The sequence below is a fragment of the Danio aesculapii genome, chromosome 24, assembly GCF_903798145.1.
Source record: "Danio aesculapii chromosome 24, fDanAes4.1, whole genome shotgun sequence".
Classification (NCBI taxonomy): domain Eukaryota; kingdom Metazoa; phylum Chordata; class Actinopteri; order Cypriniformes; family Danionidae; genus Danio; species Danio aesculapii.
Window position 1 is genome coordinate 31,370,205 of NC_079458.1, and position 52,684 is coordinate 31,422,888.

Genomic DNA, 52,684 nt, shown 5'->3' on the forward strand with positions numbered 1-52,684 from the left:
TGACCTGAATTTAATTAAATTAATTAAAAATTGCTGTTTACATGGTAGACTCAGAGTATTTCTTAATCGTATTAAAATCGGGTTATTGGTGTCCATGTAAACGCACTCAGTGTGACTTGTATATCAAGGTAAATAAGTCTCATTCACACTACAAGTGACTCGCAGCAGCAAATTGACTAGCAACCGTTAATTTCAATGGAGAGCGAGCGACATCTGTGCGACCGTTGGCGAGCAGGTGGGCGTGTCGAGCGGTGCGACAAAGTTGAATCCTTCAACTTTATGCAAACAGCGACAGCCAATAGGAGCACCAATAGAGCTCACGTGATCCTCTCGCAGCTCGCTCAGAGGCCGGTTGTATTCGTGCTGTATAGACCTACACAGACCTGTGTAGACCTGAGTGACAGGCAGCTACAAAGTTGCTGCTAGTCTGAAAAAGCCATTGAAATGATCATACTACAATACAAAACAGATGGACATACAATTATATTTGCTAATGGCAAAGATGAGCCACTACCTATTTACACTTCACCTTAAGTTTATGTCTAAAATCATTTCCATAATAATTATTTTAAGGAGAAAGATGCTATTTGATTACTATAATGAATACTAATGATTTCCACACTGGAAGCAATGTCAGAGATGGGTCTGGACCTTTCAACGACTACAAACAAAAACAAATCATCAGTGACTGCTCAAATCATATCACAGCTGCGGCGTAGCTCTCAAATCTGACCCCTGAGGGCAGATGCTGGTTTTGCTAGTCTCAAGGCAGCGGTGTTTAAGTTTCATTCACACACCGATGACTGCTAAGTGATTTTCCTAGACATGCTGTTCCCTGCCAGAGAAGAAACTAAAGCCTTCGGGTGGAGTTCACAGCTGTGAGTCTATGTCTGAACGCATGGGCTGAAGGCACACTGATGAACTCCATGATGTGTAGCCTTTTTTTTTTCGTGTCTAACCCTGCTGGCATCAGCAAAGCTTCCGCGAGGCCACAGAGAGGGAGCGCAAGGGGAAACTTGGAATGAAGAAATAAGTAAATAAATGTTCTGTCTGAAAAAAGTGGGCTTCTCTGTAACAGTCCTCCACTCTCAGTCTATCCCTCACAAATGAGAAGTGATTGTTTGTTTGACTGTGAGATCATTAAATGTGGTCTAATTACCTGTGGCAGTGGTGACTGTTGATGTTATAGATAAACTTTTGGAGCTGAGAGACCCAAAAGACCTGAAATAACACAGGAAATCACGTTTCTTGATGGTGATTGGAAGTTCCCTTTTCTTACAATGGAAGTGATACAATTTGCAGTCAAGCAATTAGATTGCAGACTTTCTTTCTTGTTAAATGATAAGGCTAAAGCATGTGTGGTGTGTATAAATGAACATCGGTCCAGGGGTGAGCATCAGTAAAATCAGAGCAGGTGCAGTGAGGTCATAGTAAACGCTGTTTATTGGTATGTTCACACTGAATTTGAATTGGTCTGGTGAGGGAGGTTGTGTTTTGATGCAAGAGAAGAGAATTTATTTGACTGTAGATGTTACTTACAGTAAGTTATGGGTAAATGGCACAATTGACAAGTTTCTTTAAATGTTGTCTTAATAAACTGGATAATGCATGTGGTACTTGTGGAAATATACTTAATATCCGCTTGTTAAATGTGACGTCACTCGAAGTGACTTCCGGGTCCAAGCGCTCTATCAAACAATATGGGGAGACATATTATCATCAAATGATAATAATAAACATTTACAAAGCGATGTATTACTTACAAAAATCTCGATAGTAATATATATATATAGCGACGCAGTGGCGCAGTACGTAGTGCTGTCGCTTCACAGCAAGAAGGTTCGAGCCTCGGCTGGGTCAGTTGGCATTTCTGTGTGGAGTTTGCATGTTCACCCTGCATTCACGTGAGTTTCCTCTGGGTGCTCCGGTTTCCCCCACAGTCCAAAGACATGCGGTACAGGTGAATTGGGTAGGCTAAATTGTCCATAGTGTATGAGTGTGAGTGAGTGTGTATGTATGGATGTTTCCTAGAGATAGGTTGCGGCTGGAAGGACATTCGCTGCATAAAAACGTGCTGGATAAGTTGGCGGTTCATTCCGCTGTGGTGACCCCAGATTAATAAAGGGACTAAGCCGAAAAGAAAATGAATGAATAAATATAGGGAGTATAGAAATATAGGAATAGGGAGATTCGCATCATGGATGTGAAGCTGACAAAACTGCAGCAACTGCGTGATGCTATCATGTCAACATGGAGCAAATCTGAGGAATATTTTCAGTACCTTGTTTAATCTATGCTACAAAGGATTAAGGTAGTTCTGAAGGCAAAAGGGGGTCCAACCCGGTACTAGAAGGGTGTACCTCATAAAGTGGCCGGTGAGTATATATATATATATATATATATATATATTTATATATATATATATATATATATATATATATATATATATATATATATATATATATATATATATATATATATATATATATATGTATATAATGGCATATGTATTTTAATATTTTTTTTTATTTATCTATTTATTTTTGTATATATATTCATATAGCTGCATGATGCAATTATATGTCTTCCCCTTGTTTATTTTATTATTTTATTTTACTTCTGGTGATGTACCATGCTCTGCAAATTGTGTAGATCTAACAGTCTGAATTTCCCACAGAGAGCACAGACTGACCCATAAACTTCAGCAGCTCTCCTCTCACAATGCACTTGTATGACTGCTTCATTTCTCACAGTGCTAGCTCTTGTAGACAATCACTTCCAAGAAAGTTTGGAAACCGCTGGCATTTGTACGGAGGAGAGGCCTGTTTCTGCGTCACGTTGCTTTCATTTGTCCTTCAGCAGCCAAAAAAAATGATTAAACCGCTGAGGGGGTTTTGCTTTTGGCTCAACAACTACTATGGCACACTAAATTGGCTTTACACCAATGCTGAACAAGTGCAATCTGTACAGTCTAATGAATTATTATAAATACGACAAAGAAAATAAAGTGGAGAGCAATAACTCTGCTGGACTTTACCCAGCTATTCTTGAATGTCCTAATTACTTGACCATTTAAGCCAGTTTAAGACTATTGTTGTATTGTAACTACAACATTTAATGGTGCAGCCTAACCGACCGAATTTTAAAACTAGTTTATAGTCTATAAAAGCAAACTCAGTTTATAGAAATTTTATGGCATGATTACTGATTAAATGAAAATTTACAAGGAAATGCATAATATGCTAATCTACATTATGATAAGATGTTGTAATCTGAAGTTTTGTGCAACATTCTAACAGTCCATATAAAAGCCTGTAGGAGAACTAGGACTATTCAGTGTTTTTTATTCACTTTGTTCCAAGCAGAGACTTTTTCTGACTTTATTCGAATCATTTATTCAACTGATTTGTTCAATAATGCAAAATCCACTTCCAATGGCCACTTATGGGTGAGGACAATCATGGTCGCCATATTAAATAATGGTTCCAAACCAAAGTGCAAACCTGAAGCTTTTTCAGAGATTTTGAAGTGATTGTTTGTGCATATTTCATTTGTGAGGCAGATTGCATAAGACCATGCAAGATGATGCAGAACTGCACCCTTCAACAATCTTGCTTTGGAAGGTAAAGCCTTTTAATGGATTATGGCAAAGGGATGAGCCCTTCATAATGAAACACACATAAAATAGCCATTAAATTCAGTATTATTACTAATAACACTGAATAAAACAATTTTTTATAATTGGATTCAGATGATCAAATTTAAACAATTATTTTGTAATTTGTTGCTTGGTAAAACAAAACCAGATTAAAAAAACTGCCAATACTGTCTCCAAAATGTAAGTTAAAATGTGTTATCCTCCTGTGTTTCTAAAACTTTTTTTGTATCTCACACATTTGTGCTTCTCTTTTGTTATTCCCATAAATTCCCAAGCCCAAGTTCAACACACAAAAAGGGTGCCATGTCATTTGTACTGTTATATTAAAGCAATACAGCTTTGTTTTTATTTGTCAACCCATAAACTGGGGGTATAATTTGTAACAACATTATTCTTTGACAAAGATTTGACTGTTACACATGATATCAACATGTTTTTTTGGCCAATGCAGGTGGACAAAGATAAACAGAGATGTGAAAAAGGGTCTTGTGCTCTTGCACATTCAACCACTTCCAGAGGTAGTAAAAAATAAATTGGCTGGATTGCTATCATGTAAACACTAATGTGTGCTCATATGACAAAAGACTCTCCACTGACTGACCTAAATATTAAACATTATAGGACATGTTGTTGAAATTAGCCTGACATTAGCATTTAAACTTTGCTGTACATCTGATTTGAAGACAAAAAAAAAAAAAACAATTTCCCAGTCCGAAGATACAAATCCACAGTGTTCAGCGTTGTTATTCTTCCAGGTTTTGATGTCAGTCCTCCACTACTCTATGGCAGTGTTAGGGGTAACACATTACAAGTAATGTAAGTTCATTCATTCATTTTCTTTTCAGCTTAGTCCCTTTTTTAATCTGGCCACAGTGGAATGAACCACCAACTTATCCAGCATATGTTTTACACAGCAGATCCCCTGCCAGCCGCAACCCCACACTGGAAAACATCCATACACACTCATTCACACACATGCAGTATGGACAATTTAGCTAATTAACCTATACCACATGCTTTGGACGTGTGGTGGAAACCGGAGCACCCGGAGGAAACCCACATGAACATGCAAACATGCAGAGAACATGCAAACTCCACACAGAAATGCCAACTGACCCAGCTGGAACTCAAACCAGCAACCTTCTTGCTTCTTGCCCCAAATGCAAGTTTTTCTAAGTAACAAGGAAAGTAATGCCTTACTTAAAAAGAGTAATAATATTGATAATATAACAAATGAGTTAATTTTTTAAACAATGTAATGCTACTTACTTTTTAGTTTAATTAATTTGCTTTTAAAAAAAATTAATTGTTGAAATAAAATTAACTTAGTCACGTTGAATAACGCATTTAGTGAGAGAATTTGCTTCCCCCAGGAACTGATGGAAATTAAGATAGCAGAGCGATATGTTTTCTTTTAAAGGAAGATGAAGGTGTAGGTTTTTAATTGCAGAGCTTTTATATTGAAAAAAGGAAGAAGAAGAAAAAATAAGTTCTGAAAGAGATCAAGCTTCAGCCAGGTAAGAAAAAATAACGCAAAAGTTACTCAAAAGTAACGTAGAGTAACGCATTACTTTCCAGAAAAAGTAACTAATTAACGCAACTAGTTACTTGTTTAGGGAGTAGCTCAATATTGTAATGCATTACTTTCAAAAGTAACTTTCCCCAACACTGCTTTAAACTAGGACTGCAGTTTATTTCAGACAAAAATGTTTTTTGTTTTCTTGTTAATGTTTGGTGTTGTACTGAACACTCTGTGTTGATGACACAGGACCCTGATGAAATCCTTATAAATTTAATATTGCAAATATCCTCTATGTTATCCAGTTATTGCCCATGTCATCAGATTAAAAGACCTTATTTGGACCCATTGTGTGAGCTGCCTCTATAATACACATTGTTGTTTGATTTATGGAATTTTTTGTTTTTCATTCAACCCCAAAACTGTAGCATAATTTGAGCTTGAAAATGCCCTGAGATTGCGTGCAAAAATGTCTAGGCTACTACAAGAAAATAAAAAAGGTGTGAAAAATATTAATTCAAAATGCAAGCAATGACAGCTAATTCAAATCACATTCGAATGACCTGCTATACAGAATTAACTTCTTTAGTGTTGTGAAGTGAAGATTTCTTCAAATCAAGTACAATGAAAAAAAATGGTTCATTGTAAACTATTTCAAACAACTTATATAGCCAGGCGGCACAGTGGCTCAGTGGTTAGCAATGTCATCTCACAGCAAGAAGGTTGCTGGTTCAAGTCCCGGCTGGGCCAGCTGGCATTTCTGTGTGGAGTTTGCATGTTCTCCTCGTGTTCGTGTGGGTTTCCTCCAGGTGTTCTGGTTTCCCCCACAATCCAAACACATGCGGTATAGGTGAATTGAGTAAATTAAATTGTCTGTAGTGTATGTGATGTGTGTGAATGGATGTTTCCCAGTACTGGGTTGCAGCTAGAAGAGCATGCGCTGTGTAAAACATGTGCTGGAAAAGTTGGTGATTAAACCCGATTAATAAAGGGACTAAGCGGAAGGAAAATGAATGAAAGACTGGATTTATATAGCCTAAGCTGAATTTTAACAAACAAATTAAGTTTACTAACTACATTTAATTTGTTTGTTTTAATTCAGCCCATATAAATGGTTTATAACCACTTACCTTAAAAAAAAAAAAAGAGTAAATCCAATTAATTTTTTACTTTTCAGCGTAGGCCTACATATTCAAGATATTGTGATTTCAAATGGTGTTGTAAACCCATTTATTTCTAACTTACTTTGACCTGATGTAAATAAATATGGAGCTATTATATTAACATTTGAGACATTTGGCACTAAAAACAGATACAGACTTTTAAAAAATAGTTACAACACTCCCCGGTTTAATAATACTCATCTATTTGTTAATTTGGAGCATCTTTATTGGACTAAGCTGCGTTTTGGGGTCACAGGATTATTCACTTGCTTATCTTATGTTTTCTTTTCTACTCGCGCCAGCTGTGAAAACTAAAAGCAGATGTTTTGATTAAGCCTGCTCGGTTGTGCCAGGAAAACGATAAAAGAAAACGCGGTGTTACGTCACAGATGATGTCACGCTTCAGGTGACGGATGGGGCGGAACCCCGCGCACCTTCAAAGCCGGAACACTTCCTGAAGCGGCACCTCAGCGGTATATAAACCCGCAGCGGCGCTTCTCAGCGGGGAGAGAAAGAGAGAGAAAGAATCCTCGAGTTCACGGAGAATCAAAGCACAGGCACTGCTGGACAGTCTCGGGCTAAGAGGAGACGTGTTTATATCCACAGGCAGCTCTAGCATCTCTGAGAAGGTAGGAGTAACTGTGTGCTTTAAACTTTTATTTCATTAGTTTGGTTAACGGTTGTGCAGAGCGTAGGCTGATGTGCGCATGCTCAGTATGGGATAGATTGTGGAATTTATTATTGTGGAGTTATATTTATCTGAAGGAAAAGCGTCTTTATTTCTTTTAATGTCATTGAAATTATGAAACATTTTTATATTTATGTAAAATTAGTCATTATAATCAGCTTTATAATATTTCAGTCACCTGCGTATGCAGTTTGTTTATAATTGTTAGTGTTATATTGTTGTTTTCTATTTATTTACTTTATTATGGTTATATGCATGTGTGTATTTTGGTTTGCTAATGAATTAATTATTACTATTTTAAAAATGCTTTTAAAATTATACTGTTTGAATAGTTACTTTTGCTGACATGTTAAAGTCACTTGTTCATTCAGAAATCATGATAATATTCTGATTTGCTGATCTGTTGTGATTTATTATAAGTGTTCTACTCACCGATGTTTTTATTTTTTTTTAATCATAAGTGTCATTTTTTTATGATTTTTTTTCACGGTTTCCACAAAAAGCAGCTCTTTTCTTTTTACTTTGATAATAAAAAGTAATATAAATGTAAAATAATAACTTATTTTTGAGCATCATACCATTTAACTGACTGCTCAACAAAATGGTTGACCATATTTTGACTGTTTTAATTAATGACTGTTAAAGTCATTTAAAGAATGACTGTTTTAAATAATGGTTTACACACACAGCATTGTTGGTTTACAAAGAAAAGAAAATCAAGCAAACATAATCCTGTTGCACAACTACATTTGATTTTGGTTTTATTGTAAAAAAAAAAAAAAAAAAACACAAGAAAACGTGTTAAATAAGAATCTGAAATATTTTATGGCATACTTCAAAAACTAAAGATAATTTAGTATTTAATTTTTTTTTTTAATTAGGATTATTTTTTAAAAATAAATTGGTTTTACGCTTATTTTCAGATTTTCCCATAGTATATGTATTAATTGCAGTACTTTTCCCATTAACCGACAAACCAATATTAACCATTTGGTATAGGCTGATATTTTAGAATTTATGGGATGTGTTGAAAAAAATTAATTGAGTATGTTAACTAGTGACATTAGGAGTTAAGAAAGGCAATCCATTATTTTTTACTTGGTGGGGCAGTTAAAAAGATTTCTGAAAGCTAATGTGACAATGAAGACTCAAGATGGCTTTGAAATTACCGGAAAAAAATTTAATGAAAACATAAATATTCACATATAATATAACAACTGTAAATTGGAAATGTATTTCACAATATTACTTATTTAATTTATTTTTTTTAAATAAACAAATGCAGCATTGATGAGCATTTCTTTTTTAAACTTCACAAATGCTTCATATTTCCAAACTTATTGCATGACACTGGTGACATGAGAGTTTTTCATTCTGACTTATATTAAAGTAACATGGATGTGCTGTAAAAGTTGCAATCTACATTAATTGAAGTTCATTGCACTTTTACAACCAATATGAATAAATTAAACGATGTATGATTTCTGAGAATTCAAAATAAACTGACAAATTGGCAGCAAAGATGTGTTTATTATGAAAATGTTTTCAGTGTGGTACACTATGTGGTCCAATGAGGCTGTGACAGGAATGGGATTTATTGAATTCTTTAATAAATAGGAGTCATTTCTGTTTCACAGGCAGATTCTGCAAAAAGAATAGAAACCTCTTACCACATCTCAACCATCAATCATGAATGAAAACCGCTTGGCTATTGACATTCTTCTCTTGTGTATATCCTGTGGAGCAAGTGCACTGGCAGCCTTCAGTCCCACAGCCTCCTCATCCCTGCCAGCGACCAATTTGACTGATATTGGCTCTGCACCCCCAAAATATCTCACAGAGGCTGCAAAAATTCCTAAAACCAGACGGAAACGTTATATTTCACAGAACGATATGCTTGCTATCCTTGATTACCATAATAAAGTTAGAGGGAAAGTTTTCCCCCCAGCCTCAAACATGGAATATATGGTAAGTTACTTTAATTACTTTTTGTCCTTAACCAATTAGCCTATCACACAATCAGGAAGCATGTAAAACATTCTGCACGTTTGAACTTTTGCTCTACACCCTCTCTGCAGTTCACTGGGTTCACTTGTTTTATTTATTTAATTGTATAATTACTTGGCATTTTGCCTGGAAAGCGCATTTTGCTGCTGTTTTAGTTGGACACGTGAACGCTGCACATGTAACTGCACTCATCACAGGATGCAGGAATGACAAGCTTCTCCGTGTCCATTTGGCACCAGCAGCTGTTGAGCAGATTTAATTGGCTCGGACCACCAGAGTAGATCCTCTCCAGTATAGATCATTGTGCTAAAACTACAGCTCTGAAATGCATCCAAATGTGCACAGTCATGAGAAATACAGTATCAGATATGTTTCAATAGCTCCAAATGCTACATTTTTTGTTCTTAGTTTCTGATTTTTCCATGTTTGCCATGTCTACAGTGGCACATTTTTTTTTCAGTGCATATCCATGGTTTATGACTTGACCCTCTTGGGAATCAGACAAAATATTTGTTAAAGCAGAAAGTCCACCCAAAATTAAAAAGCATAACATTTACTCACCATCTGGTTACAAAGTTTTTTTCTGTTTAAAGGAAATACTGGCTCAGTTTACAAGTCAGCTAGAGTATCAAAGTATCTTTCTTTTTTTAATCCATTCAGCAAATCTTCAGGTCTGGTAGGAACGCTTTTAGCTTAGCATAAATTGAATCAGATTAGACCATTAGCATCTTGCTTAAAAATGTTCAAAAATAGTTTTGATTAAGATTAGAAATGTATTTCAATGGGGAAATTAAATAATCAAATTATAAAAACATGCGAATGGTCTAATCCAATTCAGTGATTTATGCTAAGCTAAAGGTTAAAAATATAAGACTAGAACTGAACTAAATTGAACTTCAACTCTGAAAACTGGACAAAACTGAACTTAAACTGATTTTGAACTCTGAAAACTGGACTGGGTTTCAGTTTACTAGAACTTCTATGTTAAGCTGCTTTGACACAATCTACTTTGTAAAAGCGCTATATAAATTAAGATGAATTGTAAAATGAGCCTACTTCCCAAAAAAAAAGTGGAATGTTTCTTAAACACAAAATAAACAATTTTGAAGAATGTTAGAAACTAGTTGCCACTGACTTCCATAGTAGATTCCAAGAAAATACTATGGAAGTCAATGGGTTTGAAACTTTTTTTGAAAGTTTAACTGTCACTATATTTTTGGGGCGATTCTACTTCCAATAGAATACACTGTTATTATGCAGTTATAAAAAGTATGTTTATAGACCGATGAAAATATAATTGATGTCTCAGGTCTGGGATGATACTCTTGCAAAGACGGCTGAGCAGTGGGCATCCACTTGTATTTGGGAACATGGTCCTCGCAGTCTTCTTAGATTTCTGGGTCAGAACCTTTCAGTCCGAACAGGAAGGTATCCATCCTCACCCTCATTCCCATTTTTGATCATTGATGATTCTTATAGTTGTACTCTACCAAATGTTGTACTGGTGTTACTGGTGAAATGGTGTTTTATTACACCATAATAAGATTCAGTGCTATTTTTGGGGATTATTTACAGGTATAGATCCATTTTGCAGCTTGTGAAGCCCTGGCATGATGAAGTGAAGGACTATTCGTTTCCATATCCTCGAGACTGCAATCCCAGATGTCCCCTTAAGTGCTATGGGCCAATGTGCACTCATTATACACAAGTGAGTTGATTGTGATTTTTAAAAAGATAAAATAATTATTATGTTTATTTAGTAAAGATACATTAAAATTATTGAAGGTTACAGATTCTTAACAGAATAAAAGATAACATTGAGGATAATAAGAAATGCTACTCGATCTCAAAAATCAGCATATAAAGGTACACTAACTACATAATAACAGTGTACTAAACACCAAAAGGTTTATAGTGTTTTGTTTGTGAAAAACAATATGAACAGATTATAATGTCATCAGCACAATTCTCATTCACATAGATCTTCAAAAATGACTATAAACCCTGTATTATGCATCTATGACGCCACTTTGTAAAGAAACACTAGTCACCCATGTCAGTTTTCATAAACCACATATTCAGACCAAAACAATTTTAAAACAATTGGACTTTAAAGCCAGTTTTTAAAAGTTATCATAATAATAATAATAATAATAATAATAATAATATTTCCTTACATTTAAAAAGCGTTTTTCTAGACACTTAAAGCGTTTTATACATTAGGGGAATCTCCTCATCCACCATGATGATGCAACGGCAGCTATATTGCGCCAGAATGCACACCACACACCAACTGATTGGAGGAGACAGAGTGATGAAGCCAATTATGATATGGGGATGGTTAGGAGGTCACGATGGACAGAGACCAGTGGGCAAATTTGTTTAACGTCTCATCCGAAAGGCAGCACACACTGAGCAGTATAGAGTCCCCTTCACTATACTGGGGCATTAGGACCCACACAGACCACAGGTTGAGTGCCCCCTGCTGGCCTCACTAACACCACTTCCAGCAGCAACCTAGCTTTGCCATGTGGTCTCCCATCCAGGTACTGACTGCGTGCAGCTCTGCTTAGCTCCAGTGGGCAACCATGTGAGAGTTGCAGGAAGCTAGCTGCTGGATTATGTAAATGAACTTCCAAAATCTTCAAGTTTCCATTTCTAGTTGCAAATGGTGTGCCCTCAAGATGGTTTTTGCACACGGTGCTAAATTAAACCACTTTAATTGCTACGTAGAACTTATAAAGTACCTGTAATTGTTCTCCAGCGGTTCTTTGGGGTGGTAATTAGCATTCTATATGTGCTTTAAATGCTATATAGCACCTTAACCTCACCAAATAACTGTTGGAGAAACATTACATGTTTTTTATAGGTTCCATATAGCACTTAAATTGGTTGTCCTATGATTACAGTGTCCCCAAAAAAACGTTTAAACACTGCTAATTGAAGTAATGAATCCTTACAACATAGTAAGAATATTTCACAATTATATTATACATTCAGCATTTTGAGACTTCTTTCAAAAACATCTAGCCAGTCCCAAGGTTTTGAATGCTGGTGTATATTATTTCTTACTAGTGGTTTATGTTTTTAACAGATGGTGTGGGCAACCTCAAATAAAGTAGGATGTGCCATTAATACTTGCCATAATATGAATGTTTGGGGCTCCGTATGGAAGAGGGCAACATACCTGGTGTGCAACTATTCTCCAAAGTAAGTATTACTTTTAGTTTTTTTTCTCAGCTAAACTCCACAGTGAACCTCTTCAGTCCCATAATTACAGTAGGCTAAGCTAGCAATCTGACACTTCCCTGTTAAAAACATTTTGACGTGGACATCCACAGGTCCTTCTGGTTCAAAGACCTAGACGACCTTTTGCATTCCTGCTCCATGTGGAATTTTAGCAGAATTCTGCCTCTAATTCCAGAATCAAAGAACCATAATCTTTGTGTGGCTGGTGACTTGTGACTGACTTCTGACCTCCATTTTTACTCTTGTAAGTCAGTGCACTTAAGAAAAAGTCTTGGGTTCCTGTAGTGGAGCATGTTATTTTTGAACTGTAGTAAAGGCTAGACTTGCTAGCTGAGAACTAGTTAAAGCAGTGATTTAAAGCATGGAAGATGAGAAGTAATGCTTGAGGTCAAAGGTCAGTACAGTTTAAAATATCTTTAGGACTTTCACAATAATTACTAAATCATTTAAGCATGTGATTATATGAACATGACCTTGGTAATATTTGCTAATGCAATAGATTGTTTACTGAGTTCAGACAAATTTACTTGACATGATGTGCATAATAGGTGAGGAGAAAGCTTCAATGACAGCACAAAATAGTAAAACACCTAATTGGCAAAACTTGCTATAACCAGCATTTAACCCCTTTATGGTGCTATATGCTGCCATCTACTGGAAAACAAACATTTTTTAAATTAAAATGACTTGACATTTCTAATAAAACAACTAGATACAGGTATGGGATTCCGTATTTTATTTTTCGAGCTCAATGGGGCGACCCCTGTAATTTATGTAAATTCGATTATTTATTTATTTATTTATTTATTTATTTATTTATTATTTGAGGTTGGGGGGGCGTCTCAGTGAGGTTCATCATCATCAACAAAAGCAGATGACTGAGTTATGGTTTGTGGCATCATTGTTCATCATTGTGCACAAGGAGCAGTTATAACTTTATTCTGGACGTCATTCAGGGATGACCTATTAGGCTACTGTGTATATAATGTAATTCTATTGTGTAGTCCTATAATGTGCGCGAATGATGAAGCAGCTGACAATATGCAGGAATATAAAATCGCTTTGAATGCGCACTGGGCTGTGCACTTTTTCGCTTTCACATTTGTGTGTCATGACCACGGTGCATTATAAATAAAACCAGGACGCACATTTGTTATTATTCTCTGCAAGTCATCTGTCCTTATGTCTTCATTTATTCAGTGTTACAGCCTAGCACCTGAAATTTAATACCTGAACGTTTCATAAGTTTAGATAATATAACAATTTTTTTTAAAATATATTTTATAATTAATTAGTAGTTTATCACGTTGGAATAAAGAGTCTACTAAAATACAGGAAAAATTATATTCTTTGGCACAAGAGCGCTAACAAAGTTAGTGGTGCCATCTAGTGGTGCTGTGTGTATATGTCCCGACATTGAGGTACAATTATAAACCTATTAAACATTATTTAGGTGACGATCAAACTGCTAAACATTTAAACTGATAAAACAAAAAAATGAAACCTAAATTGTGTGACCAATAACATATATATATATATATATATATATATATATATATATATATATATATATATATATATATATATATATATATATACATATATATATATATATATATATATATATATATATATATATATATATATATATATATATATATATATATATATATATATATATAAATAAATAAATATATATATATATATATATATATATATATATATATATATATATATATATATATATATATATATATATATATATATATATATATATATATATATATATATATATATATATATATATATATATAAATAAATATATATATATATAAATAAATATATATATAATATAAATAAATATATATATATATATAAATAAATATATATATAATATATATATATTTATTTATTTATTTATATATATATATATATAAATATAAATTTTTTTTAGTATCATTATTTATTATTTAAAAACGCACACATAAAAAATATATATACATCGTCTTCTTTTTTGTCCTTGACTGATCACATGCCTGTAGATAGCTGCTGTGGAAAAAACTAAAGATATTTTTTTTTTTCAGTTTTTTTTTTTTTTTATTTTAAATTTGTGTTTATATGACGTTAAATCTTCTGATTTAGTCTTATAATTATCTAAATGTTTTTTTTTTTTTATTCAAATCGTGGAGTTATGTTAACACAGACTAACTAATAACAAAAGAACCATCCTTTTCCACTTTAAAATGTATATTTGGAATATCATACTAATATTATCATTATGTAATCTGAGGCATACCTTAAATTGACAATGTAATTGCTAATTTCTGTGGCCAAAAAATCTTGCACACCATGACAGGCCAATATATCTTCTACAGCATATTTGCAGTAGGAACTAATCTCTAAATATGTATGCTTGGTATATTAGGGGCTTTCACACAGGAGGAATTTTTACACGGTTACTGGAACTGTTCCCCACCATATAAAACTAGATACAATTGTACTTGCAGGAACTCATGTGGGGGGTGGGGGGTTGGGGGACAAAATTAGCTCCTAGTTCAGAGTAGTTTCTAACCCTGCACAATAGGAACCCAGGAACATGGTTGAGAACTATTTTTAGTAGCCACTAATTTATACATGTGTATCTGTGGTACTTTAGGGGCTTTTGCACAAGAGGAACTTTTTCATAGTTCCTGTAACTATTTGCATAAGTGCTTGAACAATTTTGGTATTAGGACCTAATCTAGGGAAAACTCGAGAAAAAGTTGTCAAAGATGATGTAGTTCTCCTCATTGCTTCATCAATCAAATAACTTTGTATCTCTACCTTCTCTGTTATCATAATACACATGACACAATGAAAACAACTTCGATCACTGTGTCCTCCATCTCTAAATCAATTTTTTAGTTATTTGTAGTGACAATCTAGCCAACAGGATCATTAATAGTTCCTATAGTAATGGTGCAAATTCAACCAAGTCTAGGAGAAAAAGTTCCCGGGGACCGGCCTGGTTACTAGTATGTTCGAAAACATTATTCCTGTGTCATTAACTGTGCTGTTGCTGTTTATGTTTACAGGGGGAACTGGATTGGTGAAGCCCCATATAAAGTAGGTGTTCCTTGTTCCATGTGTCCTCCAAGCTATGGAGGATCGTGCAGTAACAACATGTGCTTTCCTGCTGTGAACTCAAATTACCTGCACTGGTTCAAATAAACACAGACAGAATGCACATGCCCCATCACAGAGACACTGTCCCTAGTGGGAATTTGCACAACATTCCTGCATCACCCTGTTTTTATGTATATGGGCCATATAGGGCCAAGGGTTTTGCAAGGCTGCTTTTTTTTTAAATGATCTGTACATAACTTATTTTTTTATTGTTTATACCATGTATTGATAAATGTATTGTTTTGTGTATGGACCCATTTAATGGAAATAGTTTTCATTTCCTAAGAGGGACTTTACTGTGATCTGTCAAGATGATTGGTGCTTGTAGTGATTAGCTGTAATTGTACTTCGTCTACTTGTTAGCAAGTCTAACATTGCAACTTTTCTGTAGTCCCAGGCTAGCCTTTAGTCACGGTCACACTAATTTGGAGTATGTGAAAGTACAGTATTGTATCATCGCCTCATTTAAAAAAAAAAACATAATTTAACACATACCTAAAAGCTGCATTTTGCCATTATGCAATGCTATAATTCTGCACATTTAAAGTTGGCATCTTTTAAATTCTACTAAGTGGTCATCGCGATCTTCTAATGGTCACATCTTCACATTGTATGAATTTGGAAATGCGAGTTCACATTGAACTTTTGAGCACTGCAAAATTCAATGGGCATGCTTCAGCTTATAGTCTTCTGCATTCATATTTCTATTAATGGAAGTCAGTTAAATGCACCCATCCGCCCCATTGCTATTGTCATTGACCTGACTGGGTTTTTTCATCTGTGGAGGACAAACCTCAGATTACATGATCTAGATAAAAATCTGTGCCTACTGGGCATGAACCCATCAATGTAGCATAATTTTTGCAACACTGTACAACAATAACTGCTATTTTTACATTACTGTGATGGGTAGGTATAGGGTTATGTAGGTGTAAATGTTAATAAAACACATTTTATTGGTTAATTAAAAAAAATATTCACTATAGCCCTTCTAACAACAACCTACACTCACTGGCCACTTTATTAGGTACACATTACTAGTACTGGGTTGGACCCTCTTTTGCCTTCAGAACGGCTCAGGCTGTGGCATTGACACAATACTCAGTTGGTACTAATGGGCCCAAAGTGTGCTAGGAAAAGATCCAGCACACCATTACACCACCACCAGAACCCAGAATCATTGATGCAAGGCAGGATGGATTCATGATTTCATGTTGTTGACGCTAAATTCTGACCCTACCATCTGAATGTCGCAGCAGAAATCGAGACTCATCAGACCAGGCAACGTATTTCCAATCTTTTACTGTCCAATTTTGATGAGCCTGTGCGAATTGTAGCCTCCGCTTTCTGTTCTTTGATGGCAGGAGAGGCATCCGGTGTGGTCTTTTGCCGCTGCCAGTTTTGACGTGTTGTGCGTTTAGAGATGCTCTTCTGCATACCTCTGTTGTAACGAGTGGTTATATGAGTTACTGTTGCGTTTCTATCAGCTGAAACCAGTCTGGCCATTCTCCTCTAACAACTGGCATCAACAAGGTATTTGCGCCCACAGAACTGCAGCTCACTGTTTATTTTTATTTTTCCGACCATTCTCTGTAAACCCTAGAGATGGTTGTGTGTGAATCCCAGTAGATCAGCAGTTTCTGAAATACTCAGACCAGCCCGTCTGACACAAAAAACCATGCCACATTCAAAGTCGCTTCAATGACCTTTCATCTCCATTCTGATGTTCAGTTTGAACTGCAGCAGATCATCTTGACTATGTCTACATGACTAAATGCATTAAGTTAATGCCATGTGATTGAAATTTGCGTTAACGAGCAGTTGGACAGGCATACCTAATAAAGTGACCGGTGAGTGTAGACTTTTTGTTGTGAAGCATCACAAAAAGAAACGATTGAATCTTACATCCCTATGCCTATTTTTCATTTACGAATGCCCACACACCCTACATCAAGTTAATGCACATAATTCGAATGGAGTTTAATATTTTTTCAGCTGTTATCATTCAGGGAAACATTCATAATTGCTTATTTTGTCGTTACTAATCGTCATGTTCTGCAGAACATGGATTAATTTATTTTGAAGTGTTCTGGTTCCCGTTGAGTTCCATTGCATTGTAAACGGAGTGGAATAACAACTTGGAGAAGAACTCCATAACTTCTTTGTGCATAATATGTTGTATTTTATATTTATTTTTAAAAAAATCCAATATTAATTTTGGTAAAAACATGCACTCGTTTTCCATATTAATTGAAATATATGTAAATGGCACATATAGAGCCTGTGTATTCCTTTACAAATATTATTGAGCCCATTACATATTCTATTCTAAAACATAAAACCACTCACAAAAGCTAACACCTATTCTAATATCATATATAAATCATATAATAAAATAAATAATGAGGCTATTTATTAAGAAATGAAATTTATTTTTTATTAGGAAATGAAAAAAAAAATCCTACTTTAATAATAATATTAATGATGATGATGATGATGATTATTTTTGGAAAAGTCTACTTTTACAATTTGATACATGGAAACCACTACAGAAATGTTCTAACCAATAGGCCCATGTCATATATGGTACAGATACCTTATAAATAACCTACTATAAATTAAAAGCATTAAAGTATGCTTTTTGTTTTCCCAAGCTTTGGAGATGTAACGTAAATTCCGCTTTTAAATAATAAGGTCACCTATAGCTTTCGTCATGAGCCACGGCTGTGTTCAAAATGACATCAGTGACTACGTTTACATGGACACCGATAATTAAATTTTAATGCGATTAAGACAATACTCTAAGAGTTAACCATGTAAACAACGATTTTTTTGAATTATTTTTTTTTTACATTTTTTTTTTTTAGATTAATCAGATTAAGGTCATAATCGAACTAAAGAGAAATCGAATTAAGACGGGTGGAGTATGCTGATTTTAGTCGCATTATTGAAGTGCATTACAGACATGTAAACGCCGAATTATTAATCAAATTTTTACTGTCATGTAGGACTTTTAGCAGCATTTTGTGACAGGATAGTCCACACGCACGCACGCGCCTGCGCGGCTGTTTGACTCTTTGCACCTACCCAGTCAGTGCAGACCAGACACCTGCATCTTGAAATGCAGAGTTCATTCAGCATGCGGAACTCTTTCAGCAATTCATAGTTGCATCCAATATGTCGTTTGTCACAGAGGACGTGCATGAAATGTCCGTGAATGAAAGTGAAAGTGCCAAACTGCAGTTAAAGTCAACAAATTAAAAATGAAACTACATATTACATGAAACTCCGGAGGAAATGCGGATAGCGTGGTGACGCAATGACGTTAATCGAATTATGTGCTATAACATGTAAAACAGGATCATGAAAGTAACACTCAAAAAGCAACTCATGTAAACCCCTTAGTCTTATTATTCTCTTAATTAAATTAAAGCAAATAATTTGATTACTAATGTTCATGTAAACGTAGTCAATGTTTTTAAAGTGCACTGCGAAGGGAACGCAATTGTAAACATGAAGATCGCTAAAACTGAACTATAAAAATATTTTGAAAGCAAATTACACCTAAGAGAGATGACTTTAATGCCCTTTTTAAAAAAATAATAATTCCAAGTTTAAATGTTAGAATTTTCTAAATGAATAGGGTATAGGGGGGATATAACTGGGAATAGAACACAGCCAGGAACTATATTTCTAACTACAGCTCCAGAGATGTAGTTGCAAGCATACAAGTTTGCGATGCAGTTTACGAATTTTCGTTGGAATGATGGATTTGGGAAATGCCAAATCAACAAACCATGTTTGTAACGTTGGAACCTTGTGAATCTTGCGACCTTAGTTGGCTAACGATGGTTTTCGGAAACTCTCCCTTGTTTAATTATCAATGTGCATGTTTATTTGCACACCAAAATAATAATAAAAAAAAAAGAAAAAAGCATTGAAATAACATGAAAATGCAAGTAAACGGTGTACAAGATTCTATAAATAAATTGGTTTATTACCCAATAGTAAAACTGTCCAAAACTGAATACTTGGCATAAATTATTGATTCATTTTCCTTCAGCTTAGTCTCTATTTTAGAAGTCGCCACAGTGGAATGAACCAACAACTATTCAAGCATGTTTTATGCAGTGCATGCCCTTGCAGCTGCAACCCAGTACTGGAAAACCCCTACACACTCTTTCAAACACACTATGGCCAATTTAGTTTATTCAATTCCCTTATGGTGCATGTCTTTGGATTGTGGGGGAAACCGGAGCACCCGGAAGAAACCCACGTGAACACTGGGAGAACAAGCCAACTCCACACAGAAATGCCAACTGGCTCAGCTGGGCCTCGAAACAGCAACCATCTTGCTGTGAGGCGACAGTGCTAACCACTGAGCCACCGTGTCACCCCTAGCATATATTAATCATAGTTTTTCAATTTGTTATGTTAGTTCTATTAGTCAATAATAACCCACACTAAAGCGGTTTATGACCTTAATCCGATGGGTTAACACGTTTACATGACCACGTGCAGTGTTGGCATGGATAATCGGCTTCAGAGCATGCATGTAAACGCACATTTTAATAATGATGTAAATTATGACAGACTTTAAATATTAGGGTGAACTATGTCTTTGAATTAGTGTGATCAAGTGACTTTAGGTAAAGCAGTTTTGTGTGATGTCAACATTAACCCTGCATGCTGACTCTTGGTGCTTCAGATAAGAAGTTAAGCTAGCTCTTATTGAACTGTATGACACTCAACAGTACTTGACAGGTTTGAAAACACTCACTGGCATTTTTAATAGTGTTCTGTTTTTGGGTCTTTTCTTTTTTGGAAGCTTTCCACATGCGTTAAGCCTACAAATGTGTGCCAGGGGCTTAAACATTGTGGAATGTTGATCAACCTCTGCATTTTGCAACCCCAGAAAGAGCATTTACTGCAATGGCTAATCATGCTGTACCCTCATGAAGTCTTGAGGAGGATTAACATGGAAACATGTTTGATGTGTAAGTGCACCTTAAAATGTGTGTTTTTATGTACTTTTAGTTTGAAGGTTGTCATTTATTGGTGTTTGCTTTCTTCTTGTTTTTGTTTAATCATTTGTACATGTTTATTGTGAATTCAGCACCAGCAAGACATCTTTAGTAACACATGAAGAATAGCGGCACACTATTGCATTGTATTGCATTGTGTGGATTTCACTCATGTTTCCCACAAGCACTTAGGAAGTCTACCAGGCACTACTCTGCAATAATCTAGAAATGGAGGAGAGGTTATAAAGGGCAGTTTAGATTTTTCACTATAAATTCAACATGATATCATGTATAGAAATGGTATTTTCTGCCAGTCAGTTATGTAAAATTGTATTTTGTTTTAAAGTAATGATGTCATAGACTGCATTTTTTATTGTGTTAATGTCTTTGTAGATATCTTTTTATTTTTTTCAAACATGCTAAACAAGTTATGGTGCTGGATTCAATAAGCATAATGTAAATTTGTGCAGTTTTGGTGATTATTGTTATGCTTTCATATATCTAAATTGTAACTGTATTTCAGTAACATTTTATTTATCTAAAACGAGCTGTACATTGCTTTTTTATATACAAATCTCCTTTTTATGATATAAGTTTTATTTAAATGTATTATTTTAAGCCTCATTGGAAAGCAGAAAGTAACTTTCAACAGTTTGAGGTCAGAAACATTATAAGAAATTGATACTTTGGTATCACTTTATTTTGATGGTCCCTTTAACGCATTTTGTTGAATTTAAGTTACATTGCATCTACAGTAAGTGGCAACTAATTCTCATATTATAAGTAGACTGTTAGGTTGGGATTAGGATTGGAGTTGACATGTACTTGCAAGGTTTCTTATAGTCAGTTAAATGTCTGTTAAAGGAGCGGTATCAGCAGATATAAAGCAGACAGTCCACTAATACTTAAATGAGAAGTTCAAGAGTTCACACTTAGCTGATGATTGATTATAAAGCTTGTTTGGCATGCTGTCCTAGGAGAGCCGTGAGCTCAAAAGATCCCCGAGCCTTGGGCTCCCTCCCGTTGCAAGGCGAGAGGGGAGTTTGTGCTCAGGTAGATCTCGACAACTCCCCTGCTGTAGAAGCTAATGAACAGATAGTGATTACTCTTAAGAGATAGCTATTAACTAAGTGCATGTCTATGGTTCTGATTTGGATTAGTCAATTAACTTAAATTGCATGTTTTTGGACTGGGAGGAAACTGGGGAACCTGGGTTAAACCCACGCGAGCACGGGGAGAACGTGCAAACTCCGCACACAAACATTGGCTGGTATGGTAATGACCAGAACCAAAGACGTTCTTGCTGTGAGGCAACAGTGCTAACCATTGGGCCACCGTGCCACTCATCTAGGAAAGGAGGAGGTGGAAGGGGGGATTCTTCAAAACAAAGATGACAGTGTTATGAAACATAGGGTATTTAGAGTGGCTTAGGTGTCGTCAGATTGGTGAATGATAAATTGGATAATGCGGGGCCAGCGCAAGAAATCATTAGCATGTGATCCTCTCGAAATTAGTTTATAAATAAACTTCACTAATCGGCATGTAGTTGCAATGCAACTTTTAGTCAACAAAACATGCATCGGAAACATCAAAATAAAGTTTTACCGATACTTTTAATCATTGGACTCATAAAATTGAACAAAAAATGATAATGAAGACATTTGCGATGTTACAAATTCTTTTTATTTTAAATAAATGCATGTTCTGTTCACCAAAATATTAAGCAGCAAAAGATTTATAGCAATAAGAAAACTAATTTAACACTAAAATCAGCAAATTATATTGATTTCTGAGAGATTATCTTATATAGAAAACTGGTGTAATGATTCAGAAAAAATCAGCCATCCTTACCAGGAATAAAAAAAAGAAAAAAATTCAAAAAAATTGTAGTAATATTACTGTTTTTACTGTACTTTGTCATTCGGACTAAGCCGAAACGAAAATGAATGAATGAATGTTCTTTTTAATCAAATTAATGCACCCTTGCTGAACAAAGTATACTTGTTTTAAGTGAATGAAAATATCTCACTGACCTCAAATTACAGCTCTCAAAAAACAGCACCCAATAGCAACAATTTTTATAGTGTAAGTATTTTGGATGGAGGCTAAAGTTGAAAGAAACATCACCCATGCTGGTTGAGGGTAGAACGATGATTTTGGACATTGGCCTGCAACAAAAACAAACATATTCCAAGCAGAAACTCAATTACCATTAGAAGTATATGTGTTTTATAGAAGTATAAACAATACCACCATCCTTGTTGATTATTTAAATTGTATTTATACTTTTTAATACGCTCGCTGATGTATTTTATATTGTGGAATAAAGCTGAGTTGGTTTAAAGTTTGCTTTTCTTCATTATTTTCTTCCTTCACGGAAACAGATGGGGCTGAAAGTGATTATAGCGAACCCTTTCTCATCCCTGTTCCTTTTGATGCTCCGTTTACAGTTTCGCCTAAGCATTGTAGATGTAAGACCACACTTCCTTGATATGAAAACTGGTTACAATTATATCTCGATAAGAAAACGTTGACTTTGGCCTCTCGGATACCCGTCTACACAAACAATATGTATATGATCTTAGGGGCCCTCTGTTTTGCAGTGCAGCGAATGAAACCGATGAACTCTGTGAAAGCGTCAGGCTCCTCCTCGTGATCTCATTTGGGAGAAGGTGGAGCCAACGGTCAGACAGGCTCACCAAATTCAGCAGATTTTGGGAGAACTGCAGATATTACAGGGAAATATGATGCCATAAATGTTTTGATCTATTGGACAGACACAGCTGTTTCTCAACAGACTTCCAGCTGTTGGAGAAGAGGGACTCCTGCCAATGGCGTACAAAGAATAACAGGTTTCTAAACAATATAGTATGCGGTAGCTGTGCAAAAGTATGCCAAAGCATTTAAAAAAGTGGGTGTACTGTAATTCTGAATGGGCAGTTGCTATTTACGGTCTTTTTTTACCAGTCTTAGTGTGCACGATTCATCTGTGCATTGTTTAAAAAGATGAGAAATGTAAGTCTTCATGAGCTTTAATCAAAATGTAATACTGTGCACTTCCTTTTAAGACTACTTTCCTTTCCCACTATAGTCAATCTGACGGCATGGATGAGGAAAACAGCCAAATGTATCATCTGCTTCTCTCCAACTGTCCGCATTGACCACTCTATAAAACTGCTTTAGTGAGCAGAGATGGTGACAAGTCCATTTTTGCCTGCTTCTAGGCCAGAACTCAAAATTTTATTAGCTATATTTTCATTATCCGGCAAACTACACTTTTTTTTTTCTTTGGACAAGTTTCGGCAGGTGTTAAAAGAAACTGAAAAGAGATATTGATCTTTTCATTCAGAAATTGTGGGTCTGGCTATCACCAGCAGCTAGTGACACACTCTTTACCTCTCCACCAGACACATTATGAGCATCCCATACTTCTTGAAAACATTGTGCGATTCTGAGTGTGCTCCACACAGGTGAGTGGGCTTGGCAAACCACCTATAGGAAACATTTCTCTCCGCCAACACCAGACAATTTCTTATCGAAACTCTACTGGAAATATAGGCCCAATCCCAATTTCTCCTCTTGCCTCTTCCCCGTACCCCCGTAATTGGTGTCCAAATTCTCTTTCAAGAGTTCACACTTAGATAATGCTTGACTGTATTAGCAGGTTTGGCATGCTGTCCCAAGAGAGAACCCTGAGTTCAGAGATGAGCATTAGGAGGGATACGAGATCAGGTAGTTCTCAAGAGCTCCATGGGAACAGGCCACCAACCACGCCAGTGTGTATGTATTAGGTACCTGTGACTTACTTGTGTTACATCCCTTTAGACTGTGGGAGGAAACCAGAGTACCCGGGGAAAACCTACGCGAACACATGGAGAACATGTAAACTCTGTAAAGTGCCGACTGGCTCAACTAGTACTTAAACCATCGAACTTCTTGCAGTGGAGCAGCAGTGCTACCCACTTAGCCGCCATGTCGCCCAATCTTAGAACTGAGGAGGAGGGAGAAGGGATGGATGGGGAGGGGGGGGGGTCTTCCAAAATGAAGATGAGAAATGAAATTAGGCTGAATGTTTGTTAAGTTTGGAATGATCTGATTGGTTAACTAATGATTAGTTATAGGGACCAGCTGCGATCAATCCTATCACCTGCTCCTCTTGAAATTAGTTTGTGACACTTCACTTAGCTTGAAGACGTAGGGCTAAGGGGAAGGGCTAGATGACCCTTGAAATGGAGATTTTTCAGGACCACACTCGAAGGTGTATGAAATTTTTCCAGAATACACCATCTACAAAGGCAGCATGGCTGCACACGGAAGTAAGGAGATCCACAAAATAGTATTTTTTTGTCATTATTATAAATTTTTTACAACAAAAAAGCACGTTTTAATACATTCGTAATGGTGTTCGTGTTTTACTGTGATGCTTTCTTAAAAAGGAAAAACGCTAAAATAAAAACTGCAAAATTTTGCTATCTATAATCCCTAATAATATCTCCTGTATACCAGTCCCACAACACACTTTCACATCTGTCACTCGATGACACGCAAATCTCCCTTTCAGAAAAGTCTAGTGGCTATGAATGACCTTTTTACAGTGTCTGCTATAATGTTAATGTTGTTTTTGTGTCTTTATATAGATGAATATGGCCACGGTGTAAATGCATACAGTCTTATCACCACATTATATCGTTATTATAACATGATATTGTTGCCTTCTGTGATTTCATGAAAATAAATAAAAAAAAAATAACGCAACTGGAATTACTACAGCTGTACCAATTGTCGATCTCATATGAAGCAAGAGATTGCAATGACATATGATGACGTGTGCAAGTGTTGTAGTGCTGTCCTATTTCTTAGGGGTAAACCTTTGAAGGGGAAGGAGTAGGGGTACACAAATAGAATTGGGTTTGGGCCATAGTGTGATTCTGGGTGTGCTTCGTGCAGGTTAGTGGGCTTGACAATTTACCTGAAGGACACACTCTTTTCTCTACATATGCACCAGACACTTTCTTATAATAATCCCATACTTTGTGGAAACATTGTGTGATTCTGAGTATGCTCCACACAGGTAGGTGGGCTTGGCAAACCATTTATAGGACGCACTTCTCTCTGCATGCACCAGGACACTTTCTTATCGACACTCTTCAGGAAATATAGCGCGATTCTGGGTGTGCTTCATGCAGGATAGTGGGCTTGAAAATATAGCTGAAGGACACACTCTTTCCTTTACATATGCACCAGAAACCTTCTTACATACATCCCATACATCCACACAGTTGAGAGCCATAAATTTAGGAGCCAGAGTTTAGGAGCCATAAATGAGAAGGCTCGACCTCATTTACTCGACTTTGCTGTTCTAGGTACTACCAGAAGCCCTGAGTTTTGAGATCTTAAAGAGCAGGTTGGATTGTAGCGAGACAGAAGGTTGATTAGGTAAACAGGAGCTAGATTATTAAAAGCTTTATAGATGAGAAGCAATATTTTAAAATCAATACGAAACTTAACAGGCAGCCAGTGTAAGAGGATAAAATTGGGGTGATATGATCATATTTTCTAGAACTGGTTAGAACTCTGGCAGCTGCATTTTGTACTAGCTGAAGTTTGAGGATGTTAGGCAGCCAGCAAACAGAACATTACAGAAATCAAGCCTAGAAGTCATAAAATCATGGACTAGCTTTTCTGCATCTGAAATGGATAGCATACTTCGTAACTTAGTGATATTTCTCAGATGAAAGAAGGCAGTTTTTGTGACATGGGATATATGATTATGTTACAATTATATGACAATTGTTGATCATAAAGTCTTTAACATCTTTAATACACTCAGTTAGCTTAGACAGTTTAAACTTCTCATCAGGTTTAGTTGAAATATATAACTGAGTATCATCTGCATAGCAATGAAAGCTGATCCCATGTCTTCTAATAATGTCTCCCAGGGGTAGCATGTATATTGTAAACAGCAAAGGGCCTAAAACTGATCCTTGAGGCACCCCATACTTTACTGGGCTGGTTAGTGAAAGCTGTCCGATAATATTCACAAACTGGTAATGGTCACCTAAGTATGACTTAAACCATTGTAGAGCCTGTCCCTGGACACTTGTAGAATTTAAGCGATTTTACGAGGATATTGTTGTCGATGGTGTTAAATGCAGCACTAAGATCGAGTAAATCTAGAGTAAATCATTAGTTATTTTCACTAATGCAGTTTCTGTACTGTGATGAGCTTTGAAACCTGACTGAAACACTTCAAAAACATTGTTCGTCTGCAGAAAGGAGCATAATTGGGCAGAAACGACTTTTTCTAGTATTTTAGACATAAATGGAAGATTTGAAATAGGCCTATAATTAGCTAAGCAGCTGGGGTCCAGTTGTGGTTTCTTAATAATAGGCTTAATAACAGCTAGCTTGTAAGGATTTGGAACATGGCCTAAATATAAAGAAGAGTTGATAACGTTAAGAAGAGGTTATCCTATAACAGGTAGAAATTCTTTCAGTAATTTTGATGGAATTGGGTCTAACATACACGTAGCTGGTTTAGAGCTTTTGAGAACTTTATCTAGCTCTTCCTGTTCTATGATTTTGAAGCACTGTGGGTTATTTTGATTCAGTGGAATGTTTACTGGATCTGAAGTATAAGGCGGTGCAGAAAGTTTAACATCTTCTTTTTTTCTGTCTAAAGCCTTCTATTTTATCACTGAAAAAATTAATGGAGTCATCACTACTAATTTGCGGTGCAAAATTTTGTTCCAAAGATAACCGTTTATTTGTTCATTTAGCAATGGTGCTAAAAATCTAGGATTGTTATGATTATTTTCTATAAGTTTGTGGAGGTGCTCGGCCCTGGCAGATTTTAGAGCCCTCCTGTAGCTGGACATACTGTATTTGTACGCAATACTAAAGACCTCTAAACTAGTTTTTTCCATTTACATTCCAGGGCACGGGTTGCTGTTTTGAGAGCGCGAGTAGGATTATTACTCCATGGTGGTTTTATTCTCTTTAGCCTTTTTTAATTTGATGGGTGTAGTAAAGATGGCATCCATACTGCTGGTTACTACCCCAAGGTCATTTGCATTTGCGGGTGCATTTCGAAATAGAGAAAGATCCGGTAAGTTATTTGTGAATTCATCTTTGGTGGACAGAACGATAGTTCTACCAGGGCGGTATATCGGGGTGCAGATCAGCTAATTTTAGGTAAACACAGCCTATATAGTGAGAGGTAGTGGTCTGTAATATCATCAATTTGTGATATAATGTCTACATCAATGACCTCAATTTCATAAGACAGAATTAGATCTAACGTATGCTTTAAGCGATGGGTTGGACCAACAAAATTTTGCTTTATCCCAAGTGAATGTAGTAAATCCATAAACGTGAGCCCTAATGTATTGTTAACGTCATTTATGTGGATGTTAAAGTCTCCTACAATTAGTAATTTATCAGTTTTGACTAGTAAGTCAGAAATAAAATCAGAAAACCCTTTTAGAAAATTTACATAGGGTCCTGGGGATCTATATATGGTGATTAAAGTGAGAGATAACATTAAGCATAACATTAAGCGCTAATACTTCAAAGTAGTTAAACATACATTCGTTTCTCTGATTAACATTAAGAATATCACTAAAGATTGATGCAACTCCCCCACCACGACTAGTTTGACGAGCCTCATGCTTATATGCGAATCCCGGAGGAGTTGCTTCTTTTAAACTAATATAGTCATTTTGTTTCAGCCAGGTTTCAGTGAGACAGAACATTAAGATTGTTATGTTATTATTTCATTTATGATAAGTGCTTTAGGTGCTAGTGACCTGATGTTTAAGAGACCAAGCTTTACTAAATTTGTATTTTCACTTTTTAGCTGTTTTTCTGGTTTGATTCCTAATAGATTTTTTTTCTAGAGCACACAGTACGTTTATTTCTTGATCTAATAATACGAGTAACAGTAGTCAGTAGTTAGTAGTCAGACAGAACGAAGCGTCCTGGAGGTGTTGTCTGACAGGAGTTCAGCTCCAGCTCGACTGGGGTGCAGCCCGTCAGCACGAAAAAGCCTAGGACGCTCCCAAAAAAGATTCCAGTTATTAGCAAAGTGCAATTTCTGTTCTGTACACCATGTTAATAGCCATTCATTCAGAGCAAAAAGTCTGAACCTTTAATTTCCTCGGCAGTAGGTAGGAAGCGGTCCAGAAACAATGATCTGCATGGCGGGCGAGGTGCATTGAACCGTCTCGATCAGGCTCCTGAAGTCCCTCTTTAGGATCTCCGTCTGCCACAGCCCGGTGTCGTTCGTCCCCACGTGGAGGACAACAGCTACGATGCTCTCGCCAATGCTCAGGATAGTAGGTACCTGGGCAGAAATATTCTTAACGTGAGCACCAGGGAAGCAGTGAGTACATACGTTGTTACCTTTGGTGGAAGCTGCGTGAAAATGTGTGATTGAAAGAGGTCAGTAGCTTTAGCTGACTAGTGGTGCTAGCAAGCTAAAGCCACAAACAACAAGCTGTTGCTGGAGAGGATGTTTTAAAGTAGATTTGTTTGTATAAATGTATTAAGGGTTTGTTCACCCTAAGTAAGAGAGACAAATACTTAGCAAATGTGGAGGTATTTTATGATAAAATTGTAATAAAATGTGTGTGCATGTGTGTGTACTTTATGATAAAAATAATCTATTGTCCAATTTTGGTGAGCCTGTGTGAATTGTAGCCTCAGTTTCCACCTCAAGGTTTGTGCATTCAGAGATGCTCTACTGCATACCTCGGTTGAAACGAGTGGTTATTTGAGTCACGGATGTCTTTCTATACGCTGAAACCAGTCTGGCCATTCCCCTCTGACCTCTGGCATCAACAAGACATTTGCGCCCACAGAACTGCCGCTCACTTGATATTTTCTCTTTTTTGGATCATTCTCTGTACACCCTAGAGATGGTTGTGCATGAAAATCCCAGTAGATCAGCCGTTTCTGAAACACACCAACCCGTCTGGCACCAGAAATCATGCCACATTCAAAGTCACTTAAATCACCTTTCTTCCCCATTCAGATGCTCAGTTTGAACTGCAGCAGATTGTCTTGAATATGTCTACTGTACATGCCTTAATGCATTGAGTTGCTGCCACGAGATTTGGCTGATTAGAAATTCGTGTTAATATGCAGTTGGACAAGTGTCCCTAATAAAGTATTATATTAAAGTATAATATTAAAACAGCATTAAAATGGGAAAGAGGGATGATTAAAGTGACCTTGAAAATGTTCATCTTGTTGATGGTGCCAGATTGGCTGATTTGTGTATTTCAGAAAGTACTGATCTGTTGAGAGTTTCATGCACATATATCTCTCGGGTTTACAGACAATGCTCTGGAAAAAAAAAACATCCAGTGATTGGCAGTTCTGTGAGTAAAAATGGCTGGTTGATGCCAAAATCTCACAGCTTGTTACAGCTTGTGGTCTACAGCAAAGCATATATGAACATGTAACACATAAAAACATATAAGCAGATAAGCCACAGCAGCAGAGGAAGAGCACACAAGTGAAACTGAACTGAAACTACTGTACATTTCAGACTGGCTCTCCAAAACTGGACAATAGAAGAAAAAAGAAAATATGACCAGGGTACTGTTAATACTAATTTGAGTCTAATTGAGCCTTACTTAAATACCGCAGCATACCTAAGCATGTCTCTTCCTGACCATGTCCATACATTTATGACCGCAGTGGACTCATCTTGTGATGGCTGCTTCCAGCTGGATAACACACCATAACAAAAACAGATGCGTCCAATTGAAAAACTGTCTTCACTCATAAATGTCACATCATAGAAGTTAAATCTATTGTGAACAGGTTTGACAACATTCCAGTTTATTCCATTATATTTGACCATATTTCTACATATTAATCAATGGTTCTGTTTAGTAGATTTCTAGTCTGATTTTTCACATGCCCCATTGTTTCATACCGTATGCCTCATTATGCTTATACAATACAGCCCTGTTTTGATTTAAGCTCTCAAGTCTAAATGACTAATTGGGTGCACTATAAAATCCACAGAAAATTCAGTTCAACTGCGAATTAGTGTATTTAAGCTGATATTCCTCAAACCCAAGACCCCACATACAATGGCTAGCAGAAATGAGTACACCCGCAAAGATTTCACAGATAAACATACATCCAACTTTAAAATTAACTCTATTGATTTGATGATATACACAAGATATTTCACACTTAGCTGATGGTTGGTAATACGTTTGTATGGCATGCTGTCTAATGAGCTTCTCTTAGAGCTTATAAGATCCTCGAGCCCTGGGCTCCCTCCCGTTAGCGGGAAGAGAGGGGAGTTTAAGCTCAATGAACTCCCCCGAATTATTTCTGACTAAAGACAGATATAGGGATGGCTAAGGAGACATATACAGCTTGCTAAGTGCCAGTTTGGTATGTTCAATTTACTTGCATGTTTTTTTGCACTGTTGAAGGAAATCAGAGAACCCAGGGAAAACACACGCGAGCATGGGAAGAATGAGCAAACTCCGCAAGGAAATGTCAACTTGTTTTGTAGGGACTTTAACCAGAGACATTTTTGTTGTGAGGCAGCAGTGCTAATCACTGGCCCGCATGTCGCCCATCTAAAAAGGAGGAGGAGTTGGGGTGAGTGGGGGGTATTCTTTCAGACAAAGATACTGAGATAAGAAACTCTGGTTATTTATAGTGAGTTAGGAATCATCTGATTGAAAAGTCAATCGTAGGCTAATGTGGAACCAGACTTGGATAATCATAAGCAGGTGATCCTCTTGAAATTAGATTATATATAAACTTCACTTGTGTAAATATGGTTAATTAGTTTGAAATTAGATTAGTCACTTTTAAAGCTTGAAGTCTGTGTGAAATTCAAGTTCACAGTGTTTGTTTTGCTAGTCCACATTATTATTCCTCAGGTGAACAATTATTCTGTGCAAGTTAATCCACTGAAAAAGATTTTTTGTGTTGGTAACTGTTATGATAGAGGCATGGGGGTGGTGGTGGAGTTCCAAACACAGCTTCATTTATAAAGAATAGTCAGCAGGCAGTTGTCAAAACAGGAGCAAAACAACAATGTAAAGGGTTAATCCAACAAACAGGCAAAGGTTGAAGTACTGTAGGTGGCAAACAATCATAAAACAGTCTAGGGATAGCTGATGTGAAGCTGACGTTTCGACACAGTGTCCAGGTTTTGAAACACTGCACCGAAGCATTATCCGAAACACAGAGGTCACACGACTAAAGTGATTCTAAACACCCAGGTCACGTGATTAAAGTGTTTCAAAACACAAGATCATGTGAAGCAGTTTAAAGCATCAGTCATTTCAGAAGCGTTTTGAGAACTGGCGAATCGTCGTTTGACTGACAGGGTCGGAAAAATGCCTCTGCATGCATCTCATGTAGCCTAGTAACTGTGCAACAAATGTGCCGAGTTTGATTACCGACTACAAATATGCATTTATGATTTATTTTAATAATGTTGCTTTTTATGACCAAAACAAGACATATTTATTCACAAAGTGTTCATTCGGATGTCAGACGATTGTTAAAACAAAATATGTTACAAGAACAGAGCATTTAAAAACATCTATAGCTGCATCACCCTGGATTTGAACCCATTATCTCAGCATATTAGTCTGGATCTCTCACCGCTTCGCTAAGTAACTTGAATCTTAAATTACACAAAGTGGGGTTTAATACCTCAATTTGCTTAACTGTTTCTATAACTGTTTCAGAGCAATGCATAAAAATGACCACTAGGTGTCACTGTAGAGATGGGTTTCAAAACGTTTCGAAGCTTTGACACATTTGCTTTGACTGTTTCAGTGTTTCATGAAGCCTCCCTTTGCCAAACACTAGAACAGTCCAGAATCAAAAGAGGCAGCGCAAAACACAAACAAAAAACACTAGGAAAAATCGGAAACATAAAACGTGATAACTTTCCAACAATGAAGGTGTGCGAGTGTGGTGCTTAAATAGTGTGTAATGCCCTGCAGCTGTGTCAGTGTAATCAGTCTTCGGATTGACAACAGCTGTAGATGGTTAATTGGCACAATACATGATGGGATGTGTAGTTCGGGTGTCTAGCTGGTGGAGTGTACATATAGCTGTAGTGACCTCTAGTGAGTCTGCTGGGTACTCTAGCTAATACTTGTGACACTAACGCCTTTTGACAATAGTCATAACCATGCCCCTTTTACCGCTCATTTGCTATAAGAGAATAATATGTAAAAAGAAAGTTTTGCCTTTACTTAATATTCTGCTTCGAGTGGAATTACATAAATATACTAAAATGAAAGTCCCAGCAACTTTCGACAGTAAAGTCACCAAGAAACAGAACTTAAGATTGTCCTTTTTTTTCTATGATGAAAGAGAAGAAATGAGATTATTGCTTTTATCACAGTTTGCTCTTCTAACATAGTTGGTGGATAGGGAAAGGAGCAAGGACTCAAGTGCAGGGAAAATTATGGGTTTTTATTAATAATAAAATAAACAGTTTCCCCTGAGGAAAAAAAAAAAAAACATGAACACAAAACAAATAAACAAACAAAATTGACTGGGCAGGGTTGGCAAAGATCAGGGCTGGACAAACAGGACACAACTCGACAGGATACATCATATGACGAACTGGCGCAGGACAGCAGCCATGAAGACCAATATAAAGAAGAAATAATTGGCAAACAAACTGATGAACAAAATAAACCAATAAAGGGTTAACAAGGAAGATTTGACTAGACAATAGACAGGAGAGCACATGACACAAAGAAACAACACAAGTCATGTGCTCATGTAAAAAACAGGACTACAACACGCAGCCAATGAGAGAACTCATTAACTGAGCGTTCACATGAAACACAACAAAACATGAACCACATGCTAAACACAATGCCAAGAAAAACAGAATGCAATACATGAGCACATGATAAATGAAAACACTTACCGTGCCCTTACCGTGCGGCATGCATGTTTCCAGTGCCAAGTGAAACCGAAATCGACTAGACTGGATCACTGAGAGCGAAAACACCAGGCCCTGAACAAAACCACAAACACACCAGAACGAGAGTGTGCATGGCCTGAGTGCAGCCAAGATGACGCTGATACAATGACAAGGACAGACAGTGGTGAGAAATATAAGTGCTTGACTCGAGAAAACTCAAGCTGAGCACAACATACAAGACATGACAGGACTAGTGTCTGGAATTAACAAGACCAAAGTGGCAGAATCCTGAGTCCTTCCTGAAAGGCATTTCATGTGACCAGAAGTGATGAAAAGTCATTTTGATAGGAAAAGTGTTATTTAATTGAATATTATGAGGGCAAATTGTTTTTTACAAAATAAGTGCAGATTGTTACAATCGCTATAAAAATAATAAGTGTTAATTTTGATTCCATTTCAACTTAAGATTATGGTTCAAGTATGAGTACACTCAAATGAATAAGTGAGGCGAAAATATCAAATGCAATTTTAATAAATATCAAATCAAGGAGGCCATCCCAAGGAGGTAGGTACAGTAGGGTACGGTTTGGTTCGGTACGCTTTTATGGCCGTTTCCACTGTCAAAAGGTACCTAAAAGCAAACCGTACCACTTTTTAAGCACCCTTTGCAAAGGGTACCTAAGCACGACAAAAGGCTACCAAAAGGCGGAGCTAGACGCGGAGCTGAACGCAATTGGTTAACAGAGAGGCGTCACTGCACACACACAAGCAGAAGAATGAAAACAAAGGAAACTGCATTTTTAAAAACACAGCCGAGACATTACATCGTAATACTATATGCATATAATAACAAGCCATAGTTGACCCGAGCTCAGACAAACCTTGTCGTTGTCTTGATATACAGCCACAAAGCTATGAAGAATAGAATCTGCTGTGTCCTGGTTTTGTTTTACCATCTAAAAGTGAGAGCGGTTTCACTTTCTTCAGAGAGCTCGCCACACATCTATATTTGAAATAACAAACTTCTTGAGCTGATGATAATAACGTGTGTGATTATTGAAATGCTTCTGACCTCGGATAATTTCATAAACAGAAAAACGCGAGTCAAGCGTGAAAAAACAAAAGACAAGCCCGAAAAACAAAGGTGCGAAAGATTCTTTCACCAACCTAAAACAGGAACAAACTGCCATGTTTAATTATTATCATCACCTTTTGGACTATTATGAACTCGGAATGAAGGAATTACTGTCTAACAAGAGATTACATGTGCTGGTGAAGATTAAAGAGACATATGAGAGGTTTGCGCTAACTGTGGGCTATATGTTTCGAGTTGTTTTTGAACCCAAATAAGGACTAAATTAACGCTGTTTGGAGTTTTTCTGTAAATGCTAACACATCGGAGATTGTAAGGGTCTGTATGTGTTCATATATGCTACATTTATTTATTTATTTCATGCAATTGCAGACATTACAGTAGGCAGTCATTGATCTGCAGTTATAATCAATGTTCATAGAAAGGTTAGTTATAAAAATTTATTTACAAGTATTTGTGTAAAAAGCATCTGTTTTGTGAGAAGTAGACCTGTACAGCTTTACTTAGACATTTTCTCGAGCGAAAATGATGTCAACTGAAACTTTCTGTTGTATACCAAGCCCACCAAAATGCAGTGGAAACGCTAGCGTGATAAAGGTGACCCATACCGTACCATACTGTTCCAGTCAGCGAAAACGGGCCATTAGATAGCATGCCAGTGATTAATTTAAGTAGGCTTTCAGCAAGCTTTTGTGTGTTTTTTTTTTTTTTTTTTTTTTTTGTGCAAACATGCCCTCAGACACTTCTAGCTAAACATCAGGTGAATGTGGCTGACAGCGAACCAGAAAAAAGAAACAGTGTCTTTGGCTTGAAACTACACATTATGGCAGACCAACAACCTGCTGATGAAAACTTGGCTCGTGCTCCTTTTCTTTCATGTCTCCTGGGAGCCATCTCAGATAGCATTTTTCAATTCTTTGTGTGCTTTTTCCCTCCTCTCCCTCTCTCTCTATACGCCATTCCCTCTTAGGAGCATACAACAAATCTGTTCATTGGACAACCACGCCTCCCCCTTTTCTCTGCTCCTCCTTCCTCTCATCTGAGGTGGCTAAGTTCAGACTGGCCTCTGCTGTCCTCGGACTGCCTCTTAAACACTGTCCCCACTTTCCATGATACATGAGAAAAAGCCAGGGGTTCATCATAATGGAGCTTTAAGCTTTATATAATTCTTGCCAAATGCAGCTTGGAGGAAAGCTTGTGAATTCATTTATGGACACTATCAAAACTCACCTTTTAATTCCTGGGAGTTGAGGTTTTTGAGTTTTGAGAAAAAAACAAAAAAGCCTTGGTGTAATGGAGGGTGACCGAGTCTGCGGTGTAACATCCTGCTTCTGGAGCTCTCCACAGCTAGATCTGGTCTGCTGCAAAAGCAACAGAGCTGAGTGTAAACATCCGTCTGTCCAAACTCCGATGCTACAAAGAGCTAAAGGTGTTAAAGGGGTAGTTCATCTAAAAATCTAAAAGTGAAAACATTGTGTTGTTTACTCAACTGTTACTCACCTCTATGACTTCTACTATTGAACATAAAATGAGTTTTTGTTGTTGTTGTGCATGGCATGCATGCATGTGTGTGTGTACCCTGTATTCCTAATGCTTGTGGGGACATTTTTTGTGGTCCACATGGGGAAAACAGCTCATAAATCACACAGAATGAGGTATTAAAGGCGCAGTATGTAAGTTTGACACCCAGTGGTTGAACTAGGTAATGCATTCCTGGATCAAAACAAACTCAAGCGCAGGTTGCCAGATTGAGGACCAACTGGAGTGAATGTCCTATATAAAAGTAACGGCACACAATAAAAGGAATATTTTCCATATTAAAAGGAGTTTTTGTTCTAACTAACATCTCGACTTGATATATTAGAAACAGCTTGTATTTCTTGTGGCTGACCAACAGAAAACTGACAACGATCACCTCAGGTACACCTCATGTGCTTTATTCAGTGTTAAATGCTAACAGTGTAAGTTTGAATGCCATTTTACATGACATTTTTTGCCATACTACTGAAAGCAGCAGCAGATAGTTTGAAAATAAAATAAAACCATTTGAAATTGAACTTTAGAACTTGACTCAGTGCAAACCAACACATATCAGTGATTCACCATCTACATTTAATAATGTTAAAGAGGTTTAATATGTATTAATTAGATCATATACTTTACCATTTTGTGAGTGAGTGCATATTCTGTGCCTCTGAATGGCTGTATTTTTTATTCGTGTTTCGTCTAGTGCAGAGAGCCAAATTTGATTGTCACTGCAAATCTTGTCATGTAGTGTGTTGTTAGGACATGGGTATACAATGCAACCTGCTCACCTATTGTTTACGTTTGTGATATTTATATTATTTGCTAATTAACAACCTCATGTGGAACTCTGAATCTGTGTCTCATTTCAGAGTCTGCTCCTGTTCACCGGTTACATTTAGGTCAGAGACGCATACTTTGAGAGCCTTTCTAAACGACAGAATGAAATACGCAGTTTTCCTCCAAGACAACCTGGGGTGCTGAAATATCCTCCTGAGACCCGAAAAAAATAAATAAATAAATAAAATTCTGTGATTTCCTACAACCTTTGGGTTAAAAACTTAGAGTTTTTAATTTTTTTTTTTATTTTACAGCATGGTAAAATAGCACAGGACCATTTTAGTTCAAAACGACCGCCACTCAGAGAACAAGACTGTACAGGATATGGCTGTAAAGGGATAAAAATGCAATATTAATGTAACAAAAACAAAACAAAAGCCATTTTTTTCTTTTGTATTGAAATTCCTGAAACAGTTTAGTCTGAAAGAGAGCCGAACTCCAAAAAAAAAAAAAAGGGATGTTAAACCAAAAACAAATTTAACATAAAAGTGATTTAAAACTGATTGTCATTCTCTAATTGTCTCTAATTCTCTAATTGTCTGATTGTCAGACTCTAAATCAGAGTCTCCCTCAACTATTTTATAAAGAATCCTCTCTGCTTCAGTTCTGCCCCCTACAACATGCAGTCATTAATTACATTCAGATGGTCCTTTTTTACATTTAAAAAAGCATGATATTTTGAAACACAAGCAAGTTAACAGCTTTGAAAGCTAAATTTATTGTTCCTGACACTTTAATAAACAAATATATGCAATAATAATAGTAAAAAAAACATTTAAAAAGCAAAATTTTACATGCCTCTCTCCTTCCCATAAAATGTGCTTTTTTTGTATGTCAGCCATTTTGAATGTAGTGCAAGAAGTGGTTCCTAGCATGCCAGCCAATCAAATGACATATCACTAGAAAGCCCAGGATGTCCTCTGAACAGTACAATAGGACTTGACAAAGTAGCTCAAAAAATTCGAAGAAAATTCATGAAAACGCAATGTCTACTACAGAGGACACAAGTCAATGGGCGGGGTGTCAGGAAAATATAATTGGCTAAACTGGCATCAGGCGAGTTAAAAGAACTAAATATCTGACTTCAGCATTGTTTTTCAGATAAACAACAATGGTAACTTGCCATGTCTCTTAAATATCTGCAAATCCTGGTATTTTTATACATTAAAAGAGTCAAAAACTTACATACAGCACCTTTATAAATGTAGTAATGCAGATTATTTCCTCTAAGAGTTGGGTTTAGGGGTAGGGTTTGGTTATGTTGATGTGGGAATGTTTTTTCAGTGGCAGTATCTGTGAAACTTGTCAGAATTAATTTTAATGTAGCTCCAGAGCGCACTGGACCTCAGACCTGGGAAACACTTTCAAACAAGTGAAACAATCTTTGACACAGAGCACATACTGTATACAAAATTACAAAGAGGTGACTATGGGACAACTCTACAAATGTCCTTGTCTAGAGCCCAGACTCTCCAACAAACATCTCTGGAGAGATTTGAAAATGTCTATGCACTGATGCTCCTCATCTAACATAATATAGCTTGAGAGGTACTGCCCAAAAACTGTGCCAAGCTTGTAGCATTAAACTTAAATAGCATTTAGGCTGTAAATCAGGGGTCAACAAGCTGTCCTGAATGGGTGGTGTCCTGGAGATTTTTGCTCCAGCCCTTATCAAACACTTCTTGACAAGCTAAACAATGTCTTTCTTGGTATACAGTGCTCAGCATAAGCAAGTTCACCCCATTTTGAACATTTCTCAGCGAATATAGGCAATGCATTTTGGTGCATTTAAACAAAACAGATTTACTAAACAGATATATTTATTAAAATAATATTTTAGTCACCAAACATATTTAGAAATTGAAAGATAATACAATTAAGTTCAAGCTAATTTTGCGAAAACAATAAAAAATTACAACCCACAAAATTTGAACAAAATTTTTCAATTTTTTTTTGCTTTTCTTGATTTTTCCTCTTTTTAAAATTTGTATTTAATATTTTTCTATAACATATAAATTTGGGTGTACTAGTTTTTGGACCATTATCGTAAGTTATTTTATTAGATGAGCTCCAGATTTGACTTTGGTACTGACTAATCTAATGTATATGCACAAAAATATAATATTGTATAGCTTCCTATTAAAATATTAATTTAAAAGATATTTGTATGGGGTGTACATATATATGCTAAGCACTGTAAGTTGAATCTCAACTGGACACTGGCCCTCCAATATCAAGTTTGCTGACTTTTTTATGTTTTGCAGTAGAAAATCCACTTTGTGGGCTCATGGGTGTGCCGGTTTATAAAGGAGGTGTGTTAAGACGCATTCTTGGCTATTTTGAGGAACTGAAATAGACTGCACCGTTGACCAAGTAAAAGCAGGTCTAAAGTTCAGCACAGAGCACGTTGCTATGCAGGTTCAAACACTTAATACACACAGGATGTACAGCAATACATAAATATCTTTACATATGAAAAAATAAAGGATTAAAATGTTACAAAAATGATTATTTAATATAAAAATACTACCTCCATGCTGCCTTTATGTCCGGGGGACTTTTTTCAGTTTATTCATGATAATTTGTATTTTTTTTATATGTATTTATTATAATGTTATTATTGTTATTATTATCAGTATTATTTATTATATGCATATTTATATTTGTTTTAATAAAAAAAAGTTTAGATTTGTCCATCTGTCGGGTTTTGGAGACCTACAGTATGCATCACCAAATAGTTTTGAAACAAACCTTGTGCTTAACAAACTAAATTAAATATGTAGGCAAATGGATGTCTTCAGTAAAGTGCATACAACACTCTTTCCTTATACACAAAAATAGAGGAGTAAAAGAAAAGGAGTAAAAGTTAAAGTAAAGAGAAACGAAAAAGGGCGAATGGAGGAGGCTTGTTTTTTATCCTCGCACTGCTGATGGTCTGTTTAACTGTTTTCTCGCTAGTGAAGCATTCAGTTTTTCCACTTACAAAGTCCACTATGTAAATAGCAAATGTCCCATGGTGCGACACAAATAATACTCAAAGGTAATGTGAGATGAGATTGGTTTAATGCATGTTTTGCTTAAAACACACCCATAACTCATTAAGAGAATAAGCACAACCCTGTTAGATCATGCACCAGGTCGCAGAGCGTATTTTTCCGTCCTTTTCCAGCAAAAGTGTATTCGGACATGCCCTTAATGCATTTGCACCAGACTTTGCACCTAGACTGTTAAAATAAAGCCCCTAATATGAATTTTTCATTCATCATTTTGTTTAAGTAGCATTTCCAAATCTACTGTATAGATTTTAATTTTAAACCCAACATGTGAACTAATCTTACCAGACATGAAAACACTAATGTCTTCACATGCTTAACTGTGACAGGAAAAGCAACAGAGTTTGTGGTATATATTTCTATCAGATTAGATGATATTTCATGTTTAAAGATATAAACTTGAATCATTCTAGCAGATTTACCTTTAACAGCTTTTATTGCCACTTTGCCATGTGCTACTGTATGTTTACTACACTTTCTTTCAGCTTTCAGTTGATGAAAGCATGAGGAGGACTGTTTAAGTTGTTTTTGTGGTTTATAATGACTAGGAAAGTGTGAATTTACACACATCTGCCTGACAGATAGCAAAGGCTCTGACTGGTTGGCGATCCTCACAGATGTCGGCATGCGGTCATAAAAAAGTTCTCAGCTGTAAATCTCTTGGTTTGGTGTGATAGCACTCGTAACCCGTTCTGAGGATATATCCTAGAGAACTGTGCCTCCTTTCAACAGGGAAAATAAGTCATGGGCTGCAGCTTCGTATGTGGTGACATTGCATCTATTTAAGCTCTTTTGTTATTTGTTTAGGCCTGTTTCTTATAACACAAAAGTCAATTTCTGCACAGTGGTCTGTCCGTCCTTCCAATGAAATAGCCCGTGACATCCACTGACGGGAATGCCTGATAAATCTTCATATGATTTCTTGTAAATGTGACTTAACAAAAAACGAACGAATGAATAAATAAATTAATTAATTAGTTAATAATAATAATGGAATAATACTTTTAACATTTTTTTGTAATATGTTTATTTTATTGTGATTATTTTATACTTATTACATTGTAATTATTCTTATTTGGTGATCAGTTTTCATAGAGTGCATTAGTGTCCCACCGTTACAGAAGTATTTTCCCTATTCATTTTTCTCATAGGGACTTACACTAAAATGTTTTAATTTTAGAATGAAAACGATCCGTGTCCACACTGGCGTTTCACCCAGCTTTTCTGAAGAACTCTCCGCCCACACTATACCGCTGAAAACACACATCACGTGACCACACACACACTCTGGCATGCAGTGATGAAAGCTGTGCATGCCGGACTGCTCATCAAGGATTCACCACTGGATCTAATCTCACTATATTTGTTGAAACATGATATTTAATTAATCTTGTTGTCTATATCTTACGACATATTCCCCGACTTTGGTCTTTTGAATCTATTACTTGTTCTCGAGTAACGTGTTTTGGCTGAGCGCAAAGATAAGTTAATATATTAATTAATACTGCACATTTGACTGAGCACTTGCCTTCATTTCCTATAATGTATTATACTTTTATAATGGCCATTATTACGTATTAGTGTAAACGGGGCCTTATAGAAATGTATTTATTAAAGCGTTAAAAGCCAGGAACCAAATCACTTACTGTCGCTGCATTCACATTAAAAAATCTGTTGTGATGCACAAGTTCTTGATAGTGAGCATGGATACATTCTCAGCATCGAGAGGAGCTTAGCTTGAAAACTTAAACTGCCATGGAATGTAGAGCCGATGCCTCTTCACTGCTTGAAGCATACGCCATCCTGTATGGCTTTGATGGCATGTATATGGACACATGTGGGCGGTGACAAAGACTATAGAATACACAAGACATGTCACTCATATGGAAGTGTAACAGGCAATATGGCAAATGAAGCCCCGCCTACTAGTACAGGAGCCAATCATCGATCGCTATAGACTGATGTTTCTCTGGGGGGAAAGCTCGGACCAAACGTGTGCTTCGACAGTTTGGTGGTCAACAAACACACTGGAATCTCAGTGAATACTTGCTTCACAGACGTAAGAAATATAAAGCATTAATGAACCAAGTGCGCTCGAAAACAAAATTTTTCTGTTTTGTAATCTGTATGAAGCGAACGTAAGGTATAGTCCATCCTGTCAAACACACGTCACATGACAGCAACAACATGAGCACCCACAAACTTGTAAACAAAGAGTAGCTGTCATTTCTTGAGGACATTCGCCATCAAGACCAAGTTGTGGATTACTTCAGAAAACCAGCACGATCTGATAAAGCATTATGCAGAGGATGATAATGTGTAGAACAGCCATAAATGAGGGTGGTGTTGTGATCTCAAGCCTTTTAGCTTGGGCAACCTGAAAATATGCCAATTTTGTTTGCTTTGGAAGTTTAGAAATGATACTTCTAAGGCAGTTGTTGTTTAATTTTATTGGTGGTTCCAGATATGTAATGAAATCGTAAGCTTTGCAAACAATTTTGGAGAATTTAATGAATAATGCCCGAGAGACATTTCAAGGATGGCCACCGAATGTAATTACTTACCTTAAGGGGACTTTGACGGTTACAGCTTCATTGATGGTAATGAGCGTATATATCCATATCCCACCATTCTTTCAAAGTGCGAGAACATAGATTGTGCAAACGCGTGAATACAGTTGATTTGGGTGCAGACTCACACCTTTATCAACTTCTTGTGGACATATAGAAAGAAAGGCATCAATGTCATCAATGACCAAAGGCATCAATGACCAACTTGCTTTTGGCAGGTTCCTCTGATAGGCTTGCTGTCTTCTCTCTCCGAAGCCTAGAGGAAATCTTCCTCACCTTCTTGCCCAAAGGCCACAAAGTCTGCGATGGACAAATATTAAGTCCGTGAAGGAAAGTATTAGTGACGACAGGGCCACAATTGGCCTTGAGCAGTTTGTTGTGGTCATCTAATGTTGTGGAGTGACCCACCAGCAGCTTCTATCAAAATTCATTGTCCTTTTCACTGCTTTTTATCCTGCTTCACGTGGTCACCAGTGTTTGCAAGTGACGCGTGCGGAGAGTAACGATTGTCCTATTAGACTGGGTTAAGCCAATAACGCTTCAGGAGAGGATTGTATGGAGGGGAGTTCCTAATGCAGTTCTCCAGAATGTGGAGTAGAGCTCGAAAGGTAACTAGAAGAACATAGAAAAAAACAGCTGCAAAACAGGGCTGCGTTTCCCAAACAATGACGTAACTTGCAGCTGGACTATCATAGTACGATGCATTGTTTCGGAAAAAACGATGTAGTGACGAATGTTTCCCAAAACCCGTAGTTTCTCTGTCGCAGATCCATCGTTTGAACCACATTAGTTATAACGTAAAACACCCTTAATGATGTTCTAAACGGGGAGGTAACAACTTCTTTAGAGACGAACCCCATAATTTCTTTGTGCAAATTATATTGTTTTTACACGCACACGCATAAAAAAAATCCAATATTAGTTTTGGTAAAAACATGCACTAGTTTTCCATATTAATTGCAATATATGTAAACAGCTCATATAGGGCCTGTGTTTCCTTCACAAATATTATTGAGAGCATTCCATATTCTATTCTAAAACATAAAATCATTTACAAAAGCTAACACTATTCTAATCTCATATAAAAATCATATAAATAAATAAATAAATAAATAATAAGTCTAATTATTAAGAAATGAAATTTAATATTATTTATTAGGAAATGAAAAAATACTTTAATAATAATAATTTGAATATTATTAATAAGGATGACGATTATTATTATTATTATTATTATTATTATTATTATTATTATTATTATTATTATTATTATTATTATTATTAAGTAGGATTTTGTTTATTTATTTTTAAAGTCTACTTTTACTATTTGACACATGTAAACAACTGCAGAAATGTTCTAACCATCAGGCTCATGTCATATACAGTACATATACTTAATTAACAACCTACTATAAATTAAAAGCATTAAAGTATGCTATGTTTTTTGTTTTACATAAATTTACACATAACTTTTGTGTAACATAAATTTCGCATTAAATAATAGGTCACCTATAGCTTTCGCCATGAGCCACGACTGGGTTGCAAATGACATTTCAAAGTGCACTGCGAAGGGAGCGCAATTGTGAACATGAAGATCGCTAAAACTGAACTGTAAAAATACTTTAAGAGCGAATTACACCTAAGAGAGATGATTTTAATGTTTTTTTTTTTTAAATCATTCCAAGTTTACATGTTAGAATGTCCTAAATGAATAGGGCATAGGGGGGATAACTGGGAATAGAACACAGCCAGGAACTATGTTTCTAACCACAGCTGCAGAGGTGTAGTTGCAAGCATAGAAGTTTGCGACGCAGTTTGCGAATGTTCGTTTGAACGATGGTATTCCTCAAAGCACCCCAGGATGACACTGCAATGACAAGATATTTAATGGGATGTGATGCAATATAATTTCTCACACAGTCTGGTCAACGGCAAAATAACAGGGTTTGCTTAAAAAAAAACAACAACAAGCTAATATGTACATATCCATCCCTCAAAGAACTGCCAGGCTATAAAGACTGAAGATTAGCTATAATGAATGGAAGGTGGGAATTTCCTCACTGTGGTATTGGATTAAGTATTTGAGTAAAAGTGTTGAATATACTTAAAGCCTGGCTCTCACTGTGAGATTTTTAATAATGTTATACGATTGTCAGACTGTATGTACATAATTCCCATGTTACACTGTAAGATCTCAGTTGTCATGATGTCAGACTGAACAACAATCAAGATGCACCAAAGACAGACATGCAAGAAAACACAGAAGGAGTTTGACGTCGTCCATCTGTGACACGTTCACTTACCCTGGTTTTAAAATGATACCTTGAGGCGAACATAAACAATGTGTAACAAATCTGCACTTTTCGTGCTACAATATTAAAACTAGAAAAGGTTGGTTTGACATTTGCTCTCAGTGGTTTGAAATTGATATGCTGATAGCATCAGATTTGCTGCTCCTATTGGTTCTTTGTTAACATCCAGGTCACATTTTTTTTCTTGTGTTTTGACTGCACTCTGTTTGACTTTGAAAAAAGTAAAATCTGTGTGGAAAAAGCATGCGCTCATGAGCATCAAGACGGTTGATACAGTGGTTGCCTAGCAACATAAAAAGCACAGTGCACTTCTTTTTTGTAACGGCAACAAAAAGGCAGTGTGGTGTGCTCTGTGGTGAATTACAATAATCCTACTTCATTCTCAAAATATTGCTAAACAGCAGTAATCAAACAGCACTTTCAACCTAACTCCTGCTACATTTACTAATTGACTTTTTCCAGGAACCCTACATTCCATGATGTCATACTGGCTAAAGACTGAATTGTTAGTCTTTGTATTCGGTTGGTTGATTTAAAGTATGTGGGGTTTTATGTACTTAGCTCCTCATTTTGCAATTTTCAAATAAAATTGGTGGTTAATTTTCCCAAAACCTTAAAAATGATGTCTTATTGAAACACTTTTCACCCTTGCTTTTTTCATTTATCTGTTCTTAGCATAATGAGTACACCCTTCACAAATTTCAGTTTTAAATTTATATTTTCTATTTTATACAGTTGAAGTCAGAATTTTTAGCCCCCCTGTTTATTTTCTTCCCAATTTCTGTTTAACGGAAAGAAGATTTTTTTCAACACATTTCTAAATATAATAGTTCTAATAATTAATTTCTAAAAACTTTTATTTTAACTTTGCCGTGATGACAGTGCATAATATTTTACTTGACATTTTTCAAGACACTTTTTAGGATAGGGTAATTAGGCAAGTTATTGTATAACAATGGTTTGTTCTGTAGGCTATCGATTTAAAAAAATATACAAAAAATATATAGCTTAAAGGGGCTAATAATTTTGACATTAAAATGTTTTTAAAAAAATTAAAAACAGTTTTTATTCTAGCCAAAATAAAACAAATAAGACTTTCTCCAGAAGAAAAAATATTATCAGACATACTGTAAAAATTTCCTTGATCTGTTAAACATCATTTCAGAAATATTTAAAAAAGAAAAAAAAATCAAATGGGGCCTAATAACTCTGACTTCAACTGTATATACTGTATATATATATATATATATATATATATACACACTCTGTGTGTGTGTGTGTGTGTGTGTGTGTGCATGTGTGTGTGTGTGTTTTCAACATTTTGGTGGTTCGTGATACTGTTTATTAAATAAAAAACTTTAGAATTTAATTAATAAATATAGACTACAAAATGAATTTAGAACTGAAAGATAACAGACAGTTACAGATAACTGATAATAACATTTTTGGGATATTTAAGTCAAACATTCCAGTCTGTTCATTAAAAATTTTACCTTTGTACTAATAATAATAGACCTGAAATGTGCATTAAAGAAAGAGAGCTAAATTAGACTGTTAAAATCCAAACAATTAAAATTGGGTACAATGATGCATGCACACACACACACACACACACACACACACATACAGTAGCTACGTGATACATTTTTAGATTATATGATTGTTCAAAAGAAAAATCATCCTTACTGGATGAAACTATAATTTTTTTCAAATGTTTTTTTTTCTTTTGTTGTGTAGTGCAAATTTGTTGATATTTATTATTTTATTGTTAAACAGACCTTATCATCAAATTTACTACTGAAAGAAATTTTCATCAATGCTTTATTGTTGACATATTTCTTGGGAACATTCAAACCTGGTGGCTAAAAATGTTAAGCCAGATTTGATGCTAAAAAGCCCTACAAGATTTCTAGCACAATGAAGCTGAACTAAAACAAAGATTGGACTTGATCGCCATCTGCTGGTGATTCACCCCAAAGTGCAGTCTATATATATATATATATATATATATATATATATATATATATATATATATATATATATATATATATATATATATATATATATATATATATATATATATATATATAAATAAATGAATTTTATTTTTTATTTATTTATTTTTTATTAACTAATTAATAATTTTTTTATTGTTTGATATTTGTTTGATGCTTCTTATAAACTTAAACCTGTAAAGTAGTTGTAAAGTTGTGTCACTACTGTGTAATAATACATTCATTCATTTTTTACCGTGTCTCCCCTGTGTAATAATATTCATAGTATACTTTAGAATTTTTTTAAACATAATTTAGAAATTTTTAAAAATATACTGTATTCAGAAATGATGTGAATTGGTATCAGAGTCTGTCTTAGGAAAACCTGATACACCTGATAGAAGTATTAATGGTTTAAAGATCTTGATGGAAAAATGACAAAGAAGTCTATTATAAACAAAATTTGTCCATTATAAGTTACATTTACATACAGTATCTGTCCTTATATCTTTATTTACAGTGGAGGAAATAAGTATTACACACATCAAGTTTTTTTTCCTGATAATAATATTTCTTAAGGAGATGTTGATACTTTAGAATTGAACCAGATTTATGTAAAAGCCCAAACATACAAACAAAAATAGAACTAAATAAAACAAATCTGAAAAATTAGTTATGTGTAATAACAATGGAATGACACAAGTACTGAACTATTGAAATGTCTTTAATACTTTATATAAAAGGCTTTTTTAGTGATGGCAGCTCTCTCATATGAAGTCACACACAATGCTCAGGTGTGATTTTTTTTCACAGACTTTAACAGAATGTTAAAAGCTTGATGGTTCTGTGGGTCTTTCTTGTCTATCAAATCTAAATGCTGAAATGTCCACTCTGGTTTCACCTTCATCATTCTGGTAATATAGATGTTGGACTAAAGCAGTTAATAATTTCAAAATGAATAAGCTATTAATTTACAATCATGAAGGGCAGAGGGTTTCTACTGAGAGAGTTCAGCTGTTGTCTGGGCTTTCACTGCCTTTCTACACCTCCCTTTCTTCATGTGTTCAATACGTTTCCCTATGTCATTTAATTTTATTGCATGAAACTTTATTTGTAAACTAGTTAGCTTTATTTTCTTTGCATCTATGGAGTTACTTAAGTTGTTACCAACATCTGGTGAAAATTTCAAATCAACAGCACCTTTAGAAATATGTTTTCTGAGGGAAAAAAACATTACTTATTTCCCCCACTGTATATTCATTATCTGTCCATTGCAAGCCGAATCTGACCACTTTTTTTAAAACTTCATTGATTTTCTGTCAAGCCTAAACAATAAGCCCACAGACGCTTATAAATAGGTAGATATGGCAACACTGCAGGTGTACACAGACCATGACATCTGCTCGGTGTTGTAGGCCTGATATTAAATTGGTCAAAAATAATGAATAACACATGCGAGACGCCTGACAGTCAGCTACCGTTGTGTCAACCTTCTACATTTGTGGGTGAGTTGTGAACAATTTAGGGCATTGAATAAACTGTAGGTTGACATGGTGACTCAGTGGTTGGCACTGTCACCTCACAGCAAGGAGGTCGCTGGTTCGAGTCCCAGGTTTTGTGTGGAGTTTGCATGTTCTCACTGTGTTGGCGTGGGTTTTCTCAGGATTCCCTCACAGTCCAAAGACATGCACTATAAGTGAATTGGGTAAACTAATAAGACTAAGCTGGGGCGACGCAGTAGGTAGTACTGTCGCCTTACAGCAAGAAGGTCGCTGTTTCGAGCCTCGGCTGGGTCAGTTGGCGTTTTTGTGTGGAATTTGCATGTTCTCCCTGTGTTCGCGTGGGTTTCCTCTGGGTGCTCCGGTTTCCACCACAGTCCAAAGACATGCGGTACAGGTGAATAGGGTAGGCAGAGAATACGGTAGAGTGTGAATGAGTGTGTATGGATGTTTCTCAGAAATGGGTTGCAGCTGGAAGGGCATCCGCTGCGTGAAACAATGTCTGGATAAGTTGGCGGTTCATTCCGCTGTGGCAACCCCAGATTAATAAAGGGACAAAGCTGAAAAGAAAATGAATGAATGAATAAGACTAAGCTGAAAAGAAAATGAACGAATGAATGAAAGAATGAAAGAATGAATGAATGAATGAATGAATGAATGAATGAATGAATGAATGAATGAATGAATGAATGAATGAATGAATTGCAGAATAAAGGGGTAGTTCACACCAAATTGAAAATTATGTCATCATTTACTCACTCTTTACTTGTTCCTAACCTGTTTGACTATCTTTCTTCTGTTGAACACAGAATTAGATATTTTGAAGAAATCTGGAAACCTGTAACTGGCTTCCATAGTATTTGTTTTTCCTTCCATGGAAGTCAGTGATTACAGGTTTTGAACTTTCTCCAAAATACCTTTTTTTTGTGTGTTTAACAAAATAAATATAATTATGAAGGTTTGAATCCACACGAGGGTGAGTAAATAGTGAGTAAATTTCCATATGTGGGTGAACTGTTCAGTTAAGTGGCTATTAAAGGAGTAGTTCACCCAAACATGAAAAATAACTCCTCATTTATTCTCCGACATGCGGGTTAAAACCTTTATGAGTTCTTATATTTGTGTTATGTCTTTTGTTGAACACAAAATAATATATATTTTTAAAATGCTGGTTGCTGGCACCCATTCCTTCATATTTTTTCCCTACTATGGAAGTCAATGGGTGCCACAACCAGCATTCTTTAAAACATCTTCTATTTTGAATCTCAAATAGGTTTTGGAGGGTGAGTAAATGCTGGTTTATACTTCTGCATCAAGTGATCGGCGTGATCCACGGCGCATGTCTTGCGTGTAGCCGTGCATTTATACTTCTGAATGCTGTTTGTGTTGCTCTGCAATAACACTTCTGAAACGCTTGCTAGAAGTAGGTTATGTTATGTTCCTCTGTATTGAGTTTCTTCATGAGTGTTTTTTTTTTTCTGAACGCTACCTTAATGTACAAGTAGCTAAAACTCGCACATTCAGAGGCGGGAACCGGCGGACATGCAACAAATTTATTCAGTTAAACACAAAATATCTGGAGCTTCTTCATGGAACACTTCAACACTTGTAACACTCGCTCTATCAAGCTTGCGGCTCTCAGCACTACCCACACTCGGCACAGCTACCAAGCCGACCAATCACAGAGTTCGCGCTATGCGTCGTTGCGTCATGTACTTACATTTTTTGAGAGGTGTGCGAAGGCTATATGACTGTGCGAAGGCTACGCCGGACCATACACATGCACTTGACGCAGAAGTATAAATCAGCCTTAAATGATGGCAGAATTTTCAATTTTGGGGTGAACTATTCTATTCAGAACACATGTAACAAACAAAATCAGTTATGTTATACAAACTAATTTTATTTAACTTAACAAAAGTGCTAATAATAAAATAAAATGTTTAATAAAATGTTTATATTATTATAAGATGTGCAAGATTAAGAGATATGCAAGGTCCTATTGCAATTTACAGGGTTTAAAGAGCAACTATTCCCTTTTCACTCGCTCCATTTAAGTGCATTATGTCTGACATTGCATCGCTGAGTGATGCAATCGCAGCTTGCATCATAAAGGCTGCATCCAGATACTATTTGGTGTATGTGAATCTCAAAATACCCCACAAATAACTCTTTGAAACTGCCCATTTTAGGCTTTGATCCTAATTGTGCCATTTTTGTGACTGTCACTTTAAATTCAAGTGATATTGTGCTCCCAACCCTCTTTCCAAATGAGGGTGGAGCTACAAATGCCTATGTGTTAGCATAGTGGCAGATTTAAAAAAAAAGCACTAACGACCTCTGCTAATGAGGGAGAGATTGTCATTAGTGGGTGGGACTTTCCCCTTCTGATGACACGTATGAAGGGAGAATGTCAATCAAAGTGTTACTACAGACTGTTTTTATGAAGTGGGATTATAAAAAATAAAATTAATAATTTTCTACCATTATAAGCTGGTTATATTCACAGACTGTGTACACACAACTGTGTTTAAATCCCTTATAAAAGTCATTTTCTTCATAATAGGTCCCCTTTAAAAGATCTACTGCTGATCACTGATCTTGATGAAAAATATCCTGTATAATCCATGCCTTGATGCATTATACCTACTTTTGGTATAGCAAGAGAGTGGCCTGTATAATTTGTTATGTTCAGGTATTAGTAGTAGGTATTATTTTCAAAGTAATCACTATATTCATTAATGTAATGCCACATAGAAAGCAGAAGAGGGAGACATTGAGCTGTGTTTTTGTATATTTGGGTTCATCCAGTTTACAGAGAAGTAAATATACACACGACAGTAAGTTAAACACTTATCTGTCTCATCAGCCTTAAAGCACATGAACAAAGAAAGGAAGGGAGGATTTGGCTGCCCAATAGAGGAAACCAAATAAGAAGAAAGTGCACAAAAACGTTAGCTGGAACGAACTAACAATCTAAGAAGTCTTTATTGTACTTCCTTGCATAATTCATTTACTTTAAATAGCATTTACGAATATAATGTGAAGCCACAATTGTTTGAATAAGAAATGAAAAGCTCAATTATAAATATATTGGAGTGTCTATAACATATTTAAATCTCTTTCCCCATATTAAACTATATGTGCACATGAGTCATTTCATGTACCACATCCAATAAACATTATTTTGGAGTCTGGCTCAAGTGTAATGTCTTAACAGCCCATATTAGTAATACATTCAGAGAAGTCAAACATGAAGCAGTCATGAGTCTTTACTGTGGCTTATGAATTACTGTAGTGTTTTGTGAAGAGTTCCTGCTGCTTTTCTATTTCAGTTGTGGAGAGAGAGTCCTGGACCCTTCACACAGCTGTCCAGTCTGAAGCATGGCTGCGGTCGCGGCCCAACGCCAGAGACCTATACAACCAGCCACAAACTCCAGTTCACTGCTTTAAAATGTGGTAGGTCATGCTGTAGAGGCTCATTATAACATTAAGTGCAAAGTAAAGCTGGACTCCAAAAACATTGCTTCTGGTTTGGAGAGGACAGAGATGCTAAATAAGAATATAAGGGTCAGCAATAAAACTGGATCTCTGAGTTCAAATTCATGGTTATGATACATGGTGATTTACATTAACCCCCTGGTACTGTTTAGTTGTTGTTTTGGACAAAAAGAGTTGTGAAATTTTTACTGTTTGGGGCCCAAAAAATATCTTCCAGTGGAACATTTTGGCACTGCACCCAAACAGCATCAAATACCCAGATTTTCTGCATTTTTCATAGTCAGAACCTCACCTGGATAACTACAATCATATTTTCTCCTACCTATTGTTCAATAAATATGTTTGTCCATGTCTTCAGTGCTAATGTTGCAGAAGACTAGACCAAAATATCCCTGATGGAGCCTGCATCCCAATCAACAATACCTGGAGACGTCCTGATGGTGATACATAGAGAGATTAAATCGCTTTACATGAGAGAAAAGCTCTATTCAGGATTATGCTCTCCATTTTGAAACATTAGCATGCCCTTCTCAATCCTGGGTCAGCCAGTAACCACATCACTTCTATATTATGTCAACAACTCTATCTCAATAAGAGATGAAACTAAGTACAAGATCCAATCTATAAATGGAAGTCCCATTGGATAAGGTCATGTCAGAATTTATGTGGAGAATATTACATTGCTGGTTCTGGAGGAATACACCACTGAGGTACAGTAGTACTAGTGTGCCCATGGCTTGTTTCCCATGATCCCTTCATCTCATGATTGAGAGGTATAATCTTGAAGTGGGTTAATGAATGCTTTAACTAAAGTTTCCTGATTTCCCTTCACCTGTTCTGGCAGTAGTTCCTGTCAACCCCATGTCTACTGAAAGTCATATTAAG

The 52,684-nt window shown here is 36.1% G+C and overlaps 1 protein-coding gene across 1 annotated transcript; it reads left to right on the forward strand.

Annotated features, from left to right (window-relative positions):
• Nucleotides 1-6,856: 6,856 nt before the first annotated feature.
• Nucleotides 6,857-17,847, forward strand: pi15a (peptidase inhibitor 15a). Its single transcript, XM_056450895.1, has 6 exons — nucleotides 6,857-6,969; nucleotides 8,666-8,996; nucleotides 10,345-10,463; nucleotides 10,611-10,743; nucleotides 12,130-12,245; nucleotides 15,359-17,847. Exons 2-6 carry the CDS (start codon nucleotides 8,718-8,720, stop codon nucleotides 15,492-15,494), a joined length of 783 nt encoding a protein of 260 aa, XP_056306870.1. The 5' UTR covers nucleotides 6,857-6,969; nucleotides 8,666-8,717; the 3' UTR covers nucleotides 15,495-17,847.
• The last annotated feature ends 34,837 nt before the right edge of the window (nucleotides 17,848-52,684 follow it).

Coding starts and splice junctions, on each gene's coding strand:
- pi15a (XM_056450895.1), top strand. CDS start 8,718: ATGAATGAAAACCGCTTGGCTATTGACATTCTTCTCTTGTGTATATCC. Junction 8,997..10,344: donor CCTCAAACATGGAATATATG/GTAAGTTACTTT, acceptor TTGATGTCTCAG/GTCTGGGATGATACTCTTGC. Junction 10,744..12,129: donor TGTGCACTCATTATACACAA/GTGAGTTGATTG, acceptor TGTTTTTAACAG/ATGGTGTGGGCAACCTCAAA.